Raw genomic sequence first — 62150 nt, forward strand, 5'->3', positions numbered from 1 at the left:
CATAACCCTGGTTCTGTTCCTCTCTCAAACCTGCACAGGGGAACCCTTTTGGATTTCGACTCCAATGCCTTAACCACTCGGCCATCGCAGCTGCGAGCACACTAGTGCTTCAATGCCACAGAAACTGGTAAATAATCACAGTGCCCAGGCTTGAAAAGAAAAGGAGGACTTGTGGCACCTTAGAGACTAACAAATGTATTAAAACACTAGCTTTCATGAGCTACAGCTCACTTCATCGGATGCATGCAGTGGAAACTATAGTGGGGAGATTTATATACACAGAGAACATGAAACAATGGGTGATACCATACACACTGTAAGGAGAGTGATCAGGAAAGGTGAGCTATTACCAGCAGGAGAGCGGGGGGGTGGGGTGGGGGTGATCTTTTGTAGTGATAATCAAGGTGGGCCATTTCCAGCACTTTACAAGAACAGTAGGAGGGAAAATAAACAAGGGGAAATTGTTTTACTTTGTGTAATGACACACCCACTCCCAGTCTTTATTCAAGCCTAAGTTAGTTGTATCCAGTTTGCAAATTAATTCCAATTCAGCAGTCTCTCGTTGGAGTCTGTTTTTGAAGTTTTTTTGTTGAAGAATTGCCACTTTTAGGTCTGTAATTGAGTGACCAAAGAGATTGAAGTGAAATAGAGAATTTCCACAACAAACCTGGCTCCAAAAGCACAGGGGGTTTTGGGGTTTGTTCTCTTTGCTTTGCCATGTGCAGTCGCACAGAGAGGGCTTTCAAAAGTCTCCCCTCCCACAAAGCGGGAATGGGAAATGATTCTTAACTTGACGCTTGATGTGAATGAGGATGTCTGGAACATAGGGCCAGGGTCTGACCTGTGCTAGAGAAACTAGTGACACATCAGCCACCTCAAAACTGTCCCTCTTGGCCTCAGTGGTTTCAGCTGGTGGCCCTCAGAGTGCGCTGGACGCGACCCAGAATCCCAGCAGCCATGCCGGGGGCTTGGGCTTAATCCTCACGGCCGAGCACAAAACCTTCAGCCGGGAAAGTTTCACTCCCTTCCTGCCCAAGTGGCAAGGAAGAAACGGACGAGACACACCAGCTCAAAGATGCCTCCCTCCCACTTCCCTGTTGGCTGCACACAGCCCTTGGCGTGTGTCATGAATAGGTCCCTTCCAACCCTGATATTCTATGATTCTATGATTCAGCCCATGGGCTATGGCTTCAGACTTCAACCCCCAGGGCAGTGGAGCTCCGGCTTGGAAAAATTGCCACAGTTGCCACCAGCAAAAGTTGGTGGCTGCACTCTGAGGCCCAAAAAAAAAAATGGTGATGGGAACGAGAAGTCGAGTTCCCAGTGAGAAGTGAGATTTAATTCTATGCAGCCAGGTGCAAGACTTGGGCAGGGAGGCTTAGGCCTGGGGGATTGGGATGCAGTGGATGGGCTGGCTGTCTAGGTGCACACAGGACGTCCTTTGAGCCGGCATGTTTCGTCCGTTTCTCCCTTGTCTCTTGGCAGAGGCAGGAAGGGAGCAAAAGTTCCTGGCTGAAGGTTTTATGCTTGACCTTGAGGATTAAGCCCGAGTGCTCAGTGTGGCTGCAGGGAGATGGGTTTCTGACTCGTACCCAGTGCACTCTTCGGGCAACCAGCTGAACCCCCTGAGGCCAAGAGGGATGGTTTTGAGGTGGCTTTTGAGGCTCCCAGCACATCTTGAGGAGCAAGGAAATAGCACGATGTTACTAGCGTCCCTGGGTGGGCTTGAACCACCATCCTTTCGGTTAACAGCCGAACGCGCTAATCCATTGCGCTACAGAGACACCTAGATACCTGTCTGCTGTTACCAAGGCTGTGCAGCCTGTACATCTGCTGCCCACGATAGAGCTTGCAAGGCGCTAGTCCGGACAGGACCGGATTCACTTTGGCACCAATGGCTCCATCGTGCCAGGCCCAAGCTCAGACAGGGCCCATAACACTCGCTTCCTCCCCTCTCACAGCACTGTCGAAGTGGTCCTGGTCCCACAGCGGAGGGGGGACATGTGAGCTTGTTGCAGAGCTGCTGCTCAGGGATGGGAACTTCCTGGTACCCCAGCCTCCAAAATCATTCAGGCTGCATTTTCTGCATGACTACATGCCAGCTGAGGGGTGCGTGGGAATTGGTGGCCTCTGCTGCAGGAGACTCCGCTGGTTGGAAGGCATGAGATGCGATGTCCTGAGGTTGGGGGTTCCACGACCACCATTCCCAAGAGGAGAAGGCGGGTGGTGGTGGTCGGGGACTCTCTCCTCCGGGGGACTGAGTCATCTATCTGCCGCCCTGACCGGGAAAACCGAGAAGTCTGCTGCTTGCCAGGGGCTAAGATTCGCGATGTGACAGAGAGACTGCCAAGACTCATCAAGCCCTCAGATCGCTACCCCTTCCTGCTTCTCCACGTGGGCACCAATGATGCTGCCAAGAATGACCTTGAGCGGATCACTGCGGACTACGTGGCTCTGGGAAGAAGGATAAAGGAGTTGGAGGCGCAAGTGGTGTTCTCATCCATCCTCCCCGTGGAAGGAAAAGGCCTGGGTAGGGACCGTCGAATCGTGGAAGTCAACGAATGGCTACGCAGGTGGTGTCGGAGAGAAGGCTTTGGATTCTTTGACCATGGGATGGTGTTCCATGAAGGAGGAGTGCTGGGCAGAGACGGGCTCCATCTTACGAAGAGAGGGAAGAGCATCTTTGCCAGCAGGCTGGCTAACCTAGTGAGGAGGGCTTTAAACTAGGTTCACCGGGGGAAGGAGACCAAAGCCCTGAGGTAAGTGGGAAAGCGGGATACCGGGAGGAAGCACAGGCAGGAATGTCTGTGAGGGGAGGGCTCCTGCTTCATACTGGGAATGAGGGGCGATCAACAGGTTATCTCAAGTGCTTATATACAAATGCACAAAGCCTTGGAAACAAGCAGGGAGAACTGGAGGTCCTGGTGATGTCAAGGAACTATGACGTGATTGGAATAACAGAGACTTGGTGGGATAACTCACATGACTGGAGTACAGTCATGGATGGTTATAAACTGTTCAGGAAGGACAGGCAGGGCAGAAAAGGTGGGGGAGTAGCACTGTATGTAAGGGAGCAGTATGACTGCTGAGAGCTCCGGTACGAAACTGTGGAAAAACCTGAGTATCTCTGGATTAAGTTTAGAAGTGTGAGCAACAAGAGTGATGTAGTGGTGGGAGTCTGCTATAGACCACCGGACCAGGGGGATGAGGTGGATAGGCTTTCTTCCGGCAACTCACGGAAGCTACTAGATCGCATGCCCTGATTCTCATGGGTGACTTTAATTTTCCTGATATCTGCTGGGAGAGCAATACAGCGGTGCATAGACAATCCAGGAAGTTTTTGGAAAGCGTAGGGGACAATTTCCTGGCGCAAGTGCTAGGGGAGCCAACTAGGGGGGGCGCTTTTCTTGACCTGCTGCTCACAAGCCGGGTAGAATTAGTGGGGGAAGCAAAAGTGGATGGGAATCTGGGAGGCAGTGACCATGAGTTGGTTGAGTTCAGGATCCTGACGCAGGGAAGAAAGGTAAGCAGCAGGATACGGACCCTGGACTTCAGGAAAGCAGACTTCGACTCCCTCAGGGAACAGATGGCCAGGATCCCCTGGGGGACTAACATGAAGGGGAAGGGAGTCCAGGAGAGCTGGCTGTATTTCAAGGAATCCCTGTTGAGGTTACAGGGACAAACCATCCCGATGAGTCGAAAAAATAGTAAACATGGCAAGCGACCAGCTTGGCTTAATGGTGAAATCCTAGCGGATCTTAAACATAAAAAAGAAGCTTACAAGAAGTGGAAGGTTGGACATATGACCAGGGAAGAGTATAAAAATATTGCTCGGGCATGTAGGAAAGATATCAGGAGGGCCAAATCGCACCTGGAGCTGCAGCTAGCAAGAGATGTCAAGAGTAACAAGAAGGGTTTCTTCAGGTATGTTGGCAACAAGAAGAAAGCCAAGGAAAGTGTGGGCCCCTTACTGAATGAGGGAGGCAACCTAGTGACAGAGGATGTGGAAAAAGCTAATGTACTCAATGCTTTTTTTGCCTCTGTTTTCACTAACAAGGTCAGCTCCCAGACTGCTGCGCTGGGCATCACAAAATGGGGAAGAGATGGCCAGCCCTCTGTGGAGATAGAGGTGGTTAGGGACTATTTAGAAAAGCTGGACGTGCACAAGTCCATGGGGCCGGACGAGTTGCATCCGAGAGTGCTGAAGGAATTGGCGGCTGTGATTGCAGAGCCCTTGGCCATTATCTTTGAAAACTCGTGGCGAACGGGGGAAGTCCCGGATGACTGGAAAAAGGCTAATGTAGTGCCAATCTTTAAAAAAGGGAAGAAGGAGGATCCTGGGAACTACAGGCCAGTCAGCCTCACCTCAGTCCCTGGAAAAATCACGGAGCAGGTCCTCAAAGAATCAATCCTGAAGCACTTACATGAGAGGAAAGTGATCAGGAACAGTCAGCATGGATTCACCAAGGGAAGGTCGTGCCTGACTAATCTAATCGCCTTTTATGATGAGATTACTGGTTCTGTGGATGAAGGGAAAGCAGTGGATGTATTGTTTCTTGACTTTAGCAAAGCTTTTGACACGGTCTCCCACAGTATTCTTGTCAGCAAGTTAAGGAAGTATGGGCTGGATGAATGCACTATAAGGTGGGTAGAAAGCTGGCTAGATTGTCGGACTCAACGGGTAGTGATCAATGGCTCCATGTCTAGTTGGCAGCCGGTGTCAAGTGGAGTGCCCCAGGGGTCAGTCCTGGGGCCGGTTTTGTTCAATATCTTCATAAATGATCTGGAGGATGGTGTGGATTGCACTCTCAGCAAATTTGCGGATGATACTAAACTGGGAGGAGTGGTAGATACGCTGGAGGGGAGGGATAGGATACAGAAGGACCTAGACAAATTGGAGGATTGGGCCAAAAGAAATCTGATGAGGTTCAATAAGGAGAAGTGCAGGGTCCTACACTTAGGATGGAAGAATCCAATGCACCGCTACAGACTAGGGACCAAATGGCTAGGCAGCAGTTCTGCGGAAAAGGACCTAGGGGTGACAGTGGACGAGAAGCTGGATATGAGTCAGCAGTGTGCCCTTGTTGCCAAGAAGGCCAATGGCATTTTGGGATGTATAAGTAGGGGCATAGCGAGCAGATCGAGGGACGTGATCGTTCCCCTCTATTCGACACTGGTGAGGCCTCATCTGGAGTACTGTGTCCAGTTTTGGGCCCCACACTACAAGAAGGATGTGGATAAATTGGAGAGAGTCCAGCGAAGGGCAACAAAAATGATTAGGGGTCTAGAGCACATGACTTCTGAGGAGAGGCTGAGGGAGCTGGGATTGTTTAGTCTGCAGAAGAGAAGAATGAGGGGGGATTTGATAGCTGCTTTCAACTACCTGAAAGGGGGTTCCAAAGAGGATGGCTCTAGACTGTTCTCAATGGTAGCAGATGACAGAACGAGGAGTAATGGTCTCAAGTTGCAATGGGGGAGGTTTAGATTGGATATTAGGAAAAACTTTTTCACTAGGAGGGTGGTGAAACACTGGAATGCGTTACCTAGGGAGGTGGTAGAATCTCCTTCCTTAGAGGTTTTTAAGGTCAGGCTTGACAAAGCCCTGGCTGGGATGATTTAACTGGGAATTGGTCCTGCTTCGAGCAGGGAGTTGGACTAGATGACCTTCTGGGGTCCCTTCCAACCCTGATATTCTATGATTCTATGATTCTATGATTCTATGATGGGCATCTCAGCTACTTAAAGCCATGGACTAGAGGAGGGAAGCCCTTAACTGCAGAGTCTGCAGCTGCCTAGGGCCAGTGCTGAGGATTTAGAGGACCTAGTGCCGCCGTTGCTAGGTTCAAGCATGCTCAGCCTTGGAATTGCCACCCCTCCCTTGACTAGTAGCTGCAGCTATCTCAGGCTGGCCTCTGGCAATTGGCCCCATGGCTATAGTCAGAGAAGCTGCAGGTGGCTCTGTGACTATTGGGGGCCATAAAGCTAGAGCAGATAAAGAAACTGGAATTAACCTCAAGGAACAGAGGTCACCCATAGGAAAGGAATGTCAAGGGGAGCAGGGAAAGAGGAAGCAGGTCAGGCTTGCAGTGGGAGAATAGTCCCAGCTGGTTGGGGAGCATGTCCAAAGTAGAAAGGAAACAAGCATGGGCAGAGGTGGTGGTGACCAGGCAGTAGATTAGCATGCAGATGGGAGCAGAGGGAGAAAGGCTGTGTCTTCAGATTCCCAAGGGCTAAGTCCTCACTTTGGGGAAATGGTCTTTGCAAGAGGCTTGCTCCAATGGCAGGATGGGCGCTGGGGAGGGGATTAGTCAGAACTGACCAGGTATCTGCTGGCTTTGGAACTTTGAGCTGAGAGTGGGACCACACACAGTGACTGGTGACATGGGGTGGCACTGGAGACGTGGCTATTGAAGGTCTGAATGAGGAAGGAGATAAATCTGTGGGAGCTTCCCTGATCACTCTGAAAGATCTGCTCACTGTGGACACTGGTAAACCCACATGGTAGAGCTCAATGACAAGAACTGGGGGCTGAGGGAGCTATGTATGGCAATGCACATAGTCATGTTGAGGTGTGTGATCAAAATGAAAAATGTCTCTGAGATTCAGTACCAGGTACACTAGGGTACCAATGGCCCTGCCACACCAGGCCCATGCTCAGAGCCCACAATGATGACATAGGGGCCCACAAATATGTTTGGCACCAGGTCCCACAAAGGTTAATCTGCCCCTAAATCCAGATGCTGGGGGCTGTGGGTGAAGACCCAGCAGAGTGGCGGAGCGGCAGTGTGCTGGGCCCATAACCCAGAGGTTGGTGGATCGAAACCATCCTCTGCTAGGGATGCACTTGTTTCTTTTTGCTCTGGGCCTTCATGCGAGGCAGCGACCAGCAGAGCCCCAAGAGCCTAGGCCATGAGGCCAGAGGTGGCTGAGGCGGGGGCCTGCCAGGGAGCTCCCCGGCACCTCTGGCTGCCTGGGCTGAAGGCAAGAGGCCTGCGTGTGGTGAGGACTCCTGTCCTGGCCTGAGACAGCCGTGCTTCCTTGTCCCCTTCTCCCACCTGCACCAGCAGGTGGCTGCTGCAGGAGAACACGAGGGAGGCTCTCGGGATGCTGGCAGCTCTGGGCAGCTCTGTGTGGCTGTCAGGGGAAAGAGCCGAGGCTCCCAACTCGACCTGCCATTGACTCGCGTGGCTCTGCGCTCCATCAGCTGGGGCAGACCAGACTGCGGCCGGGACTCAGCATGGCCGCGCTTCCCTGATGAGCCAGGAGACACACTGTCATGAATATAAAGGGAAGGGTAAACCCCTTTAAAATCCCTCCTGGCTAGAGGAAAAATCCTCTCACCTCTAAAGGGTTAAGAAGCTAAAGGTAACCTCGCTGGCACCTGACCAAAATGACCAATGAGGAGACAAGAGACTTTCAAAAGCTGGGAGGAGGGAGAAAAACAAAGGGTCTGTGTCTGTCTGTGTGATGCTTTTGCCGGAGACAGAACAGGAATGGCGTCTTAGAACTTAGTAAGTAATCGAGCTAGCTATGTGTTAGATTATGATTTGTTTAAATGGCTGAGAGAAGAGCTGTGCTGAATAGAATGACTATTCCTGTCTGTGTGTCTTTTTTGTGACTTAAGGTTTTGCCTTGAGGGATTCTCTATGTTTTGAATCTAATTACCCTGTAAGGTATTTACCATCCTGATTTTACAGAGGTGATTCCTTTACTTCTATTAAAAGTCTTCTTGTAAGAAAACTGAATCCTTTTTCATTGTTCTAAGATCCAAGGGTTTGGGTCTGTGGTCACCTATGTAAATTTGTGAGGATTTTTACCAAGCCTTCCTCAGGAAGTGGGGTGCAAGGGTTGGGAGGATTTTGGGGGGAAAGACGTGTCCAAACCACGTTTCCCAGTAAACCCAGATAAAGTTTGGTGGTGGCAGTGGAAATCCAAGGGTAAAATAATTTTGTACCTTGGGGAAGTTTTAACCTAAGCTGGTAAAAGTAAGCTTAGGAGGTTTTCATGCAGGTCCCCACATCTGTGCCCTAGAGTTCAGAGTGGGGAAGGAACCTTGACAGCAGTGCATCCAGGAGCAACAGGGAGGGGCTGCTGCTGCTTTCCCCCCACCTACATCTCTGCCCAGGAGGCTGTCGAGCTGAGGCTGAGTGTTGGGGTGCATGAGGGGTTACAGGGTTTGGAGGCAGCTCTGGGCTGGGGGTTGGGGTGCAGGCTCTGGCTGGGAGGTGCTTACCATAGGTGGCTCCCAGTCAGGAGCTGGCTGCTGGCACGTCTGTGTGTGCGGCCCCTGGGAGGGAGGGGGGCAGCTGGTCTCCATTTTCTGCCCGCACCTACAACGTTGCCCCTACAGCTCCCATTGGCCAGTTCCAAGCCAATGGGAGCTGCGGGGACAGTTCTGGGGGCGGGGGCAGCACGTGGAGCTGCCTCACCCCCCCTCCCCACTTTCCCCATGGGCTCCAAAGATGTGCCAGCAGCCAGCCGGGTCTGGGAGGGGCCCGGGGCCACAGCAGGCAGGCAGCCTCTGAGCCCCGCTGCACTGCTGGACATTTAGCGGCCCAGAGATCGGGATCAACTGGCTGAGGCTCCAGGATCGACCAGTCGATCACAATCGACGGGTGGTGATCACTGTTATAAAGAGTAAACTGAAACGGCCAAGTGATGGTGCCAGAGGTTAAGAAATGAAAAGCCCCAAGATCCCTCACTCCTCATTGACTCTGAACAGGGATTTATTTCAAATCCCTTTAGTTCTGTGGCTGGTAAAATATAAGGACCAAGCGATTTCAAGAGATGTGATGCTGGGGTTGTGGATGCTGTAATCGTATCTCAGACTGAATAATGATTTTAGATCTGATGTAGAGCAGGTGCAGGAAGGAGCCGGGGTCACTATTCAAATTCTGAATTGCACAATTTTCCGAAGTTGGGAATGTTCAAAACCAATTCTAATGGGAAGATGAATGCAGAGCAGTTACACCGGAGGGGCCCAGACCTGCAGTGGGGGCACAGTGGAAATTAATAATGGGAAGATCATTTGTTAAATTAGTCTTCACTGACAAGATTTGTCTCTGTTTCTATTTCAAGTTATGGTGTTATTTAGAGGAATCCGTACATATTTTTACCGTAGTAATTAAACCCTTAACTTTATTTAATCAAGCCAAAAACTTAGTGTCACATTTTTTCCTCTGTCCTAGCAGGAATGAATTGAATTTTGTGACTTTCTCAAAAGTGCAGAGAGCTTAAATTTGGGGAATTCAGTCTCCATGTTTGTGAGTTGATCTTTTCCTCTCACAGGTCAGTGCCTGCATGGAAATCCTAAGAGGGATCTAAGGGCTGGTGCACGCTGGGCACTTAACTGGCAGAGCTACGTGTCTCAGGGTGTGAAAAATCCACACCCCCAAATCAATACAGTTAAGCTGACCTAAGCCCTGGTTAGATAGCGCTAAATAAAAGGAAGAATTGTTCTGTCCCTGTAGCTATTACAGGGATGGGAAAACCCCTCCAGTCAGCGTAGTGACTGTCTACCCAAGGTGCTAGAGAAGTGTCACGGCAACATTTTAAGTGTAGACAGCCAAAGAGACCAGCTCTGGCTCCAGTTCACACTGTGGATGCTCAGGCACTAAGACTACAGTAATAATAACAGCCCAGAGCTTCCGTAGTTGGCAGGATTTGAACCTGCGCGGGGCGACCCCAATGGATTTCTAGTCCATCGCCTTAACCACTCGGCCACAACTACTGGATGTACAGCTGCTCCACTACACTATGATTCAGTTCTCACAGAATTGTCACTTCAAATTGTTTGCTCAGACCAGCTCCCCCAGCACACTCACGGCTGGGCATTAGTGTAAGTGTGTCCATGGCTGAACAGCGAGAATTCCTGCCCATTTCCCTTCCGGCTGCAGCACGATGGGAGTGTGTTTGTGTTAACGAAATTACTGTAGATCATTGTTCATTCCCCACGTTGACAAGCAGACAGTCCCTTTCCTATTCAAATCTCCAGCACATCATTCCAATAGCAGGGGTCAGGTTTTCTCTGGGGCATGGAAACTTTTCATGGGATTGGTGCGTGAACTCAGCCTTGCATTCCATCCTTGATTTTTCATGGACTAACAACAGCAGCATAAAGAAAGAGCCGAGCCAATTTCTCCCCGACAGGGACGCAGGTGGCCACTTCCCTCTGTCTGACCATTGCCATTGCAGGAGAGAAGGGTTCACTGGAATTGAGTGCCCTGGCTCAGACAAGAGACACAGGGAGGTGTTGCTGTTCATGGATCTGTGCAAAGGAAATTGTGTCTCTGTGTGAAATTGAGGAGGGAAATGAAACATCCACATGGTGGCCCAATGCCCTACGGAATGTGGGTGAAGGGCTCAGGCTGAGAAATGATTTAACAGGGGTTTGTTTCAATTTATTGCCCTGATTAAAAACTATGGCTAAAAGGGGGCCATTGCTGTGAGTACTGGTACCTGTGTAGGACACCCCGGTGGGTGTCAAGTCCATGGCCTTAACTAGGGGTAGTCGATTCTTTTTATCAAGATCCAAATTTCTTGGTCAAGGTACAGTCAAGGTCTAGACTCCAGAGAAAACAATACACTGAGGTAATAAGAAGTATGTAAAAAGATTTTGCAGTCACTGTGGGCATAGCTATGATGTGTCGTGTTTCACTCTTTATATCTGGGGCCACCGCCTTTCCCTTTAGCCTTGCGGTTGACCAAGGGTAAAACGAAACATCTCTTCAGATACCAGGGAGTGTTTGTGTTCATTCCTGTGAGCTACACAGGGGTTTGATGTTGTTGCTTTCAATCCTCCGGCTCTGGTGGGATAAGGAACAATTCAGGCTGTCACTGAACTGAAGGTGGGAGATCATTTTTTGACTGGGAGAGGGACACCCCCTCTTAAAGGTATTTGTCTGGCTGGCAGCCCTGGTTCCGAGATCTCTCCTGAGGGAAGAAAGTTTCTATGCAAAATACCAAAACTTTTAAGGGAGAGGAGGGAAAGGTGATGGCCACACGATGGGGCCAGCATGAACCACAATGTGGTGCTTTCACGTGGGACAACTCTGAACATTGACTGATCTCTACTCCCTTGGATTTGAAGAGATGTTTACTTTTGGACTTGGGAAACTACAAGGCTGAAGCAATTATATCAGGGGTCTCAAACTCCCAGCCTCTGGGACATTTGTGGCCCGTGAACCTCCCGAAAGTGGCCTGCAGGGCTTTAGCAGTTTTGGCACCAGGTCTCTCCCTTGGCCCCACCTGCTGCCCCCAGACACTCCCCCCGCCCCCCGACTCCAGGGGCCCCGGCAGCGCAGCGGAGCTGAGTGGCGTCTTCCTGCTCACTCCAGTGGCTGCCAGCCCCTCCCTGTGGCCCCGGGGTGGGTGGGTGGGGGGCTGTGCCTGCATGTGCTGCCCCTCTCTGAGCCCCCCTGCAGCCAATGGGGCACTGTGGGGGTGATGCCTACGGCCAACAGGGACCGGAAGCTCCCCCCCACCTTGGAGCCCCAGGTAAGCACCGCACCTCCAACCCCCTCCCAGAGTCTGCATCCCCACCCCACATACCCCCCTCACATCCCCAACTCTCTCCCAGAGCCTGCATCACATCCCCCAGCCTCCAAACTCCCTCCCAGAGCCTGCACCCCCTTCCTCCGCACACCCCCCGAGCCTCCAAACTCCCTCCCAGAACCTGAACCCCCTTCCCACACACCCCCTCCCGACCCCAAACACCCTCCCAGAGCCTGCACCCCCACCCCCTCCTCCTGCACCCCCACCCCCTGCCCCAGTCTGGATCCTGCACCCAGGACCCGAACTGCATCCCAGAGCCTGCACCCCAGACCCCCCTCTCCCACCCAAACTGCCTCCCAGAGCCCAACCTCTCACCCCTTCTGCACCCAAAGTCCCTTCCAGATCCCGCACCCCAGTCGCCTACCCCAGACCTCTTCTCCCACCCAAACTCCCTCCCAGAGCCTTAGGCAGGTGGGGGGGTGGAGTTTTTTGGGGGGTGCAGTTTTGGGGAGTGGGTTCTGGGTGGCATAAATGACATTATTGGCCCACTGGGAGAATTTGAGGATTGGCACTGGCCCTAAGGTAAAGTGAGTTTGAGACCCTGCTTTAAGGGATTGGAGCAATGCTGGGGAGATGGAAGGGCACAGAGCTGGGGAGCAGTGTGTGCTCCAAGGAAAGTTGTTGTTGTGCTCTGGTGACACAGGGCGGGTATGGAGATCTTGTAAGCCATGGGGTTTGTGTAGAGATAAAGTTTACTAACCCCCAGGTTCAAAGCCGTTCCTGCTCTAGGCTATACAGGGCAGTCTTTATTGAGAGTGTAGCTCACTGGTTGAATAGTTGCTTACAGGGCAATGGGTTCCCAGTTCAAATCCAAGCGCTCCCTTTAAAAACTTTTTCAACTGAAAATCAATTTCCGGACCCATCTCCAGTGTGTTCAGGAGTCTGCTGAATGGGGATGCTTGAAATGAATATAAACACTCAGTAGTTCCCTTCGTGAATGTAGAAAACCCAGCAGAGCTGTCCCGCAGCTGAAATCCGCTCCAGTCCTCGCGTGTCCAAGAGGGACACTCTGTATTTGAGGCATGTGTGACACCTCTGGGACGATGACAGGTGAAAAAATGCTGGATTCAATGACAGCTGAGACCACAGGAGGGGAAGGTGAATGACAGCACCACACAGAGTCATAACACTCAGACCCGGGGCTTCACTGTCACTACCCCTGTGTTTGCCCTCATTTATATCCTAAGAAACACACCCTTCCCCCTCCCCCACACACTGTCACACCCAACCTTTTCTCCTGGAGCCCACCCAACCCTGCCCTACCCCTCTCCCACACACACACGGCATGGGACACAGCCTCTCCGTGACTCACCCAGGTCGGGACTTGCCTCTGCATCGCCCCAACAGGGGAGCAGAGAGCCTGAAGGGCCACAGGAGACAGATGGAGATCGGCCGCAATAGAAAAGTCTTCCCTTCGCTTCTTCAGAGTCTCGTTAACCTCACCCAGGAGAAGTTCCAGCACCGGGTGGGCTCAAAGCACCAACCTTTCCCTCAGCAGGAGAAGGTGGGAACCAGCTCAATCAGATAGAAGGAGGCTCCCCACCTCTGTTGGTGCTGTCCTGCAGCCTTTCCTATGGATTTGTTTTAATAATGCAACCCCTGCCAACACATCCATCCATGAACTAAAGAGACAAGCCCCTAAATGTGGGCTCCAGTGGTGCAATGGCTTAGTGCACAGGACTAATAGAGCAATGCTGCAGTTGTGAGTTCAAACCCCAGCTAGAGTACTGGTTTTCTGTAAGCAGATGGCTTCTGCCAATCATTTTGCCCTGCGGAAAATACAATTCCAGCCCAGCAGACACCGAGGTCCTTTCCTTTACCGAGTGCAGGGCAGATTCACACATCTACAAGGCTCCGCTCTCCACCAGCCGCCTGTGTCAGGAGGGGTCAAGCAGAGCCCAGAGCGCTGCCCATCCTGTGATTCTTCACCCCCTTACTCCCCTTCAATCTTTGCTCCCCAAATCACCTGTGTGCACAGCCTCCTGGCTGTGAGACTCAAACCCTGCCTGACTTCTGTATGTTGGTATGTTTTGTGTCTGTCGTGTTGATGTGCATGTGAGTCCTGGGTGATTTTTGTGAATGCCTTGCCCAGTTTTGTGTGCATGTGTGTATGATTTGAAGCACCTACACGAGAGGAAAGTGATCAGGAACAGTCAGCATGGATTCACCAAGGGTAGGTCATGCCTGACTAATCTAATCGCCTTCTATGATGAGATTACTGGTTATGTGGATGAAGGGAAAGCAGTGGATGTATTGTTTCTTGATTTTAGCAAAGCTTTTGACACGGTCTCCCACAGTATTCTTGTCAGCAAGTTAAAGAAGTATGGGCTGGATGAATGCACTATAAGGTGGGTAGAAAGTTGGCTAGATTGTCGGGCTTAACGGGTAGTGATCAATGGCTCCATGTCTAGTTGGCAGCTGGTGTCAAGTGGAGTGCCCCAAGGGTCGGTCCTGGGGCCGGTTTTGTTCAATATCTTCATAAATGATCTGGAGGATGGTGTGGATTGCACTCTCAGCAAATTTGTGGATGATACTAAACTGGGAGGAGTGGTAGATACGCTGGAGGGCAGGGTTAGGATACAGAGGGACCTAGACAGATTGGAGGATTGGGCCAAAAGAAATCTGATGAGGTTCAATAAGGAGAAGTGCAGGGTCCTACACTTAGGATGGAAGAACCCAATGCACAGCTACAGACTAGGGACCAAATGGCTAAGCAGCAGTTCTGCGGAAAAGGACCTAGAGGTTACAGTGGAAGAGGAGCTGGATATGAGTCAGCAGTGTCCCCTTGTTGCCAAGAAGGCCAATGGCATTTTGGGATGTATAAGTAGGGGCATAGCCAGCAGATTGAGGGACGTGATCGTTCCCTTCTATTCGACATTGGTGAGGCCTCATCTGGAGTACTATGTCCAGTTTTGGGCCCCACACTACAAGAAGGATGTGGATAAATTGGAGAGAGTCCAGCGAAGGGCAACAAAAATGATTAGGGGTCTGGAACACATGACTTATGAGGAGAGGCTGAGTGAACTGGGATTGTTTAGTCTGCGGAAGAGAAGAATGAGGGGGGATTTGATAGCTGCTTTCAACTACCTGAGAGGTGGTTCCAGAGAGGATGGTTCTAGACTATTCTCAGTGGTAGAAGAGGACAGGACAAGGTGTAATGGTCTCAAGTTGCAATGGGGGAGGTTTAGGTTGGATATTAGGAAAAACTTTTTCACTAGGAGGGTGGTGAAACACTGGAATGCGTTACCTAGGGAGGTGGTAGAATCTCCTTCCTTAGAAGTTTTTAAGGTCAGGCTTGACAAAGCCCTGGCTGGGATGATTTGATTGGGGATTGGTCCTGCTTTGAGCAGGGGGTTGGACTAGATGACCTCCTGAGGTCCCTTCCAACCCTGGTATTCTATGATTCTATGATTCTATGATTTTTGCATGCATATTGTTTTTTGCTTAGTATTCTTTTGGTATGTGGATTTTGTGTTTTCTTGTTGTGTGCTTTTTCTGTGTTTTTTTGGTGTGGATTTGTTCTTTGTATGTTTTGAGTGGCTTTCCCTTATGTGTGTATGGCTTTGTGCGTGTGTGTGTGTGTGTGTGGTTTTTGTTTATGTCTGTGTGGGCCTGTGCACTGTGTGATTTTCTCTTTCTCTCTGTGTGTTTGTCTCTCTGTTTGTATCTTCATGTGTAAATTCACTGTAACTTTTCAAAATATCCACAGCTTTGCCAATTTTCACCAGGAATTTTTCTCCATTAACCAATTCTCACTTGTTCCCTACCACTTGGTGACCATTGCCCCAGGGCACTGTCACGCTCAGGGTCCTGATTTCCCATTGACCTTTCCCCTTTCTATTGAGACTGGGAACTAGCCAACCAAAAAACCCCACAAAGTTTTAGTAAAGGACCAACAGTCCCCTTACACAAGCCAGCCCCGTGAGGGTCACTGATGGCCAGAGAAGGCAGCAGAAGCTGGTCCCATGGTGTAATGGTCAGCACTCAGGACTCTGAATCCTGCAAGCTGAGTTCAAATCGCAGTGGGACCTTGTGGTAAATCCCCGGAGCTCAAACTCCCCACCTTCCCTGTCTCTGGCTGTGCAAGAGTGAGTTGTTTACCTTCTACTGGGTGACTCCTGCCCTCTGGAGCCAGGTTTTTGGGTGGGATGGCTGCAATGGGTTGGGGCTCTAGAACTGGCTACTGATGCCTGCAGTCCTGTGGTTTGACCTGGTGGTTGGGATTCTCGCCGCTTCACCTGATGCCCACAAGTTTGTACTTGCTGCCACACTTTTCCTCTTTCCCACATGGCACCTGAAGAAAGGAGTGCCAGGGCCATGCTGTAGGCATATTTTGTATAGGCATATTTTTAATATTTGTAATTTGAAATAATTGTAATTCTGCAATATTGATTTGCAGCTCTCCATAGCTGCTTACAGTGTCTGTGTTAAAGCTTGCAAACTGTCAATTGACTCTAAGTACCTTGTAAGCCATTAATTAACTCTAAGCGATGCTTTGTAATTGACATGGGCACCTTACAACACAAACCGCTCAATTGACACTACTCTCTCTGAAAAAAGAAAAGGAGGACCTGTGGCACCTTAGAGACTAATAAATTTATTTGAGCATAGGCTTTCTTCAGCTACAGCTCACTTCATCCGATGCAGTGAGCTGTAGCTCATGAAAGCTTATGCTCAAATAAATTGGTTAGTCTCTAAGGTGCCACAAGTCCTCCTGTTCTTTTTGCAGATACAGACTGGATACTCTCTCTGAGTTGATACTTTTGCTTGCTTGTAATTGAGATTGACGCTTGTCAAGGTTCCTTCCCCACTCTGAATGCTAGGGTACAGATGTGGGGACCTGCATGAGAACCTCCTAAGCTTACTTTTACCAGCTTAGGTTAAAACTTCCCCAAGGTACAAACTATTTTACCTTTTGCCCTTGGACTTTCGCTGCCACCACCAAACGTCTAACACCAGTTATTGGGAAAGAGTTTCTTTGGAAACGTCTTTCCCCCCAAAATCCTCCCAAATCTTACCCCCTTTTTTCTGGGGAAGGTTTGATAAAAATCCTCACCAATTTGCATAGGTGACCACAGACCCAAACCCTTGAATCTTAAGAACAATGAAAAAGCATTCAGTTTCTTAAAAGAAGAATTTTAATAGAAGAAAAAGTAAAAAGAATCACCTCTGTAAAATCAGGATGGTAAATACCTTACAGGGTAATTAGACTCAAAACATAGAGAATCCCTCTAGGCAAAACCTTAAGTTACAAAAAGACACAAAAACAGGAATATCCATTCCATTCAGCACAGCTTATTTTCTCAGCCATTTAAAGAAATCAGAATCTAACGCATAGCTAGCTAGATTACTTACTAAGTTCAAAGACTCCATTCCTGTTCTGTCCCCGGCAAAAGCATCACACAGGCAGACCCAGACCCTTTGTTTCTCCCCCCCTCCAGCTTTGAAAGTATCTTGTCTCCTCATTGGTCATTTTAGTCAGGTGCCAGCGAGGTTATCCTAGCTTCTTAACCCTTTACAGGTGAAAGGGTTTTTCCTCTGGCCAGGAGGGATTTTAAAGGGGTTTACCCTTCCCTTTATATTTATGACAAAGCTTATGAACGCAAACCACTCAATTGACTTGACTTGCTCAATTGGTTCTGCTCAATTGACTCTACTCTGTAAACCGATACTTTGTAATGGAGATTGGCACTTTTTGTAACAACAACCGCGGAAAGCCCTTAACTGGCGCGGCTGGCATAGGACTAAATTCCTATAAAAATGAACTCTGAGAACTGAGAACTTTCAGTCTCTGGTTCTGCCACCACCCTCCAGGAGCATTGGATGCGCATCTGACACGGACTTGGCTCCATTCTTGTGTCCAGGCCACCTGGCCAGTGCTCTGTCACGGGCAACGTCTAGGCTGGTCACTATAACCTCTATGCAGAACTTGTATGACTCAATGTATGAATGTATCTGTAGATAAGTAAGGAATATGTAGTGACATAGCTGTGTGTGTTTTCTATATTTTTATTATATTTACAATAAATGTGGCATTTTGCCTTGTCCCTTTTACAAGATCCTGTTAGTCTTATTTTATTAGTATAACACAGACACCCTCCCCCAGCTCTCCCTGCACCCTGGGCTCACACCTGGGTGTCTCCCGAATCCTTGGCATTGTCCAGCATGTTTCCCTCCACAGAAGTCACCTGGCCTCATCTTAGATGCCATCTTCATATTGTTCTTCTCCATCCCAAAGCTCCTGCTCTGCTTCCCAGACCTATCTGTCCTCAGCTCCGCAGGCAGAGGGGAAGGGGCACCGTGGGAATCACACACGCCCCATTCCAGACACCCCATCGCATCCACAGGGCTCCCAAACCAGGACACCAGGCCCCACCCCAAGGGAGCAAAAAGCCTTTGTGAGCCCAGCACAGACGAGACAGGAAAAGATTAACACCCACACCCAGCTGTGACGGTGCTGCCTGTGAGAGCCAGCTGAGGTCACTCAATCAGGGTAAACTGCAAACAGACCACGGCAGACAAACCCCAAACACTGGTGGATATTCCAATAGTTAGATTTACCCAGCCAGCCCAAAAGAGCTGCTTTAGCACCTCCCTGGTTACTCAGAAGTCCAAATAATGCAGTTCCCTTAAGGTGCCCAGCCTCAGGCCTCCATCCAGACACACATGTCAAGCATATGATGATCAATTCTGAAAATCTTCTTTCATCACACAAAAGAAAACGTTCTCCTGACCCCAAAGGACCAAGCCCCAGACCCAGGTCAAATGAGAACTCAGATCTTTCCCCAAATACACGCTTACAGTCAATTCTTGTTAACTAACTAAAATTTATTAAAAAAGAAAAGAGAGAGAATTGGTTAAAAGATCAATACACAGACAGACTTGAGTTCAATTCTTGAGGTTCAGACCCACAGCAGAGATGAGCTTGTAGTCGCCAAAAGTCCTTTTAGAAATAGTCCACAGGTTACAGTCCAATGTCCATATTCAGGGTGACTCCAGTCAATGACTGGGGATCTCAGTCCTTATGGCTCAGGGTTTCCCCCTCTTGAAACCCAAAGCAGATCTGAGATGAAGAAGGATCATGTCCCAAGGTTTTTATACATTTCCTGTCTGAGAAAACAATTGGCTTAACTTTCCTTCTTCCAAAGATCATGGCAACTAGCACAGGATAATTTATCCATTAAATAGTTCAGATACAGGTGATCACAACCTTCAAAGAGACATAGACAATAATACTATGTCACTCAAGAGTCTTCCTAAATGTTAATATTCCTTTTTTGATCTTTGAATCAAAGCTCTGGCCCTAGACAAGACTTGTTTGCTTACATCACAAGACCTGAGCTACTCTACTCTACTCTTCTACCTCTAACAATGCAGACTTGCATTTCAAAGCTCTATTCAATTACATCTCTCCCTACCCAGTCTTTAAAGTTCAGGGGAGGAGGAGGTCGGGGGCGGGGTGCTGAGGATGGTGGGGAGAGGAGGAGGAAGTTGGGGGAGGGACGCTGAGTGTGGCGGGGGTAGGAGGAGGTTGGGGGAGGGGTGCTGAGGACAGGGGGAGGAGGAGGTCAGGGGCAGGGTGCTGAGAATGGGGGAGGAGGGAGGAGGTTGAGTGCGGGGCACTGAGGATGGGGAGGGGTTTGGTAGCAGGGGGGTTGTGGGGCGCAGGCTCCAGGAGGGGTTTTGGGGTGGGAGGGATTGGGGTGGGAGGGCGGGGCAGTCAGAGGTTTGGGGTGCAGCCGGGCGGCGCTTGGCTTAGGTGGATCCCGGTTGGCAGCTCTGCGGGACTCAGGCTGGCCCCACACTTAGGGGGTGACTCCAGATTCACCCCGAGGCAGCTGATCCTAATCTGGCCAGAGGCCCCAACTCTGTGGGTGCTCTGGGGCTGGAGCACCAGGGGGAAGAAGAGGGGTGCTCAGCACCAACTGGGGTGACCAAGGGACCAAGGGAGCCCAGCTAGCCTAGGGCTGGTTGGGGCAGGGTGGTTTACGGGGGGAAGCCCCAACAGGAGACAGGGGAAGCCAGGACAACAGGGTGGGGTGGCAAGTGGTGGCCAGACTCTCGCCACCAGGGTCTAGTCTAGCTCAGGCTCCAGCTCAACTTCCTCCCTGCACCACTGGCCCTCAGTCCACTTCTGCCACCAGGTCAACCCGGGAAGTAAGGCAGGAATGGGGTGAGGCAGCAAGTCAAGCTGAGCAAGGCAGGCAAAAGTGCACCTTGCCTTCATGGGCCTCTCACAACGACGTCCTTTCTGTGTGCCAAGGCTGACAAAATATCCCGGACAGAGCAGCAGCAGGCCAAAGGGGAGCCATGCAGCTGCTGAAGTAGCTCAGTTGGGAGAGCGTTAGACTGAAGATCTAAAGGTCCCTGGTTCAATCCTGGGCTTTGGCAGGTCCTTTGCTCCCTCTTTGGTGCAGAGGTGGCTTGTTTTCTGGAGCACAGCAGCACCTTTCCCTGCTACAGTGTCCAGTCCAAAATATCAGCCCCCCGGTGCAAAAGTGCTATCTTAGGATGTAAACAGGAGGCTTCCAGCACTGGGACACCTGACAGAGAGCTCAGTGGGGGGTGTAACAGCTGCTGACTCTGAAGGTCCTGAGCTAAATCCACTTGCAGGTGGAAGTGTTTCAATTTATTTCACTGACAATGAGTAAGGTGACGATTTAATCACAGGTATTTTTCATAAAAGTCACCGGCAGCTCCCCGCCCCACCCCTGGCCCCAGCTCACCTCTGCCTCTGCCTCCTCCCCTGAACGCGCTGCCCCGCTCTGCTTCTCCGACCCCCCCACCCCGGCTTCCCTCGAATCAGCTGTTCGCGCGGGAAGCCGGGGGGCTGAGAAGCAGGCGGCAGCTTCGCGCTCAGGCCCAGGGAGGCGGAGGTGAGCTGGGGTGGGGGGGCGCAAGGAGGGCCGCCCGTGCCACAGCAGGTAACGTGGGGGGGGCGTGCAGGGGAACTGCTCCTCATCCCAGCTCACCTCCACCTCCCTGGGCCTAAGTATGAAGCCACGGCCTGCTTCTCAGCCCTCCCTGGCTTCCTGCCGAACAGCTGATTCACAGGGAGCAGGGGGAGGCAGAGAAGCAGAGCGGGGCGGTGCATTCAGGGGCGGAGGCAGAGCGGAGGTGAACTGGGGGTGGGGCGGGGAGCTGCCGGTGGGTGCTCTGCACCCACCAAATTCTCCCCGTGGGTGCTCCAGCCCTGGCGCACCCACGGAGTCGGTGCCTAAGGCACCACTTTTGATGTGATCAGTGGGGGGAGCGGCCGCTCCCCCTGCTCCCCCCCAGCTATGCTCCCCCACCCCGAGGAGCCAGAGAGACCTGCCGGATGCTTCCTGGGAGCTGCCCCAGGTAAGCCCTGCCGGGACTCCCCACCTCGCCCCCAGGCAGGTCCCTCTGGCTCTTAGGGGTGGGGTGGGCTCCCTCTACAGTGGCCCACAAGACCCTCCTGCCTGGTTCTGGGGGAGACAGGGGAGGGGGATGGATGGGGCAAGGGTCCTGGGGGGGCATCAAGGAATGCAGGGGGATTGGATGGGGCAGGAGTCCTGGGGGGTGGGGGTGGGCAACGACCCCCTCATGGGGTGAGGAGGGAACCCGTTGTTAAGATTTTGGCAGCTCATCACTGGATACACCCCAAGACTGGTGGCTAATCCCCCATAGGATATTTCAAACCAGCAACAAAAGCAAACTTCTGTTTCACCACACTGGCTAACAAGAAGTTATGAAAGCAGTTTCCTCCGGCATTCCAGTTCTTGTATTACCACCGAAAACACTAGACTTAGAGATGAGTGGTCCTTTAAAACCAATCTCTTCAAATAAAAGGTTCTTCTGATCCCAAAGGACCAGCCACACACCCAGGTCAATATATAACTTAGATCTTACCCACAAATCATGCTGTTGCCAATCCTTTAGTATCTACAATCTAAAAGTTTATTCATAAAAGGAAAGAAAGAAAGGTGAGAGTTAAAATTGAATAGAGGAATCAAATTCATACAGGAATTGCAAAGTTCTTGGTTCAGGCTTTGTAGCAGTGATTAAATAAACTGCTGGCTTAAGTCAAGTCTCTGGCTGCTTCCAAATCATTGGAAGGACCTCAGTCCCTTTGTTAGAATGCTCCCATATGGATAGTCCATATTCCAGAGGTTTCAGCAGGAAAGAGGCAAAATGAAGGGGTTTCCAGGGCCTTTTATATCTTCTGCCATGTGGTGGGAAACCCATTGTTTCAAACAAAGCCCTCAGCACAGCTAGTGAAAATTACAGGTGACAAGATAGTGTTTGGAGTCACGTGGGCAAGTCACATGTTCACACATGAAGCTAGGATAACCTCGCTGGCACCTGACCAAAATGACCAATGAGGAGACAAGATGCTTTCAAAAGCTGGGGGGAGGGAAAAACAAAGGGTCTGTCTGTATGATGCTTTTGCCGGGGACAGAACAGGAATGCAGTCTTAGAACTTAGTCAGTAATAGAGCTAGATATGCGTTAGATTATGATTTCTTTAAATGGCTGAGAAAATAAGATGTGCTGAATAGAATGGATATTCCTGTCTGTGTGTCTTTTTGTAACTTAAGGTTTTGCATAGAGGGATACTCTATGTTTTGAATCTAATTACCCTGTAATGTATTTACCAGCCTGATTTTACAGAGGTGATTCTTTTTATTGTTAGTTCTTTTTTACTGTTACTTCTATTAAAATTCTTCTTTTCAAGAACTGAATGCTTTTTTTCATTGTTCTTAAGATCCAAGGGTTTGGGTCTGTGGTCACCTATGCAAATTGGTGAGGATTTTTACCAAACCTTCCCCAGGAAGTGGCGTGCAAGGGTTGGGAGGATTTTGGGGGAAAAGACATTTCCAAACTACGTCTTTTCAGGAACCCAGATAAAGTTTGGTGGTGGCAGTGGAAGTCCAAGGGCAAAGGGTAAAATAGTTTGTACGTTGGGGAAGTTTTAACCTAAGCTGGTAAAAATAAGCTTAGGAGGTTTTCATGCAGGTCCCCACATCTGTACCCTAGAGTTCAGAGTGGGGAAGGAATCTTGACAGCTCAAATGAAGAATAGGGAGCAACTTTCTTGGCAGCAGCACTGCTGAGAAGGATCTGGGAGTTGTGGTGGATCCGAACCTCAACATGAGTCAGTAATGTGATGCTCTTGCAAAAAAAGCAAATGCAATTTTAGGTTGCATTAACAGAGGCATAGCATGGAAGTCACGGGAGGTGATCATACCGCTCTGCTTGGTGCTGGTTAGGCCTCAGCTGGAGTATTGTGTCCAGTTTTGGTCACCAATGTATAGAAAGGATGTAGAGAAACTGGAAGGGATCCAGAGACAAGCCACAAAGATGATCAAAGGGATGGAATGCAAGCCATGTGAGCAAAGGCTGAAGGAACGGGGTATATTTAGTTTGGAAAAGAGGAGAAGAAGGGGGGACATGATAGCAGTTTTTAGATACTTGAAAGGCTGCCATAAAAAAGATAGAGATAAGTTGTTCTCCCTTGCCACAGAGAGCAGGACAGGAAGCAATGGGTCCAAACTACAGCCCAGCAGATTCAGATTAAATCTCAGAGGAAACTCCCTAACTGTCAGACTAGTAGGACAATGGCACAGATGCATACAGAGGTTGTGGAAGCTCCTTCGCTGGAGGTTTCCAAAGGGAGGCTGGCACCATCTGTCTTGGATGATTTAGACACAACAAATCCTGCATTTTGGCAGGGGTCAGACTAGATGATCCTTGCGGTGCCTTCTAACCCTATGATTCTATGATCTCTTCAGCAGGGGTGCATGATGGGGGTCTGGGTCTGTTTGGGGGTACAAGGGGGCTCTATGGGGTGCATGGCAGGGCATCAAGGATCTGTGGGGATTGGGACACAGGGTGGGGAATCTGGGGTCCTTTTTGGGCTGCAAGAGGAGCTAGGGTCTACAGGGGATCTGGAGGCCTTAGGGATTCAGGATAGGGGGTCTGGGTTCTGCCTGTGGGGCCTAGGAGCTGGAATGCAAGTTGGCAGGGCTGGGGCTGGGGGCTCAGGAGATCTAGGATCAGTTTGTGGGGCCCAGGATGTGTGTGACATCCTATTAGAACCTGCATTTTACAAAACTGTAAACCGGGCTCCTGGGGCTGATTCCCCTTTTGCCAGTAACGGATTTACCATGGCGCCACCGGCGCCGGGCCCATGCTCCGAAGGGACCCCAGCCAGCCGCTCTTCTTTGCCCTCTGCCCTCTCCGGCATGGCAGGCTCTCCCAGCAACCAAGCTCCCCCAACCCCTGCCTCTTCCCCCAGCTTGCTACTTCCCTCCCTCTCCCTGCCGCCCATCAGCTGTCTGCCAGAGCCAGGGAGGGGGGAGAGGGGAAGAGGCAGGGGCGGGGCCTTGGGAAAGGGGGTGGAATTGAGGCCCCCCTCCAGCCCCCTGCCATGAGCCGCTCAGGAGAGCTGGGAGCACCCCCACGACCCCAGCGCACCCCCCAGGCCTCTGCCCTGACTCCTGAACCCCCCCCACACACCCAGCCCCCTGCCTTGACTCCTGCACCCCCCACAAACACCCTCAGCCCCCTGCCCTGACTCCTGTACCCCCCACAACCCCAGCCCTGACTCCTGCACCTCCCTCACACACACCCAGTTTCTAGTCCTGACTCCTGCACCCCTCCACACATCCCCACCCTCACCCCGAGCACCAAACGGGAGCTCCTGCACCCTCCCCCCCCACATACCAACCTGCACCCCTCACACCAAATGGGAGCTGCCCCAAGTAAGCGCTCCACACCCCCAACCCTGAGCCCCCTCCCTCATTCTACCTCCTGTTCAAACCCTGAACCCCAACCCCCAGCCTTCTCCTTCACACCCAGCCCTGTGCTCAGTGCACCCCCACCCTCAGCTCAGTGCAGAGCAAGATGAAAAGAATGGGCTAGAACCAGGGCGAAGGTAGGTACCCACTCTATGTGGGCAGGAGTGGGGGGGGGAATCCTATTTACCCCCTCCCCAGCCCTGCTGTGCTTGCAGTTTACCCCCAGCCCCTCTCTTGCTCCAGGGACCAATCCTAGCTCCTGCCCCACTGTGCTTTTGCCCTCAGACCCTGCCTTGCTCCAGTCAACAGGGACTAATACTCCCCCCATCCCCTGCTGTGCTCATCTTGCACCTGTCCCCTGCCTCACTCCAGCTGGGGACCAATCCTTCCCCCCGCCCTGCATGCCCAACTGTCAGGGTGGATAAAAATCAATGACTTTTTAAAAAAAATCAAATAATCTGATTTTTTTAATTTAAATTGGATTTTTGAGGAAAAATATCTAAAGATAGTTTTAATTGAGGTACATTATATCTCATCATGATATAGGGATTATAAAGTTTAATTCTATAGTATGAAACAATTGATTCATGTCATGTTTAAGAAAAGTTTTGTGAATGAGTTCCAATAGTTCATGGATTAGGGACCCAATCTTCTGGGGTTCCACAGGCTTCTGTATAGATTATTTAGGTTAATTTTTCTATCTACCCAATGGGACTCAGTGTTCAGACTGGAAGATACCATCAGAGATGCTTAGTTTTGCAGTTCTCAAACTGTGGATTTGTGGTCCAGAGGTAACATGCTTGTTAACAGGAAAAAGGTTTTAAATAAATAATATAGAGAGGTGAGAAATAACAGACCTCAACTCTATTGTCCCTCTGCAAATTTGTGGACACAGGGTCAACCCCTTACCTCTCTTTAAAAGTGAAAAGTTTCAAAGAGTTCAATGAATAGAAGATTGTTGGGGGAGGAAGAGATCTGGACAAGGAAAAGAAGTCCGGACATAAATGTGAGAAGTGAGGGACACATGCTTTTTGTTAAACTATTATGTTTGCTGTTGAAGAAAAATATCCAGAATACTTCACGTTGTTGTTTTAGTTAAATAAAACAATTTAAATATCTGTCTGATGATGTTCTCCTCCTAATACAGCCTGGCAAGAAAATCCTCCAAATATTATTAATGATTATCATGTTGAACTGGAGAGAGTTCACCTCCCAATAACTTCCTAAATATCTGCGTCAGTTACCTTTGGTAAATGAAATAACCAAACGCTCATTCATGTTGTGACATAGCTGTAAAACTCATCTGAAAAGTTTTCAAAATAAATCACGGTTTAAAAATCTATAGTGTTTCCCTTCTAAAAACCTATATCAATCTCTGAGTTGTGAAGAATATGTATTAAGGTTATAACAACCAACAAGAATGCACTTTTATGTAGAAAACCATGATTAAATGGAGCCTTCCTGATGAGTGATTTAAATCAAATCCACCCTGCCCGCTGTGCTCTTGCCCCGGCCTCTTCATTCTCCAGGGGGGGCCCACAAATATGTTTGGATCCAGGCCCACAAAAGGTTAATCCAGCCCTGCCTTTTGCCCTGTCAGGAAGGAAACAGCGGGACTCATCCCAGAGTGGGAAGGAAGCCTCCATTCCCCCCGTCAGCCCCATGGGGCCTGTCCAGCTCTGCTCAGACTCCCCAAAGCAGAGCCAGCAGAAATGAAACTGACAGAGGCTCAGAACCACCAGGCGCTGTCAGGCAGGAAGCAGCCATTTACCAGCTGTGATGGGCGCAGCAGGGTCTGTCCAACAGCTGATCCCGCCCTTGATTCCCAGCCCTGTTCCCCAGTGCCCCCTCCCCCTCCCCCAAGACACTCAGCTCCCCCTGCTGGCTGCTGAAAACCTCCCTCTGTATTAAATGTGCAGAGGGCCCAGAATGTCCAAGGCTCCTTGTTAATCCCCCTCCCTGCCAGTCCCCCATGCACAGGCTTTGAATCTCACTCACCTGCCAGCCCCTTTGTGCCAAGCATGGCCCCCTGAAACTCCCCACTGCACAGGGGTCCTCCCATGCCTGTGGCATAAGGGGCCTGCTCCCAGCCACGGGGTACTGCATGGACCCTGGCTGACACTGGGTGGCCCCTCACGCTGGGTGCTACACCAGCCCTGACTGAGATCGGGCCACCCCTAATGTGCCGGGTGCTGCACAGCCCCCAGACGAGGTCAGGGGATTTCCCATTTTGCACCAGGTGCTGCACAGCCACCAGGTAAGGCAGGTTTTATTCAATATCTTCATAAATGATCTGGAGGATGGTGTGGATTGCACCTGCAGCAAGTTTGCAGATGACACTAAACTGGGAGGAGAGGTAGATACACTGGAGGGTAGGGATAGGATACAGAGGGACCTAGACAAGTTAGAGGATTGGGCCAAAAGAAATCTGATGAGGTTCAACAAGGACAAGTGCAGAGTCCTGCACTTAAGATGGAAGAATCCCATGCACCGCTACAGACTGGGGACAAATGGCTCGGCAGCAGTTCTGCATAAAAGGACTTAGGGGTGACAGTGGACGAGAGTTGGATATGATCAACAGTGTGCCCTTGTTGCCAAGAAGGCCAATGGCATTTTGGGATGTATACGTAGGGGCATAGCCAGCAGATCAAGGGATGTGAGCCTTCCCCTCTATTTGACATTGGTGAGCCTCATCTGGAGTACTGTGTCCAGTTTTGGGCCCCACACTACAAGAAGGATATGGAAAAATTGGAAGGAGTCCAGGGGAGGGCAACAAAAATGATTAGGGGACTGGAACACATGACTTCTGAGGAGAGGCTGAGGGAACTGGGATTGTTTAGTCTGCAGAAGAGAAGAATGAGGGGGGATTTGATAGCTGCTTTCAACTACCTGAAAGGGGGTTCCAAAGAGGATGGCTCTAGACTGTTCTCAGTGGTAGCAGATGACAGAACAAGGAGTAATGGTCTCAAGTTGCAGTGGGGGAGGTTTAGGTTGGATATTAGGAAAAACTTTTTCACTAGGAGGGTGGTGAAACACTGGAATGCGTTACCTAGGGAGGTGGTAGACTCTCCTTCCTGAGATGTTTTTAAGATCAGGCTTGACAAAGCCCTGGCTGGGATGATTTAATTGGGGATCGGTCCTGCTTTGAGCAGGGGGTTGGACTAGATGACCTCCTGAGGTCCCTTCCAACCCTGATATTCTATTGTTCCATGATAGTGTAGTGGAAGAGCTGTACATCAAGTAGTTGTGGCCGAGTGGTTAAGGTGATAGATTAGAAATCCATTGGGGTTGCCCCGCGCAGGTTCAAATCCTGCCAACTACGGAAGCTCTGGGCTGTTATTATTACTGTAGTCTTAGTGCCTGAGCATCCACAGTGTGAACTGGAGCCAGATCTGGCCTCTTAGGCTGTCTACACTTAAAACTCTGCTCTGACACTTCTCTAGCACCTTGGGTAGACAGTCACTACACTGACTGGAGGGGTTTTCCCATCCCTGTAATAGCTACATGGACAGAACAATTCTTCCTTTTATTTAGCACTATCTAACCAAGGCTTAGATAAGCTTTTCACACCCTGAGACATGTAGCTCTGCCAGTTAAGTGCCCAGCGTGCACCAGCCCTTAGATCCCTCTTAGGATTTCCATGCAGGCACTGACCTGTGAGAGGAAAACATCAACTCACAAACATAGGGACTGAATTCCCCAAATTTAAGCTCTCTGCACTTTTGAGAAAGTCACAAAATTCAATTCATTCCTGCTAGGACAGAGAAAAAAATAAGTGATACTAAGTTTTTGGCTTGATTAAATAAAGTTAAGGGTTTAATTACTACAGTAAAAATATGTACGGATTCCTCTAAATAACACCATAACTTGAAATAGAAACAGAGACAAATCTTGTCAGTGAAGACTAATTTAACAAATGATCTTCCCATTATTAATTTCCACTGTGCCCCCACTGCAGGTCTGGGCCCCTCCAGTGTAACTGCTCTGCATTCACCTTCCTGTTAGAATTGGTTTTGGACATTCCCACCTTTGGAAAATTGTGCAATTCAGAATTTGAATAGTGACTCCAGCTCCTTCCTGCACCTGCTCTACATCACTACACAGCACCTTCTCCACCTGCAGAGTCACCCGCAGGGTTCAGCAGGGACCCCTGGCAAGGACAGTGGGTGCAGCTAACAGCCCGGTGTGCCTGGCAGTGAGGCAGGGGCAGCCCGAGGCTGGAAGCTCTGAGTCAGCTGTGGAGAAGCAACCCCCCCACACACAAGTACAGAGATTGAATTCCCCAACTTTAGCATCATGACGCCCTGTAGAAAGCCCCACGTGTCCGTTGTTTTTTCACAGGGCGATGCAAAAATCAGGTGACACCAATTTTGAAGTTTGAGTAAATAAAGTTTCGGAGATAGTTATTAAGCTCCCAAAAATATGCCAAAGATCCCTCTGCATAACACCGGAAGGTGAAATAGGAACAGAGACAAACCTTGTCAGCAAAGGCTGATTTCCCAAAGATCCTTGTTAGAATAGAGGTATTCAGGCCTGCCTGTAAAGCCTATACTTTAAGAGTACAGGCTTTTTTTTTATCACAGTGTATTTTTACTGTGTGTTTTCATCACTTAGCTAGTTACGGGGTACAAAACAAAGAATCAAAATCACAGTCTGCCTGTGTGCGGGCCTTCTCTCCCCAGGAGAGTCTGAGGCTGGGTTCTTAGGCTAAGGCCTTTGGCTAAGCTGCAGGGGCAGCCATAAACTGGGAAGCGAACGGTCACATCCTCACATCCCCAACCCGTCCCATTGAAATACGGTGGTATTGGACGGTTAGGAACACGATCCTCTCCTGATAGTGCCCATCACCACCAGATACAGAAACAGATCTTAAGAGAGCCTCCTGTCTGGCAAGAAATCCCTTCTCAATGGTTGTGGTTGTGAAACCCTCATTTCAATATGTTTTATCTTTACGGCCCCCACTTTTCTGTTGTCAATCTGTCTGGTTCTCTAATTGTTTCTGACTGTTGTATAATTAATTTTGCTATGTGTAAGTTCATTAGTGTAGTGGGATATTTGGTTAGAGAATTATGTTACAATATATTAGGATTGGTTAATTACATTTCAGTAAAATGATTGGTTAAGGTATAGCTGAGAATATTACCATATAATCTGGAGTCAAACAGGAAGTGGAAGTGGAAATTGGAATCATGTTTGCGAAGTGGGGGAATGGGAACGGGGAACAGAGACACAGGCAAGGCTCTGCAGTGTCGGAGCCGGGAAGGGGGACGCGGGGTAAATGCTTTGCAGTGTCGGAGCTGGGAAGGGAACACTGGGGAACAGAGTCTATTGGTGTATAGAGATAAGCCCCAGTGGTGTGAAGGGCTTCAGAATATGCTTCCTTGGAAACTAACCCCAGGAAACATCGCATTGTCTGCACTTCAGACTTCTGGTCTTTTGCTGCTTGCTGCTTGCGTGACAAGAACTGGGGAAGAGGGCAGGGGAAGAGAAAGCCCTCTAACAAAATGGCTACCTTGCTCCTCTCCCTCCCCAGGCGTCAAGGATCCGCAGGACTCGAGGCTCTGCTTGAGGGATCCTGGCACAGCGGCTGGTGGGGGAGAAAGGATTGTAGATTCTGACCTGCACTCTGGAGAGGAGGGATTAATTAAAGGGGGCATTTTTGAGTCCTCCCCCATCCTCAGTGTCCCCTGGGCTGGCATTCTACACTCCACAGGGCCAAGCAAACAAGTGGGTGAAGCCATTTGGTTAATGAAAACCAGTGCTCCAGGTGAGGCTTGGACTCACAACCTCAGTGTAGCTCCTCTCAGCACTGCCCTATAAGTACTGCGCGCTAACCAATTGCGCCACTGGGGCACCTGGCTAGTGCTGCTCTCCCAGGCCCCTAGGGTGAGAAAGGCGAGGCGTGACCCCCCCAAAACTTCTCAGTGGAGCTGAGAGCGGGAGGAGACAAGTGTTGGTCCTTGGTGGGGTGGGTTCTTCTGAAGGGTTCCCAGCACCATTTGACCCTCTTGTTCTTCTCTGTGCAATACCAGAGCTGACTGAGACTCAATGGAGAGTCTTGCTGCAGATCAACAGATCTGAAATCCCCGAGAACCAGGTCTAAGCGTTAGTCCTGCTTTGGGACAGTGTCTCTCAGGCAGGAAACTGCCGAGTCTGTGCGAGCGGTGAGGCTCCCTCGCTAACAGCTGAGACCAGTGAGAGCTGTGTGAAGCACCGGGACCCAGGGGTGTGTGAACAGGGGGCACAACGCCCCAGGACTTTTAGAAATGGGAGGGCTCTGCCTTACCACTTTGTAATGACCATAAGGGCGAGGGAGGGTGGGGAGGGGGTGGAGAGCAGTGATCGGGAGGCGGGGTCTTGGGGGGAAGAGTCAGCGCAGGAGTGGGGCCTCGGGGAGAAGGGGTGATGCAGGTGCGTGGCCTCAAGAGCAAGGGATGGGGCTACTGTTCGGGCTCTGGTGGCTGCTAATTTTAGGGAGCCTGCACCGCTCTTAGTGGGACCGCAAGACATCCCAGAGGAGAGAGGGTGGCCAGCAGAGCAGTGACAGGGTGGAACAGCAAGTGACCGGCAATGTGGGCAGACAGGGGAGGGAGAAAGGGGCTTTCCCCCCAGGAGGTGAGAGGTGATCTGTGGGTTTTCATTGACCCAGGACAGCAGCTGGGAGTGAGGTGCAGTGAAGGGAGGGGCACTTCCAAAGAGCTTTTGGTCTCTGGATTTCAGAGCCCGAGGCAAAAGGACACCGCCCAGCGTACTGTGGGTGGGTCTTTTGCTCATAGTGTCGTGTTATGAATCCTGATTGTGGTGTTTTCCAAAGTTAAGACAAGGTGATTTTCCTCCTTTTTATTAAAGTTTCTTTTCTCCACTCAGTGCTGGTGAGTGAGGAAAGTATGGCTTCTTAGAGGCACCCAGTGGCCCTGGTTAGTTTCCCCAGATTACTGGGTCGGGGCTTAAGCAGATTGTGTGCTGTACTGTTGAAGAGGAGCCCCAAGCACCCGAACAGGGAATTGTAACTTCTGCCTTCAGATTAAGAGCCAGATGAGGGAAGGGCATCTTCGCAAGCAGGCTGGCTAACCTAGTGAGGAGGGCTTTAAACTAGGTTCACCAGGGGAACGAGACCAAAGCCCTGAGGTAAGTGGGGAAGTGGGATACCGGGAGGAAGCAGGAGCAGGAGCGCGCGAGAGGGGAGGGCTCCTGCCTCATACTGAGAAAGAGGGACGATCAGCGAGTTATCTCAAGTGCCTATACACAAATGCAAGAAGCCTGGGAAAGAAGCAGGGAGAACTGGAAGTCCTGGCACCGTCAAGGAATTAGGATGTGATTGGAATAACAGAGACTTGGTGGGATAACTCACATGACTGGAGTACTGTCATGGATGGATATAAACTGTTGAGGAAGGACAGGCAGGGCAGAAAAGGTGGGGGAGTTGCACTGTATGTAAGGGAGCAGTATGACTGCTCAGAGTTCCAGTATAAAACTGCAGAAAAACCTGAGAGTCTCTGGATTAAGTTTAGAAGTGTTAGCAACAAGGGTGATGTGGTGGTGGGAGTCTGCTATAGACCACCGGACCAGGGGGATGAGGTGGACGAGGCTTTGTTCCGGAAACTCACAGAAGTTACTAAATGATACATAAATGATCTGGAGGATGGTGTGGATTGCACTCTCAGCAAATTTGCAGATGATACTAAACTGGGAGGAGTGGTAGATACGCTGGAGGGGAGGGATAGGATACAGAAGGACCTAGACAAATTGGAGGATTGGGCCAAAAGAAATCTGATGAGGTTCAATAAGGATAAGTGCAGGGTCCTGCACTTAGGATGGAAGAATCCAATGCACCGCTACAGACTAGGGACCGAATGGCTAGGCAGCAGTTCTGCGGAAAAGGACCTAGGGGTGACAGTGGACGAGAAGCTGGATATGAGTCAACAGTGTGCCCTTGTTGCCAAGAAGGCCAATGGCATTTTGGGATGTATGAGTAGGGGCATAGCGAGCAGATCGAGGGACGTGATCGTTCCCCTCTATTCGACACTGGTGAGGCCTCATCTGGAGTACTGTGTCCAGTTTTGGGCCCCACACTACAAGAAGGATGTGGATAAATTGGAGAGAGTCCAGCGAAGGGCAACAAAAATGATTAGGGGTCTAGAGCACATGACTTATGAGGAGAGGCTGAGGGAGCTGGGATTGTTTAGTCTGCGGAAGAGAAGAATGAGGGGGGATTTGATAGCTGCTTTCAACTACCTGAAAGGGGGTTCCAAAGAGGATGGCTCTAGACTGTTCTCAATGGTAGCAGATGACAGAACGAGGAGTAATGGTCTCAAGTTGCAATGGGGGAGGTTTAGATTGGATATTAGGAAAAACTTTTTCACTAAGAGGGTGGTGAAACACTGGAATGCGTTACCTAGGGAGGTGGTAGAATCTCCTTCCTTAGAGGTTTTTAAGGTCAGGCTTGACAAAGCCCTGGCTGGGATGATTTAACTGGGAATTGGTCCTGCTTCGAGCAGGGTGTTGGACTAGATGACCTTCTGGGGCCCTTCCAACCCTGATATTCTATGATTCTATGATTCTATGATTCTACTAGATCGCAGGCCCTGGTTCTCATGGGAGACTTCAACCACCCTGATATCTGCTGGGAGAGCAATACAGCGGTGCACAGAAAATCCAGGAAGTTTTGGAAAGTGTAGGGGACAATTTCCTTGTGCAAGCGCTGGAGGAACCAACTAGGGGCAGAGCTCTTCTTGACCTGCTGCTCACAAACTGGGAAGAATTAGTAGGGGAAGCAAAAGTGGATGGGAACCTGGGAGGCAGTGACCATGAGATAGTTGAGTTCAGGATCCTGACACAGGGAAGAAAGGAGAGAAGGAGAATACGGACCCTGGACTTCAGAAAAGCAGACTTTGACTCCCTCAGGGAACTGATGGGCAGGATCCCTTGGGAGAATAACATGAGGGGGAAAGGAGTCCAGGAGAGTTGGCTGTATTTTAAAGAATCCTTATTGAGGTTACAGGGACAAAACCATCCCGATGTGCAGAACGAATAGTAAGTATGGCAGGTGACCAGCTTGGCTTAACAGTGAAATCCTTGCTGATCTTAAACTCAAAAAAGAAGCTTATAAGAAGTAAAAGATTGGACAAATGACTGGGGAAGAGTATAAAGATATTGCTCGGGCATGCAGGAGTGAAATCAGGAAGGCCAAATCACACCTGGAGGTGCAGCTAGCAAGAGCTGTTAAGAGTAACAAGAAGGGTTTCTTCAGGTATGTTAGTAACAAGAAGAAAGTCAAGGAAAGTGTGGGCCCCTTACTGAATGAGGGAGGCAACCCAGTGACAGAGGATGTGGAAAAATCTCATGTACTCAATGCTCTTTTTGCCTCTGTCTTCACGAACAAGGTCAGCTCCCAGACTACTGCAATGGGCAGCACAGCATGGGGAGGAGGTGACCAGCCCTCTGTGGAGAAAGAAGTGGTTCGGGACTATTTAGAAAAGCTGGACGAGCACAAGTCCATGGGGCCGGATGCGCTGCATCCGAGAGTGCTAAAGGAGTTGGCGGATAGGATTGCAGAGTCATTGGCCATTATCTTTGAAAACTCATGGTGATCTGGGAAAGTCCCAGACAACTAGAAAAAGGTGAATGTAGTGCCCATCTTTGAAAAAGGGAAGAAGGAGAATCCTGGGAACTACAGGCCAGTCAGCCTCACCTCAGTTCCTGGAAAAATCATGGAGCAGGTCCTCAAGGAATCGATTCTGAAGCACTTAGAGGAGAGGAAAGTGATCAGGAACAGTCAGCATGGATTCACCAAAGGCAAGTCATGCCTGACTAATCTAATTGCCTTCTATGACGAGATAACTGGCTCTGTGGATGAGGGGAAAGCAGTGGACGTGTTGTTCCTTGACTTTAGCAAAGCTTTTGACACGGTCTCCCACAGTATTCTTGCCAGCAAGTTAAAGAAGTATGGGCTGGATGAATGGATGATAAGGTGGATAGAAAGTTGGCTAGATTGTCGGGCTCAACAGGTAGTGATCAATGGCTCCATGTCTAGTTGGTAGCCCGTATCAAGTGGAGTGCCCCAAGGGTCGGTCCTGGGGCCAGTTTTGTTCAATATCTTCATAAATGATCTGGAGGATGGTGTGGATTGCACTCTCAGCAAGTTTGCAGATGACACTAAACTGGGAGGAGAGGTAGAGACGCTGGAGGGTAGGGGTAGGATACAGAGGGCCCTCGACAAATTGGAGGATTGGGCCAAAAGAAATCTGATGAGGTTCAACAAGGACAAGTGCAGAGTCCTGCACTTAGGACGGAAGAATCCCATGCACCGCTACAGACTAGGGACCGAATGGCTAGGCAGCAGATCTGCAGACAAGGACCTAGGGGTTACAGTGGACGAGAAGCTGGATATGAGTCAACAGTGTGCCCTTGTTGCCAAGAAGGCCAATGGCATTTTGGGATGTATAAGTAGGGGCATTGCCAGCAGATCAAGGGACGTGATTGTTCCCCTCTATTTGACATTGGTGAGGCCTCATCTGGAGTACTGTGTCCCGTTTTGGGCCCCACACTACAAGAAGGATGTGGAAAAAGTGGAAGGAGTCCAGCGGAGGGCAACAAAAATGATTAGGGGACTGGAACACATGACTTCTGAGGAGAGGCTGAGGGAACTGGGATTGTTTAGTCTGCGGAAGAGAAGAATGAGGGGGGATTTGATAGCTGCTTTCAACTACCTGAAAGGGGGTTCCAAAGAGGATGGATCTAGACTGTTCCCAGTGGTAGCGGATGACAGAACAAGGAGTAATGGTCTCAAGTTGCAGTGGGGGAGGTTTAGGTTGGATATTAGGAAAAACGTTTTCACTAGGAGGGTGGTGAAACACTGGAATGCGTTACCTAGGGAGGTGGTGGAATCTCCTTCTTTCGAAGTTTTTAAGGTCAGGCTTGACAAAGCCCTGACTGGGATGATTTAGTTGGGGATTGTTCCTGCTTTGAGCAGCGGGTTGGACTAGATGACCTCCTGAGGTCCCTTCCAACCCTGATATTCTGTGATTCTGTGATTCTATGTCCAACCAGCTGTACTAGCCAGGCCGCCTAAATGTATTCACCCGTCCACCACAAGAGCAAGCCCTGGGTGCTTCTCAGAAGCTGGGGAAAAGCCTCTTGGGGAAATATCTCCTGCGCCACCGCCAAAAGGACCCCTTGAGTGGGAACGGTCAGAGACCTCACTGCGGGGCTGGCCGTGCTTTCCTACCACCTTGTGATGCTGGCCGCAGAGAGAATGCTGGTCTGTGGGTGGCCTTCAGTGGGGGTTCGGCATGCCAGGGATCAGGGAGCAGGCTGTCTGTCTGTCTCTGTGGCTGTCTGCCGGCCACACATAGGCATGTTCCTCCTCTCCTCTTGCCCCACCCACGGTTGCTCTGTGCCTTTTAAGCCTTCCCTTGGAGCTGTCAGCACCAGCCGCCTCTGCTCTAGATGCCCAGAGGAGGAGAGGTGCGCTGGGCTCCAGCCTGGTACTCTTCCTCCCTCCTGCCCAGCCCTGACTATGAAGCCTGTCCCTGGCACTCCTTTATTCAAGCGCCATGTGGGCAAGAGGAAGAGGTGGCAACTGCAGGTAGAAGGACCAAACTTGTGAGCATCAGGTGAAGCAGCGAGAAACACAGTGTTCAGGTGTCTCTAGCCAGACTGTTAAGTTCCAGGGCCCCAACCTACTGTAGCCAGACCACTGAACCAGCTGGACCAAAGACCTATCTCCAGTGGGCATCAGTCGCCCAGGAAGAGGGAAAAAATTCACTCTGGTTCACCCAGAGACACGGAAACCAAGCACCCTAAACTCTAAGGGTTTGCAGCAAACCAGCATAGCCTCAGGAGGTCCCACTGAGATTTGAACTCAGATCACAGGATTCAGAGCTTTGCGGGCTGACCATTACACCATGGGACCTGCTAGCATTTCCATTTCTGGACCCCTGTGACTCTCAGCTGGCTGGCTAGCACTCTGCACTTATTGCTTCCCTCCGGCTGCTTCCTCTTGCAGGACTCTCTCTCCTCCATCAACTGTAGCCCTGCACTCCCGGATCTGTGGGTCCTGCCCTGAGTCCCTGCATCCCCCTGGTTTGTCTCTATTCCCTGCAGGCCGCAAAAATGTCCGGGGAGGCCGCCCCTCCCCTCACTTGGTGATCCTCCTGAAATCATCCAGCTGCAGCCCCATCTCCTGGAACTCGGCCAGCTGACACTTGATCCAATTGTACAGCATCCCACAGCCTCCCCCTGGGTCTGCCCCTCCTGGTTATTCCTTATGGGCTGACCTGACCCCCCCTCCAGCCCCAGATTCGCCCACTAATCATCCTACTGGCACTCAGAGCCACAGACATGGAGGTGCTGGAGGAGGGAGGTGTGACTCTAGGGTGGGGTTCTTCTCTAAAGATGGCTGCAGAAAGGTGGTGCTCAGCTCTATCAGTGACCTGCCCCGTTGCCTCGCTGCCAGGGGATGCAGACAGTTCTGTAAAGTGCATAAAGGGAGTATTTGGTTCCAAGTGAATGTGAGGAATGTGCAATTATGAGAGGGAATTTCCATCCCTCCTTCACTTATGCAGCAGGGCTCCAGTGGCCTAATGGATAAGGCATTGGCTTCCTAAGCCAGAGATTGTGGGTTCAAGTCCCATCTGGGGTGAAAAGCTGCTTTCTTCTTCTATATTGCAAGGAAACCTTGGTCTTATTTTCACCAAGGAAGCCGGGAGATGTTGGAACACAAAGTACTGGATCTTGGGAACAATCCCCCACAAATGTCATCTTCCACTCGACAAACGCTTTCTAAACCCATCAGTAGCAAACAGTTAATACTAGTGTTTGTCTGAGAACAGAGTGAAGGGGAGTGTTTACTCCAACGTGTCAATGAACGAAACAGATGGAAAGAGCAAGGCCATTCTGAAAGAGAATGGATCTGTCCGGAGACAAAGCAGAGCCTGAGGATGAGCAATGGTGTGAAAAGAAGAGGTTCAAATGTGTGTTAGATGTTAGTTAGGTTGGTCTGGCAAATTTAAAGAAAATACCAATGCCCTTAGCATGATGTGGACACTGGCTGTTTCTGACCTTTTACTGAGAGTTCATTGAGAAATATTTTCCTTATTTATGTTATGGAATAAAGGGTGTCTTGCCCTTCGAGACAACATGGCTACATGGCATGGGGCCAATGCGCACCTTCCAGTCAACTGCTAGAGAAAACAACAGCAACACAGGCAGGGATGGCAGCAGGGCAGGCTGCAGCTCCAGGAAGATGGTGGTACCAGGTCTCATCAATGGGGAGGTGGCCACCCCAGCATGCACATGGCTGAGCCAGCAAGTGTGGTGTGTGCTGCAGCGTGCTGCTACTCACTTTTGCAACCGTGTAGCCCTGAGGACACTCATGTATCTGGGTAGTATCAGATCTCTGGACGGGCTCACAGAGCAGCTCAGCCTCGCTTGGCAGAGATTGGCCAGACCCCAGGAAGAGGAGGGAGTGCACTGAGGCCCTGTAAGGGGGTTCACTCACCAGCGTGGCGCTTCCCGCTGTTTGTCTCAGGGATTAGCTCACTCAGCTGGAGTTCCCTCTCCTGGTGGTGCCTTGTCCATCGTTGTCACCGCTTGCAGACCCACCTCAGTCCAAGTACAGCAGCATCCTCTTTATGACTCTGCCATCCGGCCGTGCCATGATCTGTGCTCCTTCCTTCCAGGGTGATGGGGCAGGGGGTGGGTATCTCCAAATCCAGTCATGTCCCCAGTGGTGAGTGGCAGGGAACCAGGCCCACAGTACTCTGGGTTCCAGCGCAGGGATCCTGTAGAAACAGCTTCTGCTTCCTCTCCTTAACTGCCTCCACCAGTGCTGCTTCAATTCCCGGGGCTGCTCTCCCGCAGTCCCAGCACGTTGTTCGCCCTCTTCTCAGGGTCTCAAGCCTGCAAGTCCCAGCAACCAGCCAGGAGCTCTCTCTAGCTTCCCCTGGTCCCTGCTAACAGCTGCCCTGCCAGAGGTGCTGTGACCCTATGCCCTCACTCCGCCTCCCTGGGCCACTTTCTGCCTTATTTCCTGAAGCTGTCATCCAAACATCATCGGGATCTCTGGGTTCCCTGGCACTGGCAGCTCCGTGGAACTTTGTACATCCAACAAACAATTTTTTAGTGTAGACAAGGCCTCAATGTGCCTCGTTTTTTTAACCATTCTTCAGAGATCAGGTTTTTTTAAACCTTGTATCATTTTTGTTGCCTTGCTATGTCTGAAAGAAGACTAGCTCCAAATCTGGGCTTTTCAATCTTTTCCAAGATGTCTTTATTAATGATGAATAAAACTGATTCTGTAATAAGTGAGTCCCTTACAATTATTATATGTCGCAGTACTGAGCATCTAATACTCAATGGATTGAGTCAGTTCCAGGGTGAGGGGAGGACCGGTAGCTCTGGATCTCTGCAAGAGGATCTGGACTGGACTCTGATGTTATTTTTAATGACAGTTATTACAGTGGTGCCTAGAGATCAACCCAGCATGCAGTGCCATTGTGCCAGGGGCTGTACAAACACTGTAGCACACAGTCCCTGCCCCAAAGAGCTGTCAGTCTCCATAGAGAAGCCAGCCCCAGGGTCTATAATAGACATCTCCAGTAGAATACAGACAATAGCCAGGGCCCCAGCTCAGAATCTGAGTGCCCCCGCAGACCCTCTGGCAAGGGGCATGCAGAGTGCGAGTGCACACTGGGTGTCAAGGGGAAATGGTGGAAGATACAAGACAGCGGAGGGGATTCACATCTGCAGACCTAGCTGGCAGACCCAGCCAGCACTTCACCATTCCCCATCCCAACCAGGGAACAATTCCTCTGGGTGGAAAACCTCACAACCCCTACGGCGGCAGCTAGCAAAATGATTCACGGCATGGTTTGGCTTCAGTGGATGTTGGCAGCAGAACCAAAGCTCATTAACACTATCTATGAACTTGTATCTCTAAAGCTTTACAAAATCACCAGGACTTTCTAGTAAAATATTGTCCTTTTCCTTTGCGATGAGCATGTCACTGGCAGAGGACAGCCTGGAGATCTTCTGAAATCTAACCCGTTAGAAGAGCTGGCATGCTCAGTGCTCACCCCAAGCATTCAGGCGTGTGGAGTGGGACACCGGCGTGTGCTATGGCAAGTGCGCTAGTCATTACTGCTCCAGGTGCCCACATTTACAATTTCTATAGGTTCCAACGTTCAGACAATGCTCTGTTCTAACAACGTCTCATGCCTGTTTAAAGAACAGAAAGGTTCTATCCTTAGCGTCCCTGGCAAAACTAGTCTGTCCTCATGAACACTGACTCCTCCTGCGAAATGACCCACACACCCACTGCCCTTGGGCAATGGTCCAGGTAGAGTGTCTCTGAACATGCGAGTGACTGCAAACGCCGCATCTCTGGCACACCTGGGGCTGCCTGCAGTTAACAGGTATCGAATGGCATTTTCTCTTATGGCTGCTAAAGACACTCAAACACAAGACTGCTATGCGTAAAGTGTTGATGATCTAGGCTGAGATTTTCAAAGGCAATTTGGCTAAATGGATCCAAAGTCCCACTTGATGTGGACAGTGACGTCCCGGAGGCTCCTGCAGATTCCCTTACACCAGCACTCATTCACTTCTCTTCTATTTACATCGCCCATTCCCATGTGTTCCTGGGAGCCCCTGACAACCAGAATGGGACATCAGTGCATGGTTCGATTTCTAAAACAGTTGTGATACCAACTCTCTAATACAGGGGCGACTCCAAAGTGGGCCAGTCAGATTCCCCTGGCTATCCCTTGGCTCGGAGGGGGCAGGCCAGCCATGCTGGACTGTTTGGGGTTCCCTGCGTACATGAAAGGAGGAAAGCAGGCATTCTCTGCCACACGTGATCAATCACAGCTTTTATACCTGTCTCCTGTAGAAACCAAATTCCATGGTAATTAGAGATATGCCAGGTGGTGGCAAAGATTTTTCTCATGCTTTACAACACCTGGCAACATGAAATATTTCGAATAATCTCCATCAGCTCTTGTTTCACATGTAGCCAGCGACAGGGGTTGGCCTAAGGCCCAGGGGCAAAGGGGGAGTTTATTTCCCTGTGTTGGGGTGGAATGAAATGACTAGACGCAGTCCCTCTCACCAGGGCTGAAGAGAGCAGTTCTGAGCAGGGGGCAGCGCAGCAAGTGACACCGAGGCCGACTGATTCCACAGCAGAATTTGGCAAACCACCCCCGAGTGCGGAAGCAGCTACAGAGCCAACAGGCTCAACCAGATGGAGGTTCGGGTCACCAAAAGCTCCCCTCTCTGCTGGGAGCTTTGGGTCCTGCCATCAGCTGGGGCACCAAGTCCCAGGGCCTCTGGCTCTTCACCAGAACTGAACTTGGAGGGTCACCCGTGGGGGTGAAAGGGACATTCAGTCCTTGGCCTGACACTGCTAAAACGTGTCCATCCGTGTGGGCACCTGTCTTCTTTTAAACGTGCATAAAACAGATTGAAAGTGGGGTGGTGCCTTGTACACCCGCTTGCAGCTCAGGCTGAGTAGACACTGCTCAGGCAGGTTGTAAGGAGTATCTGTGGATGGCACCTGCCAGGAAGCATATGCGTTAGTTGCACGGTCACACACTTTCCCACGGGATCCCAGCCTCATCCAGTGCACAGAATGGATAGTGCTGTGAGGACAAATCAAGCTGTGGACTGAAGGAGGCTGTCGTCTGTAGGACCCCAGCCTCATGTGCTGCAGAAGTTGGAAAGTGCGCAGTGAAGGAGGCAGAGAATTTCAGGAGGAGAAAGGCTGGTCCCATGGTTTAGACAGATGAATGCTGCCCTGGTTAACTGGATTTTCTCCCTGCCTCTGCCCCAGAGTTCTTGTGTTACGTTTGGCAAGTCATGTAAACCAAGCCACTGTGTTCATTTTCTGGATACCCAATTTCCTCCATTAGAAGGAGTTATGCAGTTGGAGGGAAAGCAGGACAAAGTGTAGCAGCTATACGGGCAGCTATATGGGTAGAAATATTGGGGGGAAAGAATTAAATGTTTGATCATGTAACATTATTGTATTAATATTTAGTTACCTCAGAACTAAAGTGTCTGGCAAAGTATTCACAATTTCCAAGCAGAAGTGGGGAAGGCTTCACAGCCCTCAAATGGCATCCCCCTAGTTATAAAAATGAAAGAAAGACATTGAAGCTGTATCTTAAAATGCATGGAGCATGAAAGAAATGGTGCCTCTGGACACCAGAGATCAGCAACTGAGAATTACATGTGAGCAAACCAAAACTCACTCACTCAGATATCTATCTATCTATCTATCTATCTATCTATCTATCTATCTATCTATCTATCTATCTGTCTAATCTGATTGTTTTATGGCCATGTGCATTTATTTGTCTGTTTTAGGGCTGGTCTACACTTAAAATTCAGATTGACCTAGCTATGTCTTGGGGGCGGGGGGGAATTCACCCACCCAAGTGCCGTAGCTAAGCCGACCTAGCCCCTGGTGTAGACATGGTGAGGGGTGAGAGCAGAATTCTTCTATCAACCTAGCTACGGCCACTTGGAGAAGTGGATTCCCACCAGCGCGGTAACCCCCATCGCTCAGTGCAGGAAGTGTCTACACTCTAGGGCTCCAGCTGCAGCGATATGTGTTGTTGTCGCACCCATAACATAGCCAGGCCCTGAGCGTGTTCGTCTCTTTGACTAAGTGACACCCCAAGAGGAGCCCCGGTCGCTTTGGAGTCACTGTTACTTTCCCGAGAGCAGGTTCTGTCAGTGATGTGACCCCCCAGCTAGGCACTGCCAATAGAAAGGTTTTTGAGGACAACAGATGATCCCAGCTTTTCTGAAGTCTTCAAGGCCCACTGGGACAATCCTCTTCACTTCACCGGTCATGACGCTGGGAGCCCCGGGGGCCTGCTTGTCCATCCACTTGCTGCACGTGGGCAAAGAGGTCAGAAATTAAAAAACCCGTCTGAGGAACCTTTCTGCCTGGTGCAGAGCCAGACTTCCAGGCTTGGGAGTTCTGCTTTGATTCCTTCATTTCAAACACCAAATGCAGATTTGGTCATGCCGGGGGGAGCTTGCAAAATACCATGGATGGAAAGAATCTTTTGTGAGTCCTACAAGGACAACAGCACGGCTCTTAGCCCCTTTCGCTGGGAGTCCCCGAAGTTACGCCGTGTGCTGCTGCAGCCCATTCCAGGGACCCCAGGGGACTGTTCAGTTTTACATACAACCATGTGCATCCATGAGCTGCCTGAACTCTCCAGCAGCCTGGGAGGCCTGTGCTACCTGCCCAGACCTGGCAGAATTGGCAGCAGAGAGGAATTGTTGTGCCCAGGCACGGAGAAGATGGTTTGTTTCCAACACGAGCACGGCAGGGCAGGGACTGACAGCAGCATGCTGCGCCTGCAAGGGGGAGTGGGGCGAGTGCTTTGAAGTCGGCTCATTATATATCGAGTTGCACGCGCTAAACAAATTCTATCCAGTGCAGCTCAAGGAGCAGACCCTACCTAGGAGGCTGGCCAAAGCGTGCCGGGCAATACGCGGCTGGAGAACTTTTCTCTCCTAGAGACTCTGCCTCTCTTGTTACCTTCCTGCTCCAGGCCAACAGCATTTTTTATTCTGCACCAAGGCAACTCCATGCCATGGGTGGGAACAGGCCCAGAGCCGCCCCCTGCCCACTTTGCATTGCTCTAAAGAGAGGGGATTCCCACCTGGGGCCCAAGCAGCCAGTCCCCTTTGTGCGGAGCCTGGAACGAGGTCACTTGGGAGCGACTGCTTTTGCTGGGCCACCTCTTCCCCTGCTGTGTGGAGCGGGTCCGACAGGGATGTGTTTCCAGGGCAGACGGTGACTTTTGGTTGTCACACTGAACATTTTCATTGCAAACCCAAAAGGTTTTGGGTGGAAAGTTTTCAATTTGGGGTTTTCCATTTTTTTCTGTAAAAACCAAACCTTTGTGTGGAAAGCATTTAACGGAAAATGAACTTTTCCATCAAAAATAGCTTCTACAGAAAAATGTTGATGGGTCCTATTGACGTGGGCTAAATCTGCTTTCACTGCCCCAGTCAATGGTGCGGCATGTGCGCTGCCGGGCCTGTCCCTCCGGCAGAGCTCATATGGGGAGGGGGAGGAATTGGGTGCCCCACCCCATCTCTGCCATAGCTGTATCTCCGGCTGAGGCCTCTGGGGATCCCGGCTTGTCGGGCTTCCAGCTGAACCCAAATAGGCAGCTGCCAGGCTGCTAGGCAGGCTTCCATTCTCGGCTCACCTCCGACTGCTCTAAGGACGGGAAAGCCGGAAGCAGGGGCTGCCCTGCGGGCTGCTGGTGGGTTTGGACCTGTGAGGGAGACACAGTGTGTGTGTCGGCTTCACTTGCATCGCCAGCACCAGCCATTGTCCCCATTTCCCAGCCTGGAGCCAAAGCCGGTTTCGCCAGGAAACCCCCGTTCAGAGCTGCAGTGCTCCTTTGGGGAGCCTGGCCAGGCCGTCTCTCCCTGGAGTCCATCGGTTAGTTCTCTCGGGCCCATGTGTGCGCGGTGCCCCCTGTGCACATAGAGTAACCCTACATCGGTTGGGATGCCCTTGGTCCCAATATCGGGGCCGTCCGGACCGCAGCCGCGGCGCCGTCACTCACTGCTTCCTGGGGCAGCTCTCGGTGCCCGCCCGCCGGCAGGAGAGCCGCGTGCTGCAGGGGCGGGGCACGCAGGCGCCGGCAGCGGGCAGAGAGCCCCCCACCCCCCGCCCCCTGCCCCCGACCCCACCTGACCTGACCCGTGACCCTTGGTGCCAGAGGGACCAGCCTGCCAGATGGTTCCCGGGATGGGAGCCGCCCCATGTAAGCACCGCTGGGACTCCCCACCTCGCCCCCCGGCTGGTCCCTCTGGCTCTTAGGGTCAGGGCGGGGGGCAAAGGGGCCTCTGTGCGCTGCCGGCACGTGCAAGCCCCGCTCAGCGGCTCTGGTGGCTCCCGTTGGCGCTTTCCCAGCCAGTGGGAGCCACGGAGCTCGCGCTTGTGGCGGGGGCAGCACGTGGAGAGTCTGGAGACCCCCCCTCGCCGCTCTGACCCTAGGGGTCAGAGACCGCCTGGCAGGGCTGGTGAGTGCGGCCAGGGAAGGGGACAGGGTGTGAAGGTGAGTGTCTGGGAGGTGTGTGGGGGGTGCTGGGCTGTGAGGGTGGGGAGGGCAGTGGGCAGTGGGGAGGTTTGTGTGTTTTGGGGGGCTAGGCAGTGGGGGCCTGTTGGGGGGTGCTGGGCAGTGGGGGAGAGCTGTGTGTGTCAGGGCACTGGGCAGTGGGGTCTGTGGGGGACATTATGTAGTTGTGGTGATGGGGCTGTGGGGAAGGGCACTGGGAAGGAGGAGAATGTGTGTGTATTGGGAAACGAGCGAGTCGGGGGTTCTGCGTGGGGTGCTGGGCAGCTGTGGTGGGGCTGTGGGCAGGGGGGCGCTGGGCGGGGTGTGTGTGTGCGCAGCACTGTGCGTTTGTGGTGGAAGGGTTGTAGGGGGGCTCTGGGCATAGTGGATCCAGGGGCGCTGGGCAGGGGAGCTGTGTGGCGCAGCGTGGGCCCACCCCCAGCAGGAAGGGGCACGCTGGTAGCACAGGGCCCGGCAGACCAGTGTGCCCTGGCTCCAGTCGGGGCTGTGCACCTGTGTCTGTCCCTTCCCCCCCCGACCCGGTCGCCCAATGTGTCCTGATATTTCACTCTTGGGAGCTGGTCACCCTAAGTGCGCTTGCTGCACGTCTGCCGGGAGAGCTCAGGAGCGAAAGCTGGGGCTGCCGAGAGCTGGGTGCCCCCGTCCTGTGGAGAGGCTGGATGGACGTGGCTGGGGGAGGCCAGAGGGATCCTCACTGTGCTGCTACCAGGACAGTCAGATGGACCTTTTCCCTCTCTCTTCGGGGGGCAGAATGGATCCCTCTTCTCCAGCCAGCTGGGCTGCCACCTTCCCCTCTGCCATGCGTTCATCAGGGAAACCAACGACTTCTGCGTGACGACCAGTGCTTGGGGCATAGATACCAGATGTGGCAGCCGGATCCCACCCCGGGCCAGGATGTGTGTGTTAAAAGGCCCCATCGTTGCAGTGGTCAGCATGCCAAGGGTATGAGTTAGCTCAGTCTGGTTACCTAATGGATCCGGCCACGGCACCCCCCCATCCCAGGGCAGTCCCATCAGAGAGCCTGAGAACCAGGATTCCTGGTGTGACATTCCCCTCCTGCAATGACAGGGGGTGGAGTGGGGGGAGTCGGGGCGCGGCCAGGGGCAGAGGGGGGTCGAGCACCCACCGGCACCAGCCATCTTCAGGTGGGTTCGAATCATCAGCCTTTCAGCTACCAGCCAAAGTTGATAACCACAGACTCAGGTAACTGCCCACTTCCCAGCTTTGTTTCGGCAGCAACTACAGGGGTGCAACTGGCAAGGGCAGGGAGGATGCACTGCTGGGGTTGTGAGTCCAGGCCTCACCCACAGCATCAGTGTTTATGAGCCATGTCACTTCCCCCACTGACTTTCTCTCATTCACCTACAAAGTGCCATACGAGGGTGATGGCAATAAATTCTCAACGCAGAACTGCGGAGGTTGGCCCCTAGATTGGGATCAGGATGGGCCTGAAAAGAAAAAGCTCCAAGAGTATAAAAACAGCTAGTCTCCAGGGGCAGGTATGGTACAACTCCTTCACAGGGAGCCATTGGTGGGAGGGGGTTTCCCTTCCCCTGTCAAATGTCCTGAGAGGTATTTTAAGATGAAGACAACACCCTGGTTAGCAGTTGACTGGCACGTCCTGGGTTAAAGAAAGAAAGGGCCCTAGGGTTCATAGTCTGAAGTGTTTGTGTCACCAGCCCTGTCACTGTCTGACCCCGCTTCAGGTGGGAGCAGGTTTGTACCTTGCTGTGTGGAACACAGACCCATGAAGGGCAGTGGCAGCTGTTTCCATGGCAGAGAGCCTGGCCCTTAGGAGACAGGAAATGCAGCCTGGAGCCGAGGGGGAGGCAGCAGCTGCAGTTCCCATTCCTCGGGGACAGGCCTGTCAGCCAACAGACACTTCTCACTCAGCCATAGCTAAGGGCGTCGGGTTCCTCCGGTGGGAGTGTGGAGCAGCCGTTCGTTTTCCTGTTCACACTCCTCTGCGGTATGAAAATCGGGGAGGGGAGGCAGAAGCCCCACTTCCCTCCCTAAATGACGTCCAGTAGGGGAAGCCAGGACAACAGGGTGGGGTGGCAAGTTTGGTGGCCAGACTCTCGCCACCAGGGTCTAGTCTAGCTCAGGGTCCAGCTCAACTTCCTCCATGGGCGACTGGCCCGCAGTCTGCTTCAGCCACCAGGTCAACCTAGGAACTAAAGCAGGAATGGGGTGAGGAAGCAAGTCAAGCTGAGCAAGGCAGGCAAAAGCAAGTAATCCCCAGTCACTGCTCTTCTGGTGCCCCTCACTCCTGACCCGCATGACCTGCTATCTCAGCCCTGGGCTCCCCCCACACCTCTGTGGTCTATATGTTTTATGGAAATATGCTTATAAGTGCGAATATGATGTAACTGGATTATGCTTTATGCAAAAAAGTCTCTGGTAAGGTCTCATTACAAGGCTTATCATCTCCTGAGTGTGGTCATCCTATCTGTATCATTCTTGTACACGTGTCATTCTTGTGTCTGAAGCTAGAAATATGAAGTATGACTCTGAAGTCCTGTTGTAATTATGGACAGTGTGGGCCGTTCATGATGGTTTGGAAGCTTGATGGCTCCCACTGACTGGGACACTGGGGTGTAAATGGCTCTGTTCACCTGGTGCGGGCTAGCCCTGGAAGAATGGAGACACGGGGGCTCACAGGACATGTGACATGTCCGGAAGTTGCGGACACAGGAAGTGAGGGCGGCTCTCAGGACGCCATTAGGAGAAGGTCAGAGGCCCCCAAGGGGGGGGCGGAGGGAGAGGTGGGCGGAGCGGGTCCCTCTCCCATCCTCAGCCACGTGTCGCCCGCGTGCCACAAGCAGCCCGGCCCTGACCCTGCCCTGCCCCGGTCCGAGTCTGCGCCCCCTGATCCCTCCCCCACCCATGCGCTCCCTCAGCCCCCCCAACACCTCCCATAGTCCCCCCCACACCCTCCTCAGCCATTGACCCCCGACATCCTCTCCAGCCCCCCCATGAGCCCCTCCATCCCCCCATCCACCCCAGCCCCGCCCTCCATCCAGGGGATCCCTCAGACCCCACTCCCCGAACTCCCCCCTAGTTCACCCCAACCCTTTTCCTCATCCCTCGGCCCCCAGCATCCCCCGAAATGTGCTGCCATCCCCAACCTCCTCCCCCGTCCTCAGCATCCCGCCCCCAACTGACTCCCACCCCTTTCCCCATTGCTGGCCCCCACTTTCTCGTCACCCCGTCTCCCCGTCCATCCCCAGTGTGCCAGGTTCCTCATCTCCAATCTCTGCTACCCCCCAACCTGCTGGGTTCCCCTTTTCAGCCACCGTGGGGCCCTCAAACATGCCCCCACCCATCCCCTCTGGGGTCTCTAAATCCCCTATTCCCACAGTGCACCTTGGTAACCCTTCCCTCCTCTACCTCGAATCCCCCTATTCCCATCCCTTGGGTCTTCCTGGACACCTCAACCCCACAGTCCGCCCCCCACATATATCCTGGTCACTCATTCACACGCTGAGCTAGTTCTTCAGCCCCCACAGTCCACCAAACTTCTCCATCCATGAGCCCCGTGGCCCTGTGGCCGGGAAGGGGGGGGGCAAGCTCCCAATGTGGCTGGGCTGGGTGTGGGTGTGAATCTTTTCCTGTCTGGTGTGTGCTGGGCTCACAAAGACTCCTTGCTCCCTCAGGGTGGGGTGTGGTTTTTGGCCAAAGGTGACACGGTTTGGGAGCCCTGTGGGTGCGATGGGGTGTCTGCAATGGGGCGTGGGAAGGAGAAGAGCGATATGAAGATGGCATCTAAGATGAGGCCAGGTGCCTTCTGTGGAGGGAGACATGCTGGACAATGCCAAGGATTGGGGAGACAACCAGGTGTGAGCCCAGGGCGCAGAGAGCTGGGGGACGGTGTCTGTGTCTGTAACACTTCCCTGTCCTCTCTCACAGATGGAGTCCAAGAGGGATAGGAAGGAGAGGACGAGCGCCCCAGTACTCAAGAATAATAAGGTGCATCCTAGCTGGGCCCGGGGCTCTGCGGGGTTAAGACCAGTGGAAGGGACAAGAGTCTCCTGTGCAGAGTGACGATTTTGGGTGCAGGTGCACTGGGGTGCTTCTAATTGTAGCTCTGAGAACATCATGGGAAGGAGGTTCAGGATAGAGGCCTGGGGTGTGGGAGATGCGAAAAGAAGAGCCCCGTCATCACGGCAGAGTGTGATGATAACTTTTGTTTTTCCTTCTTGCGTTGTGTTTGGCACCAAGGGAAAAGAAGTGTGTGTGTGTGTGTGTCTTGATGCCAGGCAAGACCTGTCCAGCTCACCCTCTCTCTCTTTTTACTGCCTCCTACCGCAGGCCATGGGCAGGAGAAGTGCTCATTGATCCCCACAGGCTTGGTCTCGAGAGCCTGCACCATCTAGCAGGAGGGAAGAGAATCATAGTGGGTCCTGGAGGCGACAGTGGGAGAGGTGGGGTGACTGGCCACGCAGCCCGTTGGCTCTGTCTCTTTTCATCGCGTGGGGCTGCTCTAGAGCATGTGGGAGACGGAGGGAGGCTGAGCTCTGGTGCACCAGTAGAGGTGTGGGCAGGGCTGCCTCGCTTCTCGGTTATTTCCTGCGCTAGCAGATGAGTTGCCCAGGAGTCCCAGGCAGAGGAGAAGCTGGAAGAAGTGGAGCTGAGCAGGCTGGACATCCTGGAAAGCAGAGATGAACAGTCCTGAGTTTTCTGCCTTTCCCACACTGGGTGTGAGTCAGCGGTGATGGCACTCTCTTCCTTAGCTCTTCCCAGGTTAGTTTTCTTCAGAGGCCATGAGCTGCGCATTGTATTAAGGGCAGGGGAAGAGACAATCATCTCCTGTGCAGAGTGACTCCTTTGGGTGCAGGTGCAGAGGGGGGATTTCTAATTGTATCTGTGATGGCATAAGGGGAGGAGGGTTGAAGCCAGAGCCCTGGGGTGCAGGAGGAGCGAGAAGAGGAGCCTCGCCACGATTGCTTTTTCTTTCCCTCTTTTGTTCTGTTTAATACCAAGAGGAAAGAAGTTGTGAGGACGGAGTCCAGCCCCGAGGTGAGATGGAAAGTGAGCGAGAGCAGTGGCAGCGTGAATCCTGTTGATGCCAGGCAAGACCTGTCCAGCTGGGAGCGAAGCAGCTGTCGCTGTCAGTGAGGTAAGTGTCTGGTTTGTGGAGGGCTCTGGTCACAGCCCCCCTGGCTCCAAGCAGGAACTTCCCGTTAGCTGGGTGTGGGTTTCCTGCCTAGCTGTGGCTTCAAGGGAGATGAAGTTGCCATTTGCGGGGGCTGATCATCTCTCTGGCCAGGAGTGGGGTGTGCTCCCCAGGAGAAGGTTGGATCCCTGAGGGTGACTCCCTGTTCTGAGTTTCTTTCCTTCCTCCTAGGTTTCTCTCTCTCTCTCTCTGTCTTCTCTACTGTGTTGGCCAATTCGCACTCAAACTCTCTCTCTCCTTTCACGGACACTTGTTATGTTCAGTTGCCTGCATCCTCTTCCTCTGCTCCCCTCCCCCAGTCTCCTCTGGGCTCGGCTGGGTCTATCTGCCTATGGGCATGGTCTCTGCCCTACTGGGAAGGATGCGTACTGCCTGCCAGGCTACGGGGGTTGCTCCTCCCACTCCCTATCTTCTTAGAGAGTCTGGGGAGACTTCATTGGTGTAACTGGGTCACAGCGTGAGTGGCCAGTCATGTCTTTGGGGCTGTGGGGTCTGAGACGGAGAGGGGTGGATTCGTGGTCATGGCTTAGGGCACAGGAGAAGTGGGTCTGGGATTAGAGATGCCTAGAAACCCCCTTATCATCCCTGGCTCCATTACTGCATCAGCCAAAAGCCTCGTTCGGGGTCCACGCCCTGTACTGGGTTTCCAACGGTGCCACTAGTTAGTTGGTCTTTCTCTGCTTCCCCAGAACCCCTCCCCAGAGTCTGTCATTGCTTCACCTAAAAGCTGCTTCCCTTTTGGGTCTCTGTTCTGGGGTCTCTGCTGTCATCAGGGACACTGCTCTGGCTATGGGCAGGTTCTCAGCAAGGTGAGGGTTGTAACTCAGAGCTTTCGCCATCAGAAATTTAAATAAAATTAGCCTTTGCCTCATTCCTTAAAGTGCAGAGTAACACACAGGCACACGCCTGCTCACCGGGGGTATGTGTGGGTCGGTGTCAGGGTGCAGGGCCCCCTGGTGACCAGGTGGGGCAGTGCATGGTGAATATCGCTTTTATTGGGGCACTGACAACTGCTGGCCAGGTGGGATAGTGCCCTATGTGTATCTCCCCCCCAGCACTGTGATAGTGACCCCTGCTGGCCAGGCACCACTGGTAGCCAGATGAGTCAGTGCTCTAGGTATGATCTTCACTTCCCCCAAGGTGGCAGGGTGCCTGGGTGGCCGTGTTAGGTAGTACCCTGGGTATCTTTCAACCCCTATGTGGCAGTGAGCCCTGTCCCTGGTGCGCATCACTCCCCCACTAGGGATGTGCACTGGGGCCAAGTGGGGCAGTTCCCTGTGTGTAGCCCCCCACCCCCTCTGTGGCCAGCTATGGCAGGCACTAATCCCTGGCATTCACGTGGGGCAATACCCTCTATATATCCCCCAATTGGGGCAGTGTCTGTGCATGTGTGTTTGTCTCCCCTCTCAAGGTTCCTTCCCCACTCTGAACTCTAGGGTATAGATGTGGGGACCTGCATGAAAACCTCCTAAGCTTACTTTTACTAGCTTAGGTTAAAACTTCCCCAAGGTACAAATTAATTTTACCCTTGCCCTTGGAATTTCCACTGCCACCACCAAACTTTAACTGGGTTTACTGGGAAATGTAGTTTGGACACGTCTTTCCCCCCAAAATCCTCCCAACCCTTGCACCCCACTTCCTGGGGAAGGTTTGGTAAAAATCCTCACCAATTTGCATAGGTGACCACAGACCCAAACCCTTGGATCTTAGAACAATGAAAAAGCATTCAGTTTTCTTACAAGAAGACTTTTAATAGAAGTAAAGGAATCACCTCTGTAAAATCAGGGTGGTAGATACCTTACAGGGTAATTAGATTCAAAACATAGAGAATCCCTCTAGGCAAAACCTTAAGTTACAAAAAAGACACACAGACAGGAATAGTCATTCTATTCAGCACAGTTCTTTTCTCAGCCATTTAAAGAAATCATAATCCAACACATACCTAGCTAGATTACTTACTAAAAGTTCTAAGACTCCATTCCTGTTCTGTCCCTGGTAAAGCAGCATACTGACAGACACAGACCCTTTGTTTTTTTGTTCAGGAAGGACAGGCAGGGCAGAAAAGGTGGGGGAGTAGCACTGTATGTAAGGGAGCAGTATGACTGCTCAGAGCTCCGGTACGAAACTGTGGAAAAACCTGAGTGTCTCTGGATTAAGTTTAGAAGTGTGTGCAACAAGAGTGATGTAGTGGTGGGAGTCTGCTATAGACCACCGGATCAGGGGGATGAGGTGGATGAGGCTTTCTTCCGGCAACTCACGGAAGCTACTAGATCGCATGCCCTGATTCTCATGGGTGACTTTAATTTTCCTGATATCTGCTGGGAGAGCAATACAGTGGTGCATAGACAATCCAGGAAGTTTTTGGAAAGCGTAGGGGACAATTTCCTGGCGCAAGTGCTAGGGGAGCCAACTAGGGGGGGCGCTTTTCTTGACCTGCTGCTCACAAACCGGGTAGAATTAGTGGGGGAAGCAAAAGTGGATGGGAATCTGGGAGGCAGTGACCATGAGTTGGTTGAGTTCAGGATCCTGACGCAGGGAAGAAAGGTAAGCAGCAGGATACGGACCCTGGACTTCAGGAAAGCAGACTTCGACTCCCTCAGGGAACAGATGGCCAGGATCCCCTGGGGGACTAACATGAAGGGGAAGGGAGTCCAGGAGAGCTGGCTGTATTTCAAGGAATCCCTGTTGAGGTTACAGGGACAAACCATCCCGATGAGTCGAAAGAATAGTAAATATGGCAGGCGACCAGCTTGGCTTAACAGTGAAATCCTTGCTGATCTTAAACATAAAAAAGAAGCTTACAAGAAGTGGAAGGTTGGACATATGACCAGGGAAGAGTATAAAAATATTGCTCGGGCATGTAGGAAAGATATCAGGAGGGCCAAATCGCACCTGGAGCTGCAGCTAGCAAGAGATGTCAAGAGTAACAAGAAGGGTTTCTTCAGGTATGTTGGCAACAAGAAGAAAGCCAAGGAAAGTGTGGGCCCCTTACTGAATGAGGGAGGCAACCTAGTGACAGAGGATGTGGAAAAAGCTAATGTACTCAATGCTTTTTTTGCCTCTGTTTTCACTAACAAGGTCAGCTCCCAGACTGCTGCGCTGGGCATCACAGAATGGGGAAGAGATGGCCAGCCCTCTGTGGAGATAGAGGTGGTTAGGGACTATTTAGAAAAGCTGGATGTGCACAAGTCCATGGGGCCGGATGAGTTGCATCCAAGAGTGCTGAAGGAATTGGCGGCTGTGATTGCAGAGCCCTTGGCCATTATCTTTGAAAACTCGTGGCGAACGGGGGAAGTCCCGGATGACTGGAAAAAGGCTAATGTAGTGCCAATCTTTAAAAAAGGGAAGAAGGAGGATCCTGGGAACTACAGGCCAGTCAGCCTCACCTCAGTCCCTGGAAAAATCATGGAGCAGGTCCTCAAAGAATCAATCCTGAAGCACTTACATGAGAGGAAAGTGATCAGGAACAGTCAGCATGGGTTCACCAAGGGAAGGTCGTGCCTGACTAATCTAATCGCCTTTTATGATGAGATTACTGGTTCTGTGGATGAAGGGAAAGCAGTGGATGTATTGTTTCTTGACTTTAGCAAAGCTTTTGACACGGTCTCCCACAGTATTCTTGTCAGCAAGTTAAGGAAGTATGGGCTGGATGAATGCACTATAAGGTGGGTAGAAAGCTGGCTAGATTGTCGGGCTCAACGGGTAGTGATCAATGGCTCCATGTCTAGTTGGCAGCCGGTGTCAAGTGGTGTGCCCCAGGGGTCGGTCCTGGGGCCGGTTTTGTTCAATATCTTCATAAATGATCTGGAGGATGGTGTGGATTGCACTCTCAGCAAATTTGCGGATGATACTAAACTGGGAGGAGTGGTAGATACGCTGGAGGGGAGGGATAGGATACAGAAGGACCTAGACAAATTGGAGGATTGGGCCAAAAGAAATCTGATGAGGTTCAATAAGGATAAGTGCAGGGTCCTGCACTTAGGATGGAAGAATCCCATGCACCGCTACAGACTAGGGACCGAATGGCTAGGCAGCAGTTCTGCAGAAAAGGACCTAGGGGTGACAGTGGACGAGAAGCTGGATATGAGTCAACAGTGTGCCCTTGTTGCCAAGAAGGCCAATGGCATTTTGGGATGTATAAGTAGGGGCATAGCGAGCAGATCGAGGGACGTGATCGTTCCCGTCTATTCGACACTGGTGAGGCCTCATCTGGAGTACTGTGTCCAGTTTTGGGCCCCACACTACAAGAAGGATGTGGATAAATTGGAGAGAGTCCAGCGAAGGGCAACAAAAATGATTAGGGGTCTAGAGCACATGACTTCTGAGGAGAGGCTGAGGGAGCTGGGATTGTTTAGTCTGCAGAAGAGAAGAATGAGGGGGGATTTGATAGCTGCTTTCAACTACCTGAAAGGGGGTTCCAAAGAGGATGGCTCTAGACTGTTCTCAATGGTAGCAGATGACAGAACGAGGAGTAATGGTCTCAAGTTGCAATGGGGGAGGTTTAGATTGGATATTAGGAAAAACTTTTTCACTAAGAGGGTGGTGAAACACTGGAATGCGTTACCTAGGGAGGTGGTAGAATCTCCTTCCTTAGAGGTTTTTAAGGTCAGGCTTGACAAAGCCCTGGCTGGGATGATTTAACTGGGAATTGGTCCTGCTTCGAGCAGGGGGTTGGACTAGATGACCTTCTGGGGTCCCTTCCAACCCTGATATTCTATGATTCTATGATTCTATGATTCCCCCTCCTCCCAGCTTTTGAAAGTCTCTTGTCTCCTCATTGGACATTTTGGTCAGGTGCCAGCGAGGTTACCTTTAGCTTCTTAACCCTTTACAGGTGAGAGGATTTTTCATCTGGCCAGGAGGGATTTTAAAGGAGTTTTACCCTTCCCTTTATTTTTATGACATCCCCTATTTGGGTAGTGACTGCTGGTGGCTAAGTGAGGCAGTGGCCTTTGATTTCCTCTTCTCTCCCCGCACTCCCACATCTGAGGTAGTGCCCCCTGTTGGCCAGTTGAGGCAATACTAATTGGAGCAGTGACCTCCCCGTGGTGGCCTGGTGTGGCAGTGCCCTCTTGGTATCTCCCTCCCACAACAGACAGACACACACACCGTTGTGGTAGTGGCCACTTCAGGCCGTGGCCTGTTTATCATTCCCCCACCACCACCATTGCAGCAGTGACTCCTGGTGGCCACGTGAGGCAGTGCCCTGCATGTGTCCCCCCGGCCAGTGCTGCAGTGACCCCTGGGGCCCAGTTTGAGAACAGGTTTTGTGTACCTCATGTGTAGCCTGCGTGTACCTCACGTCTTGGGGCAGTAAAGTGTGGTAGCCAGCTAAACAGGGCACAGTCTGACGTCTGGTGGCCACGTGGGGCAGTGGCCTGTGTGTACCATCTCCACTGGCGCCGTGACCCCTGGTGTCTTGGTACTAAGATGCAGACACCTCTGGGTTACACAGTGGGGCTGTATATAGGCCAATGGGGATAGGCCCCCACTGTTCCAGGAAGTAGACAAGGTCTAAGATATCAGAGAAACTGCTGCTGCTATATCAACAGGAAGAGGAGGAGGAGGCTGCAGGATGGTGAAGGAGAGAAAATCAACACTGCAGGAGCAGGAGAAGGTAAAGACCAGGAGAATCCAGAAGCCAAGTCACCAGAGAGGCACAGGGAACCTCTCTGCAACCTCCCCAAAACTCTCATTTGAAGAGGGGTGTGGACTGTGGAATATGTAGCTTTCTCCCAAAAAACATAAAGAAATAGCTTTGAGCTCTGATGCGCTACGTAAGGTCAGTTCTTTGATGGGGTTAGTGAGGGGTTCGATGCCATTTAACTAATCCACTTTCAAGTCACACCTTCTACTAATCAAAATTCATTTTACTGAGTGTCCCCCTGTTGGCAAGCCCTGAATTCTCCGCGCTGACCCGTCCCTTCAAGGCCCTGGGTTTGTGGTACAGGAAGGGCTTGATCACTTTTTATAGTGGGGGAGCTGAAAGCCGGCTAGCTGGACCCCCGTGTGTTCACAAGCAGTGTGAAAAAGCACAATTCCCGCTCACACTACTCAGGGGCAGCACAGCTCCGGGGTTCTCAAGGATCACACAATAATGCTAGCTTCAGAGGCGTGCACATGGGGTGGGCCCAGGCACACCCGAATCAGGGTCACCCCAAGCGCAAAAAAAAAGGGGGGGCGGCCGGACTGCTGGAGATGGGGGGGCGGGGGAGTCTGGGGTAGGGAGGCCCCGGCCCAGCCACTCTTCTCCGCCCCCGCTCTCTCCTGCGTGGGAGAAGCTTGGTGGGGCTGCGCCCCGGGCTCGGTCCTGCTGCTCCGAGGCTGCCGGCAGCCAAGCTCCCGCCTCGCCCCGCAGCTCGCTGCGGACTCACCCCACCTCCGCCCCCTGCCCCCGGTCCGCAGTGTGCCGGGCAGAGAGAGGGGGACGTGGAGAAGAGGCAAGGACAGGGCCTTGAGGAAGGGGGTGGAATCGGGGTATACCCCCTCCAGCTCCCTCCTGTGAACCACTCAGGGCAGGGGGCTGGGAGCACCCCCACGACTCCAGCGCACCTCCCTAGCCCTGACCCCTGCAGCCCTCTCCCACACACGCAGCCCTCTGCCCTGACTCCTACACACCCTGCCCTGACTCCTGCACCCCCCCTCACACACACCCAGTCCCCAGTTCTGACTCCTGCACCCCCCACACATCCCCACCCCCACCCTGAGCACCAAATTGGAGCTTTTGTACCCTCCCACCACACATATCAACCTGCACCCCTTGCACCGAATGGGAGCTGCCCCAAGTAAGCGCTCCACACCCCCAACCTCCTGCCCCAACCCTGAGCCCCCTCCCTCATTCTACCTCCTGTTCGGACCCTGCACCCCAACCCCCAGCCTTCTGCTTCACACCCAGCCCTGTGCTCAGTACACCCCCACCCTCAGCTCAGTGCAGAGCGAGACGAAGAGAATGGGCTAGACTAGGGAGAAGGTAGCTACTCACTCTATGTGGGCAGGAGTGGGGGGGATCCTGTTTACCCCCTCCCCAGACCTACTGTGGTTGCAGTTTACCCCCGGCCCCTTTCTTCCTCCAAGGACCAATCCTAGCTCCTGCCCCACTGTGCTTTTGCCCTCAGCCTCTGCCTTGCTCCAGTCAACAGGGACTAATCCCCCTCCCATGTCCCGCTGTGCTCATCTTGCCCCTGTCCACTGCCTCACTCCAGCTGGGGCCCAATCCTTCCCCGTGCCCCCCATGCCCAACTTTGAGGGTGGATAAAAATCAATGACTATTTTTAAAAAAATCAAATAATCTGATTTTTTTAATTTAAATTGGATTTTTGAGGAAAAATATCTAAAGATTGTTTTAATTAAGGTACTTCAGAGATGCTTAGTTTTGCAGTTCTCAAACTGTGGATTTGTGTCTCCAGAGGTAATGTGCTTGTTAACAGCAAAAATGTTTTAAATAAATAAATAATATAGAGAGGTGAGAAGTAACAGACCTCAACTCTATTGTCCCTCTGCAAATATGTGGACACAGGGTCAACCCCTTACCTCTCTTTAAAAGTGAAAAGTTTCAAAAAGTTCAATGAATAGAAGATTGTTAGGGGCAGAATAGATCTGGACAAGGAAAAGAAGTCTGGAGATAAACGTGAGAAGTGAGGGACATATGCTTTTTGTTAAACTATTATGTTTGCTGTTGAAGAAAAATATCCAGAATACTTCACGTGGTTGTTTTAGTTAAATAAAGCAATTTAAATATCTGTCTGGGGATGTTCTCTTCCTAATACAGCCTGGCAAGAAAATCCTCCAAATATTAATGATTAACCTGTTGAATTGGAGAGAGTTCACCTCCCAATAACTTCATAAATCTCTGCTTTAGTTACCTTTGGTAAATGAAATAACCAAACACTCATTCATTTTGTGACATAGCTATAAAACTCATCTGAAAAGTTTTCAAACTAAATCATGGTTTCAAAATGTATACTGTTTCCCTTCTAAAAGTGAAACCTACATCGAACTCTGAGTTGTTAAGAATATGTATTGAGGTTATAACAACCAACAAGAATGCACTTTTATGTAGAAAACCATGATTAAATGGAGTCTTCCTGACGAGTGATTTAAATCAAATCCACCCTGCCCGCTGTGCTCTTGCCCCGGCCTCTTCATTCCCCAGGGGGGCCCACAAATATGTTTGGTGCCAGGCTCACAAAAAGTCAATCTGGCCCTGTTCCTAGAACAAACCCCCATTGAGTGGGGTGATCCCCAGGGAGCAGCTCCAACCTCCAGAGTGTCTGGCCAGCGACAGGACATGAGCACGGCAAGGGAGGGGGGTGGCAGTGACATCACACTGGCCTTTTGCAGGAGCTCAGCTGATTGGTCAAAGGTGGTGGGGAGGTGGTGACCTCACAGACAGATGCTGACATCAGCCAGGCAGGACTGGGAGGGGCCAGGGAAACCTCGGCGACCCCTGTGGCTTCACTTCAGCGAGTCTCCTTCTCGAGGTCTCTCCTTGAGGACTGAGAGGAGATCAGGGGTCACGTACGTGAGCACCAGGGGGAACCTCTGTAGAGTTTTCTCCTTTCCTTTCATTGATTTATTGATAGAAAACAGACGTCCCTGTTGAGAAGGTAAGAGCCTCCTCAGGTCTGAAACCTCTTCAGTCGGATCCATCTGGTGACAGTTGAATTCTAGGCGTGGAAAACACAAGCTTAAGGAGGCAGAATTTTATTCCGCACCTAAATTCTGTCCTTTAGAATCACTGGGGACATGAGGGCTTGTCCTTTTTAATTCACCTTTTCCTCCATTCCTCCCTCCTTTCTCTTCTTCTCTTGCATCTTTTGTCCTTTCTCCTCTTCCCCTCCAAAACAAGGAGGTGTGTGTGTGTTTGTGAATCCACTGATCTTCCTTCATGTGGGAACAGATGATACCGATAGATTCTCGTTGGAACGTATCAAGGAAGACTATGCCAGGCTGGGGAAGAAGCTTTAGGAAATTGAGGCTCAAGTGATCTTCAGTGGGTTTCTGCCTGTTCCTAGAGGTGGGCAACAAAGGTGTGACAAGATTATGACTATCAACAGATGGCTCAGGCAGTGGTGCTGTAAGAAGGGCTTTGGGATGTATGGCCACTGGGAGCCATTCATGGACAGAGGACTGTTCTCTCTGGATGGACTTCATCTGAGTAGGGAAGGAAATAGACTTCTTGGATGGAGGCTGGCACAACTGATTAAGAGAGCTTTAAATGAGGAATTTGGGGGAGATGGTTGGAAGATGTCCAGGTAATCTCCACACCGGATTTTAATATTGAGAGGGAAGAAAACAAAGTAATGAAGGATACAGCTGTGAGTAGGAGAATGGACATAAGGAGGAAGGGCAGTGTGGATACCAGTCTAATAGGTCATACTGGTGGTAGAATGTCAATGCCTAATCGGGTAAAGAATGTGATTGAGGGCAAACAGCAAAAATTAAGATGTTTGTACGCCAATGCGAGGAGCCTAGGTAACAAAATGCAGGAACTAGAGCTACTGGTGCAGGAAGTGAAACCAGATATTGTAGGGATAACAGAAACATGGTGGAATAGTGGTCGTGACTGGAATTCAGGTATTGAAGGGTATGTGCTGTTTAGAAAAGACCGAAATAAAGGCAAAGGTGGTGGAGTAGCATTGTATATCAATGATGAGGTAGATTGTAAAGAAATAAGAAGCGATGGAATGGATAAGACAGAGTCTGGGCAAAACTCACATTGGGGAAGAAAACTACTAAAGCCTCCCCTGGGATAGTGCTTGGGGTGTGCTATAGACTGCCAGGATCTAATTTGGATATGGAGAGTGACCTCTTTAATGTTTTTAATGAAGTAAATACTAATGGCAACTGTGTGATAATGGGAAATCTTAACTTCCCAGATATAGACTGGAGGATAAGTGCTAATAATAATAATAAGGCTCAGATTTTCCTAGATGTGATAGCTGATGGATTCCTTCATCAAGTAACTACTTGCTGAACTAACAAGTTGCTGAACTAACAAGAGGGGATGCCATTTTAGATTTGGTTTTGGTGAGTAGTGAGGACCTCATAGAAGAAATGGTTGTTGGGGACAACCTTGGTTCGAGCGATCATGAACTAATTCAGTTCAAACTGAATGGAAGGATAAACAAAAATAGATCTGTGACTAGGGTTTTTGATTTCAATAGGGCTGACTTTTGAAATTAAGGAAATTATTTAGGGAAGTGGATTGGACTGAAGAATTTATGGATCGAAAGGCGGAGGAGGCCTGGGATTACTTTAAATCAAAGCTGCAGAAACTATCAGAAGCCTGCATCCCAAGAAAGGGGAAAAAATTCATAGGCAGGAGTTGCAGACCAAGCTGGATGAGCAAGCATCTCAGAGAGGTGATGAAGAAAAAGCAGAAAGCATACAGGGAGTGGAAGATGGGAGGGATCAGCAAGGAAAGCTACCTTATTGAGGTCAGAACACGTAGGGATAAAGTGAGAAAGGCTAAAAGTCAAGGAGAGTTGGACCTTGCAAAGGGAATTAAAACCAATAGTAAAAGGTTCTATAGCCATATAAATAAGAAGAAAACGAAGAAAGAAGAAGTGGGACCGCTAAACACTGAGGATGGAGTGGAGGTCAAGGATAATCTAGGCATGGTCCAATATCTAAACAAATACTTTGCCTCAGTCTTTAATGAGGCTAATGAGGAGCTTAGGGATAACGATAGCATGAGAAATGGGAATGAGGCTATGGAGATAGATATTACCGTATCCGAGGTAGAAGCCAAAAACTCGAACAGCTTAATGGAACTAAATTGGGGGCCCAGCTAATCTTCCTCCAAGAATATTAAAGGAATTGGCACAAGAAATTGCAAGCCCATTAGCAAGAATTTGTAATGAATCGGTAAACTCAGGGGTTGTACCATATGACTAGAGAATTGCTAACACAGTTCCTATTTTTAAGAAAGGAAAAAAAGTGATCCGGGTAACTACAGGCCTGTTAGTTTGATATCTGTAGTATGCAAGGTCTTGGAAAAAAATTTGAAGGAGAAAGTAGTTAAGACCATTGAGGTCAATGGTAAATGGGACAAAATACATGGTTTTACAAAAGGTAGATCATGCCAAACCAACCTGATCACCCTCTTTGAGACAGAAACAGATTTTTTAGACAAAGGAAATGCAGTGGATCTAATTTACCTAGATTTCAATAAGGCATTTGATACGGTGCCACATGGGGAATTATTAATTAAATTGGAAAAGATGGGGATCAATATGAAAATTGGAAGGTGGATAAGGAAGTGGTTAAAGGGGAGACTACAGTGGGTCACACTGAAAGGCGCACTGTCAGGCTGGAGGGAGGTTACCAGTGGAGTTCCTCAAGGATCGGTTTTGGGACCAATCTTATATATCTTTTTATTACTGACCTTGGCACAAAAAGTGGGAGTGTACTAATAAAGTTTGTGGATGACACAAAGCTAGGACGTATTGCCAATTCAGAGAAGGACCAGGATATCATACAGGAAGATCTGGATGACCTTGTAACCTGGAGTAATAGCAATAGGATGAAATTTAATAGTGAGAAGCGTAAGGTCATGCATTTAGGGATTAATAAGAAGAATTTTAGTTATAAGCTGGGGACACATCAATTGGAAGTAAGAGAGGAGGAGAAGGACCTTGGAGTATTGGTTGACTGCAGGATGACTATGAGCCGCCAATGTGATATGGCTGTGAAAATAGCTAATGTGGTCTTGGGATGCATCAGGCAAGGTATTTCCAGTAGAGATAAGGGGGTGTTAGTACCATTATAAAAGGCATTCTTCACCTGGAATACTGTGTGCAGTTCTGGTCTCCCATATTTAAGAAGGATGAATTCAAACTGGAACAGGTACAGAGAAGGGCTACTAGGATGATCCGAGGAATGGAAAACCTGTCTTATGAAAGGAGACTCAAGGAGCTAGGCTTGTTTAGCCTAACCAAAAGAAGGCTGAGGGGAGATATGATTGCTCTCTATAAATATATCAGAGGGATACATACCATGGAGGGAGAGGAATTATTTAAGCTCAGTACCAATGTGGACACAAGAACAAATGGATATAAACTGGCCAGCAGGAAGTTTAGACTTGAAATTAGACAAAGGTTTCGAACCATTATCAGGGGAGTGAAGTTCTGGAACAGCCTTCCAAGGGAAGCAGTGAGGGCAAAGAACCTATCTAGCTTCAAGATTAAGCTCAATAAATTTATGGAGGAGATGGTATGATGGGACAATATGATTTTGGCAATTAATTGATCTTTGACTCGTCGTGGTAGATGGGGCCCAGTGGCCTTTGATGGGATGTTGGATGGGATGGGATCTGAGTTACTACAGAGAATTCTTTTCTGGGTATCTGGCTGGTGAGTCTTGCCCACATGCTCAGAGTTCAGCTGATCGTCATATTTGGGGTCGGGATGGAATTTTCCCCCAGGGCAGATTTGCAGAAGCCCTGGGGGTTTTTCACCTTCTGCTGCAGCATGGGGCACGGGTCACTTGCTGGAGGATTCTCAGCACCTTGAAGTCTTTAAACCATGATTTGAGGA

At 50.9% G+C, this 62150-nt stretch overlaps 5 non-coding genes across 5 annotated transcripts; 3 read left to right on the forward strand and 2 right to left on the reverse strand.

Annotated features, from left to right (window-relative positions):
* Window positions 1-1710: 1710 nt before the first annotated feature.
* Window positions 1711-1784, reverse strand: TRNAN-GUU (transfer RNA asparagine (anticodon GUU)). Its single transcript has one exon. It is a non-coding gene; the product is annotated as a tRNA-Asn (tRNA).
* A 7864-nt stretch (window positions 1785-9648) lies between these two features.
* Window positions 9649-9730, reverse strand: TRNAS-AGA (transfer RNA serine (anticodon AGA)). Its single transcript has one exon. It is a non-coding gene; the product is annotated as a tRNA-Ser (tRNA).
* Window positions 9731-19871: 10141 nt separating this feature from the next.
* Window positions 19872-19944, forward strand: TRNAF-GAA (transfer RNA phenylalanine (anticodon GAA)). The gene has a single exon. It is a non-coding gene; the product is annotated as a tRNA-Phe (tRNA).
* Window positions 19945-27555: 7611 nt separating this feature from the next.
* On the forward strand, window positions 27556-27637 carry TRNAS-AGA (transfer RNA serine (anticodon AGA)). The gene has a single exon. It is a non-coding gene; the product is annotated as a tRNA-Ser (tRNA).
* A 9248-nt stretch (window positions 27638-36885) lies between these two features.
* Window positions 36886-36958, forward strand: TRNAR-CCU (transfer RNA arginine (anticodon CCU)). Its single transcript has one exon. It is a non-coding gene; the product is annotated as a tRNA-Arg (tRNA).
* The last annotated feature ends 25192 nt before the right edge of the window (window positions 36959-62150 follow it).

This window comes from Natator depressus, chromosome 22 (assembly GCF_965152275.1).
Source record: "Natator depressus isolate rNatDep1 chromosome 22, rNatDep2.hap1, whole genome shotgun sequence".
NCBI lineage: Eukaryota > Metazoa > Chordata > Testudines > Cheloniidae > Natator > Natator depressus.